Genomic DNA, 72,089 nt, shown 5'->3' with positions numbered 1-72,089 from the left:
TATTTTAAAATAATAAATGAAATATTATTAAATTATAAAAAAATTTAAAATTTAAAATATTACATAATTATTATAATAATTATAAAATATTTAAAATATTAAATATTAAATAATTATTTAAAAATTATAAAATATATATAGAAAAAAATCTAATACATAAAAAATTATAATTTTTTTTTCTAAAATTACTTATGAGACAATATAGTTGGAGTTCGAGTTATATGGTTGTATAGGTTACAAATAGTTTTTCAATGAATTTGTATGATTACGATTTAGATTACGAATTAAGATCTTAAGTGTAACCAAAAATAATTTTTAAATATAAATTATTAAAAATATTAAAATTTTATTAAAAAGATACTTTTGTGAGATGAATTGTTGTGTTACGATATCATAGATCCTTTTCAAAAGAAATTTGACCTTTTACTGAGTAGATCTCTTTGGAGAAGAAGCGTTGAACATAGTTTCATATATTTTTAGAATTTTTAAAATATAAATGTAGTATTATATATATATATATATATTTAAAAAATTATCAGTTTTTTTTCAATTTTATAACAATAAATAATATTTATTTAAAATTTTAAAATATGATAAATATGAGATTTAGGGACTAAAATATAAAAAGTCAAGACATACCTTGCGATTAGAAGTATGATATGATGATTTAGAAGTTTGTTGGTATAATAATAAAATCTTGGGGGTTTAAATGTGATAAATATGAGATTTAGTGACTAAAATATAAAAAGTCAAAAGTTGAAGGTTTAAAGTTGAAATTCTAAAAAGTTAACCCTAAAGAGTTTGATTACCTACCTTGCAATTTACCCATATCTCTTTGGAATTAAAATTCCCCTCCAATTAATCAATTTCTCAAAAGAGAAAGGTAAAAACCTCTCTTATTCTGGGCTACGTATCGCAACCGTCTTTCGGTTGGGTCTCGGAATTGGGCTTCGACTTGAAAAATGTGGATTGAAGTCACCATCGATCATTTATTTAAAACAAATGGGTTGATCGGATACCCTATTTCTTACCTGATCTGCGTCTTTCCAAAGATGTGTCAGGTTCGGGAGTCGGTTACGGTCAAGGAAGGATTAGCACCCATGAACCACCCTTTCGGTATTACGTAATTTCCAGTTGTCTTTGATTAAGAAAATTGCAAGTTAAATTAAAAGGTAAAATTTGATCCGAATTACTTACCCTTAATGAGTTTACGGAAATACCCTTAAAAAATAAGATGTTAAAAGAAAATAATAATAATAAAATAAAGTAACAAAACTAAAGAGTAAACCAAGGAAATAAATGAAACCAATAATAATAAACATAAAATAATTGGATGAAAAAAAATGAAATTGAATAAAATAAAATAAATGAAGATAAAATATATATACAAAAAGAATAAAAAAGGTAAATTGTTTTTTTAAAAAAGAAAAATAATAATAAGAGCAAAGAAACTAAAAATAATGAAAATAAATAATAGTATAAAAAATAATAAAAAAAAATATATAAAAATATAAAAATGTATGTATAATATAATAAAATACTAAATAGTAATAATAATAATAAATAAATGAAAAATAAATATACATATAATATTAACTAAAAAAATAGTAATCATAGAAATATAAAATAAAATGAAGTAAGAATATATATATATATAACGTTAGGAAAATATAATAAATAAGTAAACATAGATAAAAAAAATAATATATATATATATATATATAATAGGAAAATAATATAATATAACGCAAAAAAATGAAAAAAAGAGAACTATATTAAATAAATAAAATATATATATATACATATAAATAATAAGGGTTAAATTAAAACAAAAAATGAATTAGGGGTCGAAATTAAAAGCCAATTGAAGCAAAAATGAATCCGCGTTTATTTAAAATCAGGGGGACCGAAATGGGCATTAACCCACTGTAGAGGCAAAACACATGGATCCACACGACCCGTTTATAAAAATCCGAATAGTTTTTCAAAAAAACACAAGCCTCGGGGGCTAGATCTACAAAAATAGATCTCGAAAACGCCCCCGTTCATTGGCCAAAAACACTTCTCTCGGTTTCCTTTCGAATCAAAACACAGCAAGAGTAAGGAAAAATAACATGCGAAAGTATGAACTTTACCTTTCAAAATATAATTGCTTCGAAAAATGGCTACGAGTTGCTTTTAATTTTTTGCTTGGTATTTCGTATATCTCTTCCGAATGTGTTACAATAGTGAGTTACAATGGCTATTTATAATGCTTGTGGATCCTATCTTTAGGAGTTTAAATAATAGTAGAACTCTATCATATTTTTAGGAGTTTGAATCCTAGCAAAATTCTATCCTATTTTTAGGAGTTTGAATCCTAGTAGGACGAAAAGGTGTGTTGACAGCTGCCCCTCTTTGCCCATAGCCGTGTAACGGGGATAGGGCAAAGATTAAAAGACACATTTTTCGTTCAGTGGAGTTGAAAATTGACTCTGATGTTTCAATAACTCCCTGTCGAATTGAGTTACGGATGACTCCTCCATCGTGAAGTCGAGTTCATCTTGAAATGATATGAAAATGAAGCCGTAGTTCGGAATTTGAATCAGAACGTGGCTTCCCGTTACCCTTCGGTCTTCTTCTCGGTTTAAAGACCTTGGATCGGAATCGAACTCAAAAATCTTCATTGACAGATAGCTTTTTCTTGACTTAAGCTATGCTGCTTGAAAATGGTTGCTTGTTACTCAGGCACGGCTAACCCAGGTCCTCTTCTCGACTTGAAAACCTCGACTGCAACCGGAAAGTAGTGCGATTGATGTGTCATCGAGCTGAATGGAATCGAACTCGACAATTTTGATGGCAGATAACCCTTCTAGCCTTGAGTTATGCTGTAAATGATGTGCCTTGGAGCTGAGCGTAGTCGAACTCGAAGGTCTTTGTTGACAGATAATCCTTCTTTGAGTTGGATATCCCTCATCGTGAAGTTGAAATCCAATATAAAGATGGATGATGCTTGTGTGCACGATTCCCTTCATCATGAAGTTGAAACCGCGGGTGGCCCCTTCGTCGTGAAGTTGAGCCTGGAATTGGATATCCTTCGTCGTGAAGTTGAAATCCAAGTAAGTAGCATTGTTTCGAGTCCAATATCCTCCGTCGTGAAGTTGAAATTGGCTCTGGAATCGGGAAATTGTTTGTTGACAACCAGCAGTCCCTTCGTTGTGAAGTTGAACTTGTGTTGTCTCGAGTCCAATATCCTTTGTTGTGAAGTTGAAATTGGCTACGAAATTGGGAAATTGTTTGTTGACAACCAGCGGTCCCTTCGTCGTGAAGTTGAACTTGCGTTGTCTCGAGTCCAATATCCTTCGCTGTGAAGTTGAAATTGGCTCTGAAATTGGGAAGTTGTTTGTTGACAACCAGCGGTCCCTTCGTCGTGAAGTTGAACTTGCGTTGTCTGAAGTCCAATATCCTTCGTTGTGAAGTTGAAATTGGCTCTGAAATTGAGAAGTTGTTTGTTGACAACTAGCGGTCCCTTCGTCGTGAAGTTGAACTTGCGTTGTCTGGAGTCCAATATCCTTCGCTGTGAAGTTGAAATTGGCTCCGAAATTGGGAAATTGTTTGTTGACAACCAGCGGTCCCTTCATCGTGAAGTTGAACTTGCGTTGTCTGGAGTCCAATATCTTTCACTGTGAAGTTGAAATTGGCGCCGAAATTGGGAAATTATTTGTTGACAACCAGCGGTCCCTTCGTCGTGAAGTTGAACTTGCGTTGTCTCGAGTCCAATATCCTTCGCTGTGAAGTTGAAATTGGCTCTGAAATTGGGAAGTTGTTTGTTGACAACCAGTGGTCCCTTCGTCGTGAAGTTGAACTTGTGTTGTCTGGAGTCCAATATCCTTCGTTGTGAAGTTGAAATTGGCTCTGAAATTGAGAAGTTGTTTGTTAACAACCAGCGGTCCCTTCGTCATGAAGTTGAACTTGCGTTGTCTGGAGTCCAATATCCTTCGCTGTGAAGCTGAAACTGGCTCTGAAATTGGGAAGTTGTTTATTGACGACTAGCGGTCTCTTCGTCATGAAGTTGAACTTGCGTTGTCTTGAGTCCAATATCCTTCGCTGTGAAGTTGAAATTTGCTCTGAAATTGGGAAAATTTTTATTGACAACCAGCGGTCCCTTCGTCGTGAAGTTGAACTTGCGTTGTCTGGAGTCCAATATCCTTTGTTGTGAAGTTGAAATTGGCTCTGAAATTGAGAAGTTGTTTGTTGACAACCAGCGGTCCCTTCGTCGTGAAGTTGAACTTGTGTTGTCTGGAGTCCAATATCCTTCGCTGTGAAGTTGAAATTGGCTCTGAATTTGGGAAGTTGTTTGTTGACAACCAACCGTCCCTTCGTTGTGAAGTTGAACTTGTGTTGTCTCGAGTGGCACGATATCCTCCGTCGTGGAGTTGAAATCGCGGATAGCAACTTTGTTGTGAAGTTGAGCCTTGACTTGAATATCCTTCGTCGTGAAGTTGAAATCCAAGTATTGTATGTTGTGGGTGGACACAATTCCCTTCGCCGTGAAGTTGAAACCGTGGAGACCCCTTTATTGTGAAGTTTGGCTTCGAGCTAGATATCCTTCGTCGTGAAGTTGAAATCCACTCTCGAGCAAATTGTGTTGTTTCGAGAGAAACTTTCAATCTGTCGAGTTGGTCGAAGTGTAGCTTCTTGCTGCTGAGTTAAGCAACCAACATGAATCTTTAAAGGTTCTTTTGAATCGAGTATCCTTCGTCTTGAAGTTGAAACTTGACTCTAAAAGCTACAAAAAATTATGTATGTGGAAAATGATAAATATGATGCTCTAAATTGTATGCATAAGATGCATGTAACATGAATTGGTTATATTTTATCTCTTGAAAAAGGTCTGATAATTTTCATTAGGATGTTGAATCCCCAAATAATGCCCCAATATCCAAAAATGCCCCAATATTTGATGTTGAATCTTTAAAGATGCCCCAGATGTTCCTCATTTCTTGCTTCAACATTGATTCTGAGCATGAGTTTTGTGTCTAAGAGTCACATGTCATTTATAAAGATCCACTCTAGAGAGGTTGTCTTGTTTGAATTTTTTTTCTTTCTCTTTTAATATCAATTAAAAGAGTTTTGAAAAATGTTTGATCCAAAGTTTTGAAAATATTGTCACTTTCACGGTTTTACAATTGAGACGAATCATAAAACTAGAGTTCATTGGATATCAAATGTTTAATTACAATGTTAATCCTTCAATAAATTATAACTATTTGACACGTGCCAAGATCAAAGCTATCATTGGAAAATGGTTAAGTAAGGAAAGGATAAAAAGGTCTCAGGTTATTGTGTTTGGTCAAAGGTTTGACATTTGATGCTCAAAGGTTTAGCATTTGATGCTCAAGGGTTTGATGGGGTAGCTTGCATGCTCCTCTACTGGAAGTGTTCTCTGACTCCCAGCTTTCATAGTCATATTTGGATTGTGCGATGCCTTATCAAGGAATTTGTGTGATCGCCTCAGTTGCACAAATTTTATATTTGAGCCGTCTTTTCAGGTTTTCAACTCAAATCCTCCTTTGGTTTCAAGACGTTATTCAGGATTTACGTCTTGAACCCCCCCTTTGTTATTTTTCTCTATCATGCATTAATTACATTGTTTTTTGCAAACAAAGATTAATCCTGATGGGCGGGATGAAATCTGAAGATATTCTCTTTTGTTTATAAATCCATGTATGATTAGAAGGGACTTTTAAGGCACGTAATGTAGGCCAAGGTTCATGGTTATGAAAGAAAAGGATAAATAGGCCCAAACAAGTGTTTCAGGGTGTTGAACCAAGGATCAATTCATTCTGATGCCTTCAATCTTGCTCAAAATGTTTCTCTCTCTTGATGCTCTATGATCTTCGAGTGAAGTGATTCAGTGATTCGGGAATGATTGTGCTTGATCAATCTCATAGTTTGAAGCTTGATGTACCATTTGTCTTTAGGGAATCTTTGCATGTGCTTTTTTGTCCCTTTTTCTTTTTGATTTTTGTTCTTTCTTTTTTTTCCTTCTTTTCTTTTTTGTTTTTGCCCTTTTTGTTCTGATTGAATCTTCGCACTTGGCATTTGGTTCACCTTTTGGTATCTCATCTGAATCAATGTCTTTGCTCATGTGAGCATATTTCTTCCACCTTGCCCCCCAGTGTGGAGGGTGATCCTTGGTTAGGGTTGAATCAGAAGAAAAATACTACAGGCTCAAAAAGGGACACAAGGGATATATTTTTTCTCCTGTTGTGAAGGGATAAAGAAAGAAAGTCGTTCATCATTTCATACATTTAAATCTTCATAGAAGAGGTATCCCCAGGGGGATAGATTTTCAAGATTAATTCTATTCACATGAAAACATTGTAATTAATGTATGATAAAATTATTTCGAATGAATTCTTCTTCTTTTTTCCCAGATGTCTCAATGTTCAGGCTCCCCGCGAGATGCCCCAAGTTGGTTCTTTAGAAGAATGCTCATGTTAAAATGAACAACTCAATGCCTTGGGTTTTAATGGTAAGAAAGGTTATTTTTTAGTCTAAAAAAGACAATGGTGTGATCTTATTGACTCAAAGAAAGGTATGAGTGTATCAAAAAGATAAAGGCAATGTTTAAGAATTTTAAAAGGAGGTAATGTCAAAATTTCGTCTTTTGGTAATGACCACGAGTTGTTTTGGGCAAAGAATCAAGGTATTTTATTCTGGGGTTTGATACAGGGTAAGAAAGGTCTAATCTTTCCATATGTCAAAAATCTATAATTCTTGAAGAATTAAAAGAATCATTAATTCATTTAATATTCGAAGAACTAAAGATTAAAATTTGTTCAATTGCTCCACCTTAGAAAGCAGCATAAATTCAATCATTTAAAAGATTAAGAAAACATGAAAGATCAAAGACGTGTTCAAACAAAACAATCCTCTAAGTGCAAATGGTATATTCCATGCCCCCTTCTTCAGCAAGCGCCTTACAGTTTTCAGAGGAATGTTTGGGGCTTCTTATGTGGTAACAGCTAACAGCTTCAACATCGTAGCCCTTAGGATATGAAGATTCTTTTCTTAGATCATCCTGGCAGGCTTTGTCCTACAATCAGCTGATCAGGCTCCCACTGTATTATTTTCAGTTTTTTTCTTTTGATGTTAAAATCTTGCTTCCATGTGGTGTCATGTGGTTAAAATCACTTCATCGAATCCTCCATGAAGAAATTTCATGTTTATGAAAATGCTTAAAAATGAAATGTAGATGCACAATGCAAAATGAAAAAAATGCATGAAATGTTTGAGGCATTGATCCAGAAAAGTGACCATTATTATAAATAATCCTTATTTTGACAAAAATGTTTTTTTCTTGAAAGAGACATAAAAACAATCAAAGGTACATTCGGACTAAATCCTCTAGACCCTGAACAGCTTCCAACAGGTTGACAAGTCTTCTATTTTCATCTGTCACTGGTTGTATGCCTTGTTGGACCACTCCAGCTTCCCTTGCCAGGTCGTGTAGATGGCGAGCTGCCTTCTGTACTTGATCCAGGAAATCTCGGATGACTGCGTCTCTGGATTTCACCCTTTGTTGTGCTTGCTCCCAACAGAAACACCACTGTAAACCCCCGTCGAAAGGCACTATCTGAAGCTCACTCGCTTGCTTTTTGAAGCTATTGTTTTACCATCTATCTCATGTTGTTTCTCCAGATCAGCCATTTGGATTCTCAGGCGTTAGATTCTCATGAGTTATCCTTGACTTTATCTTGGTACCCCTTTCAAGACTTCAAGCTCAAAATAGACTCATTTCTGTTCCCTTTCCAGTTTGTCCGCTCTATATTTCTGAGAATCGGCATCTAGTTTCCATTGATAACGTTCAGTTTCAAGTTCCTTAACTCTCTATTTTAGCTCATTATTCACAGCTTCAAACTCTGCCTTGACTATCTCAAGTTCAGAAGGGACAGGCCTGAGATGTTCCTCCATGGTCTGGGTATCTTCACAGTCTGGCATCGGGATGCTATCATTCTTTCTCAATCTTTTCCACTCCATATAATCTGGAGTAAGCATATCTCTGGCAGCCACGACATCCATCCGGGATACTTTCTTCCATGACTCAGCTGCCTCTTTGATCCTCTTCTTATAACTGTCACCATGATACACACACTCTGATGTAGATAATCTGTATGTTACTGGGATAAAATGACGTGCCCCATACTGTCTAAGTGACAACAACGGAGCATACCCAACTGCACCCCAAAGTCCAAGTAAGGTCATAGTGTCAGAATCCCCAAATCATAAAAGAACGTCACTGAGGAACAACCAGGGGGCTCTCCAAGTAATATCCCGATCCTGAAGATGAGTAAAGACCTTCATCCATTCTTTCTTCGAAGCACCTTCATGTCATTTCATAGTGATGAGCTCTCCCAATGGTGAATAGGTAGTGCTGAATCGGTGGTAGGCAACCACATTAGTCTTCCAGAAGTGGCTGTGAATCCAGACTTGAAATAGCTGAACGTATCTAATGAACCTTCCTCCACCAGTTCTTCTCCAATGATTAAGAGACCGAAAGGTCTCGGCTAAGATGGTCGGCGCTGGGTTGACTCGCCTTGGAAGTTGTTAAAATAGTTCTACTACAGCTGCGTCGATGCACCCCAAGGTCTTCGGAAAGATAATCAAACTGTACAGACCCAGTGCAAAAAGATCTATAGTCTTCCATTCATTAGGGTGGTTCTTCATTAGTTGCTTTATATGGATCCACTCGATACCTTCCCCGCTACCTTTGTATCGGAGTCGATCAGTCACCCACTTTTCATCAACCCCTGCAATCTTGGCCAGTCTGTTCTTAAAAGGCTGACCCTTGATATGTTTGATATATGGCTTCTCTAGTCTGATGCTTTCGCAGTGCAGTAGTGTGGTATACTCTTCGATAGTGGGAACCATGTCCTCCCGGTTAAAGGTGAAGCAACTATATCTCGGGTTCCAGAATTGAATCAGTGCTCGGAGCAGGGACTCATCAGTCTTGACATGAAGTAAGAGGGCAATATCACCATATTGTTGGCTGAACTTCTGCTTTCTTTCATTCTTCCAATTGTCCCAAATGTTTCGCAACTCTTGGACATCATTCTGTTTCAGGCTGACAGAGGCATAGCTAACCAGCTCTGACACATAGTTCCCCTAAAGACTGTCTCCCTTCTCTTTCTGAGTCATCTCGGACCATAGTCGTTCCTCGACGTTCTTAATCTCTTGTATTACAACACCTTTGTCCATTAATTCATATTATTTTATGTGTAACAAACGCTTTTTAAGGATCAATAGCCTCTTGTTATGATGCAAATGCTAAAAAAACAAACACAAAGGCAGAAATGTTAGTAAAATAAATAAATAAATGACGAAAGGAAAAAAAAAGACATGGTTAAGGTAAAAATATCCTAGGTTTTGGAAATATGGTTTTGAGGTAGGCTCTAATTCTCCATGGTCTCCCAGTTTAGGTTCTAAAACGGTACCCGAGTTCTCCTTGCCGGTGCCCCCTTGGGCTTGCCAGACCCTTAGTCCTAAACCCATCACAGGCTTGTGTGGACTAAGTTAAACTTGTAACACCCCAACCCGTATTCGACCCGGATACGAATCCGAGGTGTCACATTGACCTTTTAAAACATGTACTTGTATAAAATAGTGAGTAATTTAAAATTTTTATAACATATATATGACTAATTTACATAAAATACATTTTCATTATTACAAAACCAATTAGAGCGTGTATATTTCACTTATTTATTTACATATAACTATTCGGAACATTTATAAAACTGTTCATAGCTTAAACAATATATTCTTTTGAAAACATGCCAACTAGAACTTTATATACTAAAATACATATTATTCACCTCTTTTCTGATCTGACCTTTAGTAAGGAGAACTGACCTGTCTTGCTCCACATTGCTCTTTACTCTTCTCGAAACCTACGTGTAAATCACTTACACGCTAAGTCAAAGACTTAGTGAGGCATATAAACATATAAGGTAAACGGTAACTAATAATCATGCCTAAACAATTACTACTATCATTTCATGCCACTCATACTTTTACATGTAACGAATATATGCATACATATATGTCATTATCATTCATATCTCTTATCTCATGTTCCTATGATCTCTTATGTCCATATCATATAATATATACCATAACCAATTGCACATATACATATCATGTCATGTAAACCATATATATATATATATACTATCATAAAACACGCACACCCAAGCAACTATATTATCATCTTCATTTATTTCTTATTTTATCACTATCATTGATTCCTTTCATCATATGGACTTATAAGTTACCATTTGTACAATCAATATCACACATGAAATTCCACAAGGAAACAAACATATTATCATATCACTTTATTAATATTATCTATTTAATAGCCCATGATACACATGTGAGAAATAAATATATGCGAGTACATAGATGTTGTGCACTAATGCTGTCACCACAGCTCATATAATTGCACCGAAGTGCCACGTATAATTGCACCAGTGTGCCGTGTAGAATTGCACCGTAGTGCCATATAATAATGTCTATAAGGACCATATATCATTCCTTAAGAATCATATACATATACTAGGGATCAAGTATGTGTCTCACCAGGCTTTACACATATTCCAAAGAATACATATATATCCCGAAGGACCACATATCATTCTTTAAGAATCATATACATATGCCAAGGATCAAGTATGTGTCTCACCAGACTTCACACATGTTCCAAAGAATACATATATGTCCCGAAGGACCACATAGACCCTCGACTCTCGGCATGCCAACTATACCCCTAGCTCTCATGACACATAACATGGGCATTATCTTTTATATCCTTTTACATATTCATGTAACCATATCATATATTCATATAAGCTCATGGTTTCATTCACATATACATGTAATCACGTAGTTCATGTCAATTCTCATATGAGTTCATATTCATATAAACATAGGATTCACCCTCATGTATCACATATACTTTCTCTTTCATATGGCTCATAACATTTCTCATGTGTTCATATAACATGTAAATCATTGTCATCTTATCATGTTATCACATAAACATATCATCTTACAATACATACAAAAAACACATCAATACCTATATTCACATATACCTATCATTTCATTATCCTTATTATTATTCTTATCATCGCCATTAATCCCTTTTACTTACCACATTCATATCAATAACACATATAAATCATAACCAATACATACTTCTATGAATTCATGTTTTTCACTATTGGAAATAGACTTATCGCAAGTCTTATTTTCCATTGAACCTCATATACTAAATAATGTGCACTCACCTGAGCCTTGTTTGCTTTGAATCAATCTTAATCCTTAGATTGTTCCGGAACAAGCTTTATTCTATATCTACATCATAATAATACATTGATACATATCAGTATACTAATTGATATCTTCTAAATTTTCACTTCTTAGGCTAAAAGAAAAGCCCATTTCATCTTTTAATGAAGGTATGCATCGATGCACTGCACAGTGTATCGATGCATTCCCTATCGGTGCTTCGATGCACTACCTGTGCATCGGTGCATAAAATACATTCGATGTTTGTTTATTACTGGGATGCATCGATGCATGCTTTATGCATCGATGCACCAATTGCATTCGATGTTTTTAGATTAAAAGAGTGCATCGATGCACAAGTAGTGCATCGATACACCTTCAAACAATTTCTGGGTTTTAACCTTGATCATCGGTGCACTATGAATATGCATCGATGCACTCTGCCCAGAATCCTCTTTTTGAACACGAAAATTCATTCTTTTTGGATTAAATTCTTCATATTTCAACCCCTTTCATATTCCTAACTTACATATACATAATTAAACTCATTAATATTCATTTATCTCATCTTTAACCTCTAAATTCCATCTTTCATATGGAAATCAATAATCATACCCAATTTTCCATGTTATCCAAACTTAATTCTAACACTTCTAACTTCTTATTCTTATAGATGACAAGTCAAATTTATCCTCCAAATTCATTTAAACCTTTTTATTCAAAATTTCACTTAAAAACTCATTTTCTTTAATCTCTTCTAACCTCTTCATCTTTGAGTTTTCACTTATCTTTAGACTTCTTTAAGCTTTCTTACTTTCCAAAGAATCAAAACCAACTTAGAATTCAAATAATAATCAACTAATAAAAATTCTCACCTTTGCTCTTGGCTTCCACGCGTGAAGAAGAAAGGAGAAGAAGAAAGGAGAAGAAGAAAACTCTGGAAACTCATTTCCCTTATTTCCCACGTTTTTATATCCCCTAAAAGAGAAATAAAAATCTTCTCTTAGAAAAGACCAAAATACCCTTATTACTTTCAAACTTTACTATTAAATCCAACCTCAAAATTCTCCAATTAAAATTCTAAACTTTTAACTTATTTCGAAATTGAACACAATGCTTTCAAAATTCACCTTTAGGTCACTAGCCTGATATTGAGGATCTTACAAATCTTCCCTCCTTTTTAAGAAAATTCGTCCCCGAATTTTCACTGCACATCCTGAGAAAACATATCTTCTAACGTCCTCATGCTGCTTTCTGAACTTAATCTTTTGTATCATCATTAATAACTTGGTTTTTATCTTTTCAATTATTCAACTACCTTTTTACTTTATATCTCCTATCATGTCACTTATCAGATAGACAATAACATTAATTCTTATTACTCAAACTCATAAATCAATCAAACTCCTTAACAATCTTCAATTGTCTTTCAAGAATCACCAAACTTTTATTTCATCCTTACTTGACTGACTCCAAAACTTCCTTAATACATATAAATCTTTCTTCATTTCTCTGACTACATCCACTTGACCAAGAAACATAACCTTAAATCTTCATCATAACTGATTAAACATACACTTTGCATAACTAAACAATTTCTCATATCACCTGACATACATTTCTTACTTCTAGTTAAACTTATAATCTATATCTCAACATAACCTTTATCACATCTGATTCTTTAAACTTCAACCTTTCATTTCCTTCATAAATCAAAATCTTCTTATACACTAATCATATTTTTCTTTCATGTTCACATACTCTATTCCTATCACTTAAAATTATCTCTGATTACCAATCTTTATTATATCTTTATAACTTTACTAATCAACTTCACTTATACAGAACCTCATTCTTATCGTATCTTGCTTGTATTTTCTTCCTCCAAAATTTTCTTTAAAACAAATAAATATTCATCTCCTTGCCTATATCATATCTATATGATCAAAATAAACAACCACATCCAGATTCGTATCTCATTTGATTAACTTACTTTATGTTTCCTTCAAATCTGATAACTCTAACATCCATGCCATTACAACTAATTAATAACAACTTTTCAATCTAGGGCGTAAGCCCTGATCAAATTAATCATAAACATCATTTCAGTTAAAATCAACCCAGTGTAATTCACTTATTGAACCCATACTCTCATTCATATACAATATTATGCCTTGTCTCCTTTATTACCTTTCATTTCAATGATTAAAATACATAACCATATCTCAATCCACACCATACATAATTAGCTTACCCTGAAATCATCTTCTAATCCTTTAACTTTAATACACTACTATCTTATAACTCTGTTAGTCAACATCGATTCTTCCAATCTAAAACGTAAACCTTCATCGAACCATTCATATACATTCTTTGCAGTCGGAATTATTTCAACAATAGTTTACTCAACTAATCAAATAAACATTCAATCTCATACACCATGTCACTTCCATTATTCAAGCTTAACATTCTAACTTCCTTTATTTATAAACTGATCATTGATGTACCCATATTTAAACTCTTCTTATCAATCCTTAGTTTTACTCAAACATTTGAATCCCCACTTCCTTCACTCTTTCACATTATTATAATCACAGCATACAACTGTATCCAGATTCACTTCATATTTGGTTATCATAACCTACCATATCTTGAAATCTTGAAATTTCAATACATTCCGTCCCATAATCTTGTTAGCCAACGCTAACTCTTTCCATCTTAAATAAAAAAACTGTATCTACCTCACTTGATACATTTAAAATACTTCTTATCCTTCACCTTATTTAATCTCTAACAAAGCACTTAATCCATTCCTCCACTTGTTTCAAAAATCACCATATTTTAATACTCATCTAATCCATTGAAAATACTTTTTCTGCTTCGAACATAACTTCTGAAAGAGTTTTTAACCCAATTCACAAGGGTTGTCTTTAACCCTGACTTATCCTCAATTAACTCTTAGTTTAATCTTTCAAGATCAAACCTACTGTTGGAGTCTGTCAAACTCTCATCTGATTTGATTCTCTGACGGAGAATACAACTAATTCATGTCTGGTTTAAAGTTGAACCAGAATCTCTACCTTTCTTTAATGGTGCTAAAATTCTATGAAGCACTAATTCTCTTAATCATCTGAGATTTTTCCCCCCAATCCTTTTATTCTTAGCTCTCTCTAGAGCTTTAACACGATCAACCATTTCTTGAAATGAGAACAATTTCAAAACCAGTAAAACTCTTTTAATTTAAGGCACACGTCTTAAACAATCAATCACATGTATCATTTTTATCTTTCTTAATCAGAATAAATTCAATAATAAATCTGCTTAACTTATCAAACTTCATTTCATACACATGCATGGGTAATTCTCTTGCTTCAAGCTCATATATTCGAGCTTCATTTATCCGCCATACTCTAACTTGCCAAAGTAGTAACGAAACTACTCAATTTAATTTCTCCTCTTTGGAGAAATAAAAACCTTCTATCATATCATCTAACCATAGGTCTGTAACAACAGAACCTTCCTCAAATCCATCCTTGAACTCGGGTGCTCTTAAGTTTTCAACTAATTCGATACATTCATTCTATGAGTTAAAAAAATATAAATTGAAAATTCATCAGAACATTCTTCAACATGGTGAAGACATTCCCTAAATTTATACAGGCACTTCCTGAGGATTTTCTCTCTTCTCCCTGCCTGGCTAGGGAAAGTGAATGCTATTACCTTCAGTCTATTACCTTGTGCTTCACTTTGGAAGCTCTCATGATCATACATCTAATATAACATAACATTTTAATTCTATTAGCAAGACAATACACTCCTTACACTATCAGATCAGAAATTATTCACTCTATGTTGGCATGTATACTTTTTTAAAACACTTTTTTACTTCGATTTATGCCTAGAATCGGCTAAACCGTAGCTCTGATACCATTAAATGTAACACCCCAACCCGTATCCGACCCTGATACGAATCTGAGGTGTCACATTGACCTTTTAAAACATGTACTTGTATAAAATAGTGAGTAATTTAAAACTTTTATAACATATATATGACTAATTTACATAAAATACATTTTCATTATTACAAAACTAATTAGAGCGTGTATATTTCACTTATTTATTTACATATAACTATTCGGAACATTTATAAAACTGTTCATAGCTTAAACAATATATTCTTTTGAAAACATGCCAACTAGAACCTTATATACTAAAATACATATTATTCACCTCTTTTCTGATCTGACCTTTAGTAAGGAGAACTGACCTGTCTTGCTCCACATTGCTCTTTACTCTTCTCGAAACCTACGTGTAAATCACTTACACGCTAAGTCAAAGACTTAGTGAGGCATATAAACATATAAGGTAAACGGTAACTAATAATCATGCCTAAACAATTACTACTATCATTTCATACCACTCATACTTTTACATGTAACGAATATATGCATACATATATGTCATTATCATTCATATCTCTTATCTCATGTTCCTATGATCTCTTATGTCCATATCATATAATATATACCATAACCAATGGCACATATACATATCATGTCATGTAAACCATATATATATATATACTATCATAAAACACGTACACCCAAGCAACTATATTATCATCTTCATTTATTTCTTATTTTATCACTATCATTGATTCCTTTCATCATATGGTCTTATAAGTTACCATTTGTACAATCAATATCACACATGAAATTCCACAAGGAAACAAACATATTATCATATCACTTTATTAATATTATCTATTTAATAGCCCATGATACACATGTGAGAACTAAATATATGCGAGTACATAGAGGTTGTGCACTAATGCTATCACCACAGCTCATATAATTGTACCAAAGTGCCACGTATAATTGCACCAGAGTGCTGCGTAGAATTGCACCGTAGTGCCATATAATAATGTCCATAAGGACCACATATCATTCCTTAAGAATCATATACATATACTAGGGATCAAGTATGTGTCTCACCAGGCTTTACACATATTCCAAAGAATACATATATATCCCGAAGGACCACATATCATTCTTTAAGAATCATATACATATGCCAAGGATCAAGTATGTGTCTCACCAGACTTCACACATGTTCCAAGGAATACATATATGTCCCCAAGGACCACATAGACCCTCGACTCTTGGCATGCCAACTATACCCCTAGCTCTCATGACACATAACATGGGCATTATCTTTTATATCCTTTTACATATTCATGTAACCATATCATATATTCATATAAGCTCATGGTTTCATTCACATATACATGTAATCACGTAGTTCATGTCAATTCTCATATGAGTTCATATTCATATAAACATAGGATTCACCCTCATGTATCACATATACTTTCTCTTTCATATGGCTCATAACATTTCTCATGTGTTCATATAACATGTAAATCATTGTCATCTTATCATGTTATCACATAAACATATCATCTTACAATACATACAAAAACACATCAATACCTATATTCACATATACCTATCATTTCATTATCCTTATTATTATTCTTATCATCACCATTAATCCCTTTTACTTACCATATTCATATGAATAACACATATAAATCATAACCAATACATACTTCTATGAATTCATGTTTTTCACTATTGGAAATAGACTTATCGCAAGCCTTATTTTCCATTGAACCTTATATACTAAATAATGTGCACTCACCTGAGCCTTGTTTGCTTTGAATCAATCTTAATCTTTAGATTGTTCCGGAACAAGCTTTATTCTATATCTACATCATAATAATACATTGATACATATCAGTATACTAATTGATATCTTCTAAATTGTCACTTCTCAGGCTAAAAGAAAAGCCCATTTCATCTTTTAATGAAGGTATGCATCGATGCACTGCACAGTGTATCGATGCATTCCCTATCGGTGCATCGATGCACTACCTGTGCATCGGTGCATAAAATACATTCGATGTTTATTTATTACTGGGATGCATCGATGCATGCTTTATGCATCGATGCACCAATTGCATTCGATGTTTTTAGATTAAAAGAGTGCATCGATGCACTACTTGTGCATCGATACACCTTCAAACAATTTCTGGGTTTTAACCTTGATCATCGGTGCACTATGAATATGCATCGATGCACTCTGCCCAGAATCCTCTTTTTGAACCCGAAAATTCATTCTTTTTGGATTAAATCCTTCATATTTCAACCCCTTTCATATTCCTAACTTACATATACATACTTAAACTCATTAATATTCATTTATCTCATCTTTAACCTTTAAATTCCATCTTTCATATGGAAATCAATAATCATACCCAATTTCCCAATTTTCCATGTTATCCAAACTTAATTCTAACACTTCTAACTTCTTATTCTTATAGGTGACAAGTCAAATTCATCCTCCAAATTCATTTAAACCTTTTTATTCAAAATTTCACTTAAAAACTCATTTTCTTTAATCTCTTCTAACCTCTTCATCTTTGAGTTTTCACTTATCTTTAGACTTCTTTAAGATTTCTTACTTTCCAAAGAATCAAAACCAATTTAGAATTCAAATAATAATCAACTAATAAAAATTCTCACCTTTGCTCTTGGCTTCCACGCGTGAAGAAGAAAGGAGAAGAAGAAAACTCTGGAAACTCATTTCCCTCATTTCCCACTTTTTTATATCCCCTAAAAGAGAAATAAAAATCTTCTCTTAGAAAAGACCAAAATACCCTTATTACTTTCAAACTTTACTATTAAATCCAACCTCAAAATTCTCCAATTAAAATTATGAACTTTTAACTAATTTCGAAATTGAACACAATGCTTTCAAAATTCACCTTTAGGTCACTAGCCTGATATTGAGGATGTTACAAAACTCGAGGGGACACATTCCCTTATGCCCGCACGGTGAATAAATTCACACGAAGACATAAGGTATATGAATCCCGAAGGCTACTTGCTAGGCCCGCACTGTGAATAGATTCATACGAAGGTGTCGCTTTCACCCCCACTTAAAGCAGGGTTTGGAGCTCGGGTTTAGAGCCTTAGATGAAAAATCTTTAAGGGCTGAAATCATTAAAAAACGGTCAGTACAACTATTTACTCAAAAATATAATCAAAAGTAAGTAATAAGGATCGAAATGTTACCTTAAAATTTAAACTTACCCTTTTCATTAAAAAGACAACTGGAAATTACCTTATCCTGACTCACTTACCTGTGTTCCCAGTGGAGTCGCCAAGCTATCGCAATCGTCTTTCGGTTGAGCCCGGAATTGGGCTTCAACTTGAAAAATGTGGATCGGAGTCGCCACCGATCATTTATTTAAAACAAATGGGTTGATCGGATATCCTATTTCTTACCTGATCTGCGTCTTTCCAAAGATGTGTCGGGTTCGGGAGTTGGTTACGGTCAAGGAAGAATTAGCACCCTTGAACCGCCCTTTCGGTACTACGTAATTTCTAGTTGTCTTTGATTAAGAAAATTGCAAGTTAAATTAAAAGGTAAAATTTGATCCGAATTACTTACCCTTAATGAGTTTATGGAAATACCCTTAAAAAATAAGATGTTAAAAGAAAATAATAATAATAAAAGAAAGTAACAAAACTAAAGAGTAAACCAAGGAAATAAATGAAACCAATAATAATAAACATAAAATAATTGGATGAAACAAAAAAAAATGAAATTGAATAAAATAAAATAAATGAAGATAAAATATATATACAAAAAGAATAAAAAAGGTAAAGTGTTTTTTTAGAAAAGAAAAATAATAATAAGAGCAAAGAAACTAAAAATATAATGAAAATAAATAAATAGTATAAATAAAAAAATAAAAAAATATATATAAAAATATAAAAATGTATGTATAATATAATAAAATACTAAATAGTAATAATAATAAATAAATGAAAATAAATATACATATAATATTAACTAAAAAAATAGTAATCATAGAAATATAAATAAAATGAAGTAAGAATATATATATAACGTTAGGAAAATATAATAAAAATAGTAAATAAGTAAACATAGATAAAAAATAATAATAATATATATATATATATATATATATATATATATATATAGGAAAAAATATAATATAACACAAAAAAATGAAAAAAAAGGAACTATAATAAATAAATAAAATATAATTAAATATATATATATATATACATATAAATAATAAGGGTTAAATTAAAACAAAAAATGAATTAGGGGTCGAAATTAAAAGCCAATTGAAGTAAAAATGAATCTGCGTGTATTTAAAATCAGGGGGACCGAAATGGGCATTAACCCACTGTAGAGGCAAAACACGCGGATCCACACGACCCGTTTATAAAAATCCGAATAGTTTTTCAAAAAAACACAAGCCTCGGGGGCTAGATCTACAAAAATAGATCTCGAAAACGCCCCCGTTCATTGGCCAAAAACACTTCTCTCGGTTTTCTTTCGAATCAAAACACAGCAAGGGTAAGGAAAAATAACATGCGAAAGTATGAATTTACCTTTCAAATATAAATGCTTCGAAAAATGGCTACGAGTTGCTTGTAATTTTGCTTGGTATTTCGTATATCTCTTCCGAATGTGTTACAATAGTGAGTTACAATGACTATTTATAATGCTTGTGGATCCTATCTTTAGGAGTTTAATTAATAGTAGAACTCTATCCTATTTTTAGGAGTTTGAATCCTAGCAAAATTCTATCCTATTTTTAGGAGTTTGAATCCTAGTAGGACGAAAAAGTGTGTTGACACTACGAATGATGTACATTCAACTTTCATGGTTCTAAGATTTGCAAATCCATCCATCTTGAATTCGAGAAGTCGAAATTAGTTTTTATTTTTTTGCCTCTTTGGTTTCTAAGTCTTCGTCCTGACTAATCTGAATTAATCTGGATCACACATCTGGCTTTTGTGGGTGAGTCTCTCAGAGAGGAGTTTTTGCATATACAAGGACTCAAACTTAATACATACTTAAGCGATATTAAATTGTTTATCATTTGAACTAAATTATTCAGTATTCGATTGGGAGCATTTCTAGTGACATGGTTCGTTTTGGCCACAGTGTTTTAGCAGCTTGATAATTCGCCTAAAGGAGTACAAGAAAGACTAGGATATTTTGTATTCGCCATGTCAAGCATGTTCTACACTTGTGCTGACGTTCTTCATGTGTTCCTCAAAGAAGTTACATTTTTATCAAAGAAACTGCTTACAATGCTAACATGAGACTATCATATGTCAATATCAAATGCCTTTGTGACATTACTGGGCTTGAGTTTACTCTCCTTTGCTTTCGCTACGACGATGTTTTGGGCAGTCAACCTCGATGACAGATCTTTCAAATTTGTATTCTATTTCTTAATCATACTTGATCATCCTCCTTTGGGAATTTATTCGTGACATTCCTCTCAATTCGTTATTATAATTTATCATAAAATTTATTTTATTATAATTTATAAAATATTTTGACATTTATTGTAATTTATAAAAAGTTTTGGCATGTGTTGTAATATTTAAAAAAATGGTATTTATTGTACTATATAAAAGTTTAGACTTTTATTATAATTTTATTTTTTAATAATTTTTTTAAAAATTAAATAATCAACTTTCAAAACATGAAGTTTTTGAACCAACAATTCTAATACCAAATGGTGTAATGCAACGAATATAAATGTGTAGTCGTAAGATATAAAATATGACTTGTATTATGAAGAATTTTAAATTACTTATTGGTGGATGTAATTATTTTATTACTATGACAGTTACGAAAAACTTTATAATGTGTTTAATGATTTTGAGGATTCCTATATAGTGAAATTTATATCCTAATAATTTAAAATGCTAGAAGCATTTAGAAATTCTTAGGAAATTTTAACAAATATGCATGCTTAGATATTAAGATTTGACGTACTTAATAAATATTTGTTGAAGATTATAGAGATGATTCAACTTGCTCATGTGTCTTTATAAAGATACTAGAATTAAAATATGTTATAATTATTGTATATATTGATACTTTGAATATTATTGAAACTCTTGAAGATCTTCAAAGCATCTTAGTTGTTAAAAGAGAGTAGTTGAAATAAAGAGTCTTGAAATCAAATTTTGTCTTTGACCTGTAGATCGAATACTTAAATATGATTTTTTTAATGAATTGATACATACTAAAAGGAATTTAGATAGATTCAATATGAATAAAGTATATCTATGGAGTGCCTCGATAATTGTAAGATTGGAAAAATGTAAATGTAGATATTTTTTGCCTTCACAAAGAAGAAGAAATTATTGGTTTGGAAGCACTATATCTTTGTTGGTCAATAACCATTGTATCCTAGTTGGTTCAGAAGCACCATATCTTATTTGGTCTAAAAGTATTATATAAGTGCTACAAGATAATTATTTTCATATCTTCAAACATTATTTGATGCCTACACAAATCAAGTCGAAAATATTTTTTGCTAAGACTATTGGCCCAACTTATCCAAAAGATATGCGATTTGCTTACAAATGATAAGAAGCTAACTATCTTGTACGAAGATAATGCAAAATGAATAGCTCAATTGAAAAAAGATACATCAAATGAAACATAATTTCTTAAGGTTTCTTCCCTCGCAATCTTCAAAAGAATAGTAATATAAATATTCAGTGAATTCGTTCAAGAGGTAATTTGGAAGATTTATTTATTGCTGCATTATCTATTTTAAAATTTGAAGATTATATTCAAGATTGAATTATAAAAACTCAAAGATCTTATGTGAAATCGTCATGAGGTGAAGTAAATATGCGTTTTACCTTTTTTCTCTAAACCAAAGGTTTGTCCCACTGAAATTTCATGATAAGGTTTTTAACGAGGCAACATGCTATGCGTATTAAAGATATGTGTGTTCTTTTCATTCATTAAGATTTTTTCCCACATGATTTTTATTTTGGTAAGATTTTTAATGAGGCACGTTATTCTTATAGACATCCAAAGAGGGAGTGTTATGAATATTTTTTTATGTAGATGTTTATAATGATTAGAACACTATGCACTAAATATTAATTTGATGTGCTTTATTATGAAGACTTTAATATCTATTGGGATTATAATATTATATGATATTTACTCCTTATAAACATAAATATAGAGTTTAGAGAAGTATTGTATACAATTCATATTAATATAATAATACAATGTTTATGTCTTTATTCTCATTTCTCTTCTTCTTGTTGTCGACACTCGTTTTAGTCCGGAGCCTGTTTTTATTTTTATTTTATTATTATCATTATTATTTATTATTATTATTATTTCACATGATACAAACCCGAAAATGGGCCACGAATTACAATAGGCCCAACGGGCACAAAATTACAACCCAAGGCCCAATAGCATAATTGGGCCCAATTACAAAGAAGAACTCAATTCAAGACCCGAGCCCACAGAGCGAAACCGACCCAATTCAACCGACCTGACCCGGACCCGGTTGCAATTACATCACCCACATGAAGCACCATTCCATGCCTGCCAACCCCATCATTGTGCCACCTACTACAACACTCCACCTTTGCCAACAACATCATTTCAGTCAGCAGTCAATTAATTGATATAATTTGATGTAATGGGATAAAACAGAACTAAAAAAGCAAGGTAATGGGGGATTTGTTTTTTGTTTTGAGAGGGGGTCTCGATAAAAAAAGGAGAATCCAAAAATTATTAGAGGGGGAAGGGGCTCTCGGTTTCCAGAAATAATTGGGTGGGGCATTCTGTAAGAGGAGGATTCATTTGAACAAAAGAATGTAAAAAAAGGGCAGAGAGGTTTTCGGTGGGAGGAGGGGGTTCAATTTTTCGAGATAAAAAAGGGCTTCTTGTTCAAAAAACAATGCAATGTAAGGGGAGAGGAGAGGAGACCCCGATCAAAACAAAAAACAGATTGTAAAATCTGCTTTTCAATTTTTTTAAAAAATCATTAAAACAAAAATAAAAGTTCAGAGATTTCTATTTTTTCTCTATTTCGAAATAACAAGTAGTATTTTTTTCTCTTTTCCATCATACAAAACCAAAACATAACCAAAGAAAAAAATAAAAAAAGAAAAAAGAAAAGAGAGGTTACCTTCAGTTTGTGAGAGAGGACGGTGTTAGGGACATCCGTTCGAAGATCCGAACGGTTAACTGAAGGAGGAGGCAAAGGGGAGCAACATACTTAGGAACGAGAATTATCCAACGGTGGACGGCGACAGATCGAAAAGAGGAAAGTGAAATAGCCCTATTTCGCGACGTTTGAAGCCGGCGAAACGGAGCCCAGATCCAAGACGGGGAGGCCGAGATGGGTCTCGGGGTGAAATTTAGTGGACAATGGCTACCGGCGACCGGTGACAACCTGGACGGAATCCTAGAGAGAGGTCAGACCCTCTCTCTAGTTTTTTTTTAAAAAGAAACAAAAACAATAATAATAATAAAAGAAAAGTTTGTATTATAGAAAACTTTAGGGAGAAATTACACTTATTTCCCCCTAAGTTAGGTCTGTCTTTACAAAATGGTCACCTGAAGGGACCGTTTCTATAATTTACCCATTTTCATTGCATGTTATATATTTTTGATTTAATTTCTATTTGGTCCCTGTACTTTTAGGCGTGTTTTAAATTTTGGTCATGTGTAGTGACTGTTTAATTTTTTTTTAAAATACTTAGGAATTGATTTATTGATTTTCCCTTTTTATTTTTCAGCACTAACTTTTTGGTTTATTTTCTTCCAGGTCCCTATACTTTATGTGTGTTTTTCTATTTCGGTCACTAGTAATCTATTTTTTTTATTTTGTGCTATATTTTGTGCTTGTTTTAATTTAGTCACTTTTTTATTATTTTCATTTTGGCCACTGTTTGGATTTTGTTTATTATTCTATTATAATTTAGATATGATACCTTCAATTTATGCATTTTAGTCACTAATTGATTATTATTTGGATATTATTTTTAGTTTTAATTCATTTTAGTCCCTTTATGCTTATTATTTTATCTTTGTGATTATTTGAATTCGAGTACCTTATTTTAATGAATTCCATATTGATCAGTAATGATTGTATTTTGTTTATTTACGATTGTAGTGCTTGGATTGTGAAATAGTTGCAATGGTTGCCTTTATTTATTGTTAATTGTGTAGTTTAATCCCTAAAATCCCTATTTTTTATTATTTTGATCCATTATTTATATATTTGTTAATTTACCACTTGTTGTAATATTTTCAAATATTATCTTACACGAGGAATTTATAGAAACACACCTTAACTAACAAGGAGTGTGTTTCCAAGAATTGTTCAAACAAAATATATATTTTACTTTCGAATGATTTTTTTAAATATATTTAATATATGTATTTTATCTAAAAATTTGGGCGGAATATTATTTTGTATAGGGAATCCATGGAAGTGCCCCTTAACTGACTAGGAAGGTATTTCGAGAATTGCTTGTGCAAAATAATAACTCTTATATTTTTTTCTAAAAAAGAATCATAATTTAAATGTATATTTGAATTTGCTAATTTCAAGATTTAGGTAACGTATAATCACTTAGGTACCAATTTTGGGAGTTGTGGGGATGTTAATCCTTTCTCTCACGTAATCGACTCCCAAACCCTTTCCAAAACGAATTTCTGGTTAAACACATGTCATATTTTATCTTTTAAAATTTTTTTCTTAAAATTATTTTAAAAGGTATTTTTAGGTATTTGACCTACTTAACCCAAAGGTTTATGGTGACTCCAAACCTATTTATTTGTTCATTATTTTAAAAACCAACCTTTTCCAAGATTCAATTGGATCGTTCCCCGCCATAGCCCTAAAAAAGCTTAAAGACCATTCCGACAGCTTGGAATGATATTTAAATTTTGATCTCGCTTACGTGAGAAAAATTATTTTTCTCCGCATGGGCTTTAGCAAGTAACCTCTGGGGTACATATGCCTCATGTTTACGAGTGAAACATTGAGTTTCCTCACATGGACATGTGGAAATGCATAATCTCGAATTGAAATGAGCCCGTTTAAGCCTATAATGGGTGAGGATCGAGAGTCTGGCAAGCCCAAGGGGCACCAGCAAAGGATAATTCGTGGATCCTTTTAGTAGTACCAAAACTCTACCCGTTTCATACTGAATTTATGTTCGCTGTTCTTCAAAAGTCACAAAGGGGAAACTCACTCTAACATTTCCTCAGACTTATTTATTTATTTATTTTGCAAAAAACATGAGAACTAGAAGAGTATGCGGTTAGGTTTTATATTTTCGTATAAAGCCTGTGAACTAGATGGCATGAGGTTAGGACTTATATGTTGAACAAAGCATGGGGTAGAAAACATGTCTGGGTAGGACTGTTATAAAAGCATGTAATGGTAGATATCATGTTGGGTAGGATCTTTTCTTTTCGTAAATAATTTTTCTGCTTTTTTGGTTGAATGACACTAAAAATTTCTATTGTTTTATCTTATTTTCTCTATCTTTTGTTTGCATTTGCATTTTCACATCATAACCAAACTAGGTGTTACTTAACAAGTGATTGATCTATCACTTTGGAATGACACCTCTTGCATTTCCATTCATGTATTTTCGCATTCGTATGTTTATTTTTTCATTTTTACATTCACATATATACGCCATATATTGCATAATATACATTTCATCTTAACATGCATTAATTACGTATCTTGGTAGTACCTCGCGGAGAATCTTGTTCAAGAAATATTAAAGGTAAATTGAGGCCACCCTGTTCGTTCTTAGGAAAGATTTGAGAGCTAGATATGAAGTTTGAGGCATGCCACTAAGAACCATGGGATGTTGAAGAGCATGTTACAGAATTTGATCGATTCGGAGACATGGTTTTTTTAGATTGTAATAACCCTAAAGATCCAATCGAGCATCCACATGTCTGATGAGTAATGGGCATCCTAATTAGGAAGAGATCATTTTATCCATCATGAAGCTTTATTTCACTCGCATTGTCTTGTTTGATTTTTTTTTCTTCCTTTTTTTTTTTACTAAATATTTACTAAAAATGTTTGGTGATTAAACTTATGCTAGTTTTTAAGGTCATGAGCAATGAATCAAATTTTTAATCTTGAAGTTCTTTGATTACCAAGTGAATTAAATATTCTTTTAATTTTTCAAGAGTTATAGATCTTTGGAAAGTGGTAAAATTAGACCTTCCATATCTCTTCCAAAGCTAAAAACACAATTACTTGATCTTTTTTACCTTAAATAATTCATTGTCATTACCAAAACCAAATTTTGACACTACATTTATTTGAGACTCTGAAGTCAGCTCCAGGAAATGGCCTTTGATTTCCCGCTATAGGGCAACAACACATACACAAATGGAGAAAGAAGAAATTGAAATAACTCAATAATTACAAGAAACACAATTACTTGATCTTTTTTACCTTAAATATCATTGTCATTACCAAAACCAAATTTTGACACTACATTTATTTGAGACTCTGAAGTCAGCTCCAGGAAATGGCCTTTGATTTCCCGCTATAGGGCAACAACACATACACAAATGGAGAAAGAAGAAATTGAAATAACTCAATAATTACAAGAGCGCACGCTGGTCCAAACAAAAAGTGAAGACAACTTAATCAAGAAGAGAATGGAGATTGCTCTTGCAGCCGTTCCCATCACATATCATTGTCTCTCTTAAGATGGTTTCCCTGGAAACTTCAATTGTGGCCTTCTTAGAACATGTCTCCTAGAAAACTAAATATTGTCTTACTAAAAGTTATTTTCCCTTGAAGCTTCAACTTGACTCCCTCATGAAGAGGAGTCAATCTTTTTTTGTTATTCTTGACTTCCTCGTGAAGAGAAGTCAATATTTTTTATTCTTGACTTCCTCGTGAAGAGAAGTCAATATTTTTTATTCTTGACTTCCTCGTGAAGAGAAGTCAATCTTTGTTATTATTGACTTCCTCGTGAAGAGAAGTCGATCTTTGTTATTCTTGACTTTCTTGTGAAGAGAAGTCAATCTTTGTCATTCTTGACTCCCTCATGAAGAGAAGTCAATCTTTTTTTATTCTTGACTTCCTCGTGAAGAGAAGTCAATCTTTGTTATTATTGACTTTCTCTTGAAGAGAAGTCAATCTTTGTTAATCTTGACTTCCTCGTGAAGAGAAGTCAATATTTGTTTCTCTTGACTACCACATGAAGAGAAGTCGATCTTTGTTCTTCTTGACTCCCTCGCGAAGAGGAGTCAATCTTTTAGTGTTGTCCTTCTTGACTTTCTCATGAAGATGAGTCAATTTTTTGGTGTTATCTTCCTTGACTTTCTCGTGAAGAGGAGTCAATATTTTAGTGTTGTCCTTCTTGACTTTCTCATGAAGAGGAGTTAATCGTTCAGTATTGTCATTCTTGACTTTCTCGTGAAGTGGAGTCAATCTCTCAGTATTGCCATTCTTGACGACTTTCTCATGAAGAGGGGTCAATATTTTAGTGTTGTCCTTCTTGACTTTCTCGCGAAGAAGAGTCAATCTTTCAGTGCTGTCTTCATTAACTTTCTCATGAAAAGAATTCAATCTTTTAATGATTCATTTCTTGACTTCCACGCGAAGAGGAGTCAATCTTTCGGTGTTGTCTTCATTGACTTTCTCGTGAAGAGGAGTCAATTTTTAATGATTCATTCATTGACTTTCTCGCGAAGAGGAGTCAATCTTTTAGTGTTGTCTTTATTGAATTTCTCGCGAAGAGAAGTCGATATTTTAGTGTTGTACTTTTTTACTTTATCACGAAGAAGAGTCAACCTTTTAGTAGCATCTTTCTTCAACTTGACTTTCTAGTATATAGGAGTTAGTCTTTCTGTAATGTTGTCTTCAATCCTGACTCTTTTAGGACTTGTGTCCTAGAAAGTTCAGTTTAGTCTCCCTAAGGATCATTTCCCTAGAAACCTCAACCTTGTCTTCCATAAGACTCTAGAAATTAACCTTGTCTATTTTCAGTCATTTCTGTGGAAGTTCTAATTTTTTCGTTCTTAAACACCTTTTCATTTTCTCAAAAGATTAATGATAAATGAATTGTATCACTGCATTCATTATTCAGATACATTGCACTTTCAAGATGAATATTTTATAGGTTTTTCAAGAAAACTAGAGATCTATGACAAGCAGAAGTCATCAACAAGTTCAAAGTCCCAAGAAGGACGAGGTTCAAATGGCATTCGAATCAAGGTAGATCCCCATATCTGGTGGCTACGAGACAAGTTCCCACAAGAGAAATGGATTTTCAAAGATTCTATCATATTTTGAACCTGCGGGTTAATGTTTTCAAAATTTCAAACCTGCACTAATGATTGATAATGTTTGATTTTCATATTCGGTCTTCTTGAAAACAAGGGAAACAAATCGATCTTGGTTCTTTTCTTTCCAAAGAATAGTGGAGTGAATCAAGTTCCTTTGAAAGATATGATCTCCCCTAAATAGTAGTGGAGCATATTCTTCTTCTTTCAGATTCAATCTTCCCTAAAGAGCAGTGAAGTAGATCAAAGTTTTCTCGAATATGATCTTCCTTAAAGAGTAGTGGAGTAGATTCTTCTTCTTTCAGATTTGGTCTTCCTGAAGAGAAGTGAAGCAAATCGATTCTAATTCAACCTTCCTGGAAGAGTAGTGAAGTGGATCAAAATTTTCTCGAGTCTAACATTCCCTAAAGAGTAGTGTAGCAGACGCTTTTTCTTTCAGATTTGGTATTCCTAAAGAGTAGTGAAGTAAATCGATTCTGATTCAATATTCCCTGAAGAGTAGTGAAGTGAATCAAAATTTTCTCGAGTTTGATCTTCCCTAAAGAGTAATGCTTCTCCTTTCAATTTGGTCTTCCTGAAGAGCAGTGAAGCAAATCGATTTCGAGCCTTCCCTGAAGAACAGTGGAATGAATCAATGTTTCTCAAACTAATCTACCCTGTAGAAACAGTGGAGGAGATCCCTTATCAAATTCCAAAGCACGAAGATGAGATCGGACAAAAACACGTTGTCTTTTTATTTTTGCCCTATTCTTGTTAACACAAGAATGGCAAAGAGGGGCAGCTATCGACATTAGTTTTAGTTCAGAGATCTGTTTTATTTTTATTTTATTATTATCATTATTATTTATTATTATTATTATTTTGTTTGTAGGATACAAACCCAAAACTGGATTTGAATTACAATATGCCCAACCGGGCCCAAAATAACAACCCAATGCCCAACAACATAATTGGACCCAATTACAAAGAAGCAAGTCTAACAAGCCCAAAGGGCTCGACTCAAGACCCGAGGCCACAGAGCAAAACGACCCAATTCAACCAACCCGACCTGGACCCAGTTGCAATTACATCACCCACGTGAAGCACCATTCCACGCCTACCAACCCCATCATTGTACCACCCACTGCAACATTCCACCTCTGCCAACAACATCATTTCAATCAGCAGTGAATTAATTGATATAATTTGATGTAATGGAATAAAACGGAACTAAAAAAGCAAGGTAATGAGGGAGTTTTTTGGTTTTGAGAGGGAGGTCTCGATAAAAAAAGGAGAACCTAAAAATCATTAGAGGGGGAGGGGGCTCTCGGTTTCCAGAAATAATTGGGCTAGGGATTTATGTAAGAGGATGATTCATTCGAACAAAAGAATGTAAAAAGGGGGTAGAGAGGTTTTTGGTGGGAGGAGGGGGCTTGGTTTTTCGGGGAAAAAGGGCTTCTCATTCGTAAAACAAAGTAATGTAAGGGGATAAGGGACCCCGATCAAAACAAAAAACAAATTGTAAAACCCCTTTTCGATTTAAAAAAATAATATAACAAAAACAAAGTTAAGAGATTTCTATTTTTTCTCTATTATATCCTAGAAAACTGAAATATAATCAAAGAAAAAATAATAATAATAATAATAATAATAATAATAATAATAATAATAATAATAAAAAGAGAGAGGTTACCTTCGGTCGATGAGAAATGACCATATTAGGGTCCTCCTTTTGAAGATCCGAAAAGTCAATTGAAGGAGGAGGTTGAGGGGAGCAACATACATTGGAACGATAAATGATCCAACGGCAGACAGTGACAAATTAGAGAGAGGAAATCCGAACGGTCTTCGGCTATTTCACGACGTTCGGTGCATCCCTTGGTGAAACAGAGCCCAGATCCAAAACGGAGAGGCCGAGACGGATCTCTGGGTGAAATTTGGTGGCCAATTGCTCCCGGCGACGATGACGGTGCGACAGACAACAGTGGAGCGAACGGCGACGTGACGACCGTAGGCAACCCGAACGGCGACACCCTGTCGGAATCTTAGAAAGAGATCAGACCCTCTCTCTCTCTAAATTAAAAAAAAGAAATGAAAATAATAATAATAATAATAATAATATTAATAATAAAAGAAAAGTTTGTATTTATAGAAAACTTTAGGGGGAAATTGCACTTAGGTCCCCTTAAGTTAGGCGTATCTTTACAAAATGGTCACCTGAAAGGACCATTTTTGTAATTTACCCATTTTTGTTGCATATTATATATTTTTAATTTAATTTTTATTTGGTCCCTGTACTCTTAGGCGTGTTTTACATTTTTGTCATATGTAGTGACTTTTTAATTTTTTTAAAAATACTTAGGGATTGATTTAGTGATTTTCCCTTTTTATTTTTCAGCACTAACTTTTTGGTTTATTTTCTTCCAGGTCCCTATACTTTATACGTGTTTTTATATTTCGATCAATAGTCCTCTGTTTATTTTAATTTTTTAATTTTGTGCTATATTTTTTGCTGTTTTAATTTATTCACTTTGTTTTATTCGAAATTAGTCACTATTTTTTATTATTTTCATTTTGGCCACTTTTTGGATTTTGTTTATTATTCTATTATAATTTAGACATGATACCTTCAATTTATGCATTTTAGTCACTAATTGATTATGATTTGGCTATTTTTTTAGTTTTATTTCATTTTAGTCCCTTTATACTTATTATTTTATCTTTATGATTATTTTAATTTGAGTACCTTATTTTTAATGAATTCCATCTTGGTCATGAATGATTGTATTTGGTTTATTTACAGTTGTAGTGCTTGGATTGTAAAATATTTGCAATGGTTGCCTTTATTTATTGTTGATTGTGTACTTTAATCCCTAAAATCACTATTCTTTATTATTTTATCCATCATTTATATATTTGTTAATTTTCCACTTGTTGTAATATTTTCAAATATTATCTTACACGAGGAATTTATAGAAACACCCCTTAACTAACAAGGAGTGTGTTTCCAAGAATTGTTTGAACAAAATAATATATTTTATTTTTGAATGAATTTTTATTTTAATATATTTAATATATGTATTTTATCAAAAATTTGGGCAATATTATTTTGTATGGGGAATATATGGAAGTGCCTCTTAACTGACGAGGAATGTATTTCGAGAATTGCTCATGCAAAATAATAACTCTTATATTTTTTTCTAAATGTATATTCGAATTTGTCAATTTCAATATTTAGATGACATATAGTCGCTTAGGTACCAGTTTCGGGCGTTGTGGGGGTGCTATCCTTCCCCACACGTAATTGACTCCCTAACCCTTTCCAAAATAAATTTCTGGTTAAACGCATATCATTTTTTATCTTTTAAAATTATTTTTTTAAATTATTTAAAAAAAATAGTTTTAGGTATTCGACCTACCTAACCCAAAGATCGATAGAGACTCCAAATCTATTTATCTGTTCTTCATTTTAAAACCCAATCTTTTCCAAGATTAAGTTAGATCGCTCCCCGCCATAGCCCTAAAAAACTTAAGTACCGTTCCGACACTTGTTATTCTTATTGATTTGATATTTTTCAGTTTTCTTAGTTGCTCCTAGACATGCACAAAGTCGGATTTAAATCCGATCCGGATCGGATAAAAACCTATCCGGTTTTTTCACCTAGCCAAAAAATCGGTTTATAAAAAAACCGGATTGGATCCTAACCGGTTTGGAGGGCCGGATGGTGTAACCGGTTTCGGTTTGAAAAAAAACCAGTTTTTTAAAAAAATCGGATATAAAAAAACTGATTTTAATATTATTAAAATTACATCGTCATCAATTGCAACAAAGTTTATGATAATTGAAATACTTAAAAAATTCCAAGTTCGATAAATTCAAATACTTAAAAACTTCCAAGTTCGATAATTGAAATAAAGTTTAAAAATAAACTACATCGCCATCTCTTCTTCTTCATCTTCGCCTTCTTCGTTTGGAGAGGATATTCCAAGTTCGACTTCTTCAATGTGTAAGTTTGCTTCCAAATCGGCATCAATTGCATCTTCTAGGGTGGTGATATGTTGCTTTTGAGCCGCTACATCCAAGTAATCCTTCAAACAAATGCATACTTCCACTGACTCGGGATTTAGTCTTGATCTCCGTTGCGATATAACCCTGCCACTAACAGAAAAAGCGGATTCCGAAACTACCGTAGAAGCTTGGACGGTTAGTAAATCACGGGCCATGGTGGCTAGAATCGGAAATTGTGCTTCCTTTTCTTTCCACCAAGCCAAAATATCCAAACTTTCAAACTCTTCAAATGTCATTTTTGATAGAAAATCGCATGACATGTAATTTCCCAACTCGCTACTTGGGGTGGTAGTACGTGATCGTTTGGATTGGGAATTTACAAGTGTTAAAAAGTGACAAATTTATGTTACTTGGACGTCTACTAGATGATTCCACATTCGTTCTCATTTGATCATGTATTACACTACTTGATTCGTATTTAGTTAAATAAATTGCAAACATGTCTCGAAAACATTTGTTAAAATAATTTATTTGGTTTTGGACAAAGTTGGGTTCATCATCAGTTATATTAAAAGCAAACGTAATTTGTTCAATTAGTGTTTCAACCACGCTAACATTTAACATTGGGTTTAAAGCGGCGGCACAAGTAAAAATGGGGGGAACCTCCTTAAAATATTTTAAAAATTTTCCTTCATTGCAAAGCCAATTTCTTGAAAACCTTCAGTTTCAAATTCAAATTCATTTAGTCGGGTAGCCAACAAAAATATTTGATTAAGAACCAACGGGCTAGTAGGGTAATAAACACCGGATAAAAAAGTTGTTGCATTTTTAAAAACCTCAAGCAAATCGGTTATTTTGCCTATAGTTTCCCAACTCGAATCCGGATAAATGTTTGGGACATGTCCCATCTCGAAAAGCCGATTGTGAAATGTTTGCAATGTTTCCCTTTCCCTTAAGGCGGTATGCATCATCATCCAAGTTAAGTTCCAACGAGTTGGACAATCCAAATTAGGACCCCAAAGTTTTTTTATTAACCGACTTACAAAATCATTTATAATCATTTAGTCTTTTGTTGTTGTTACAAAGAACCGATTTTATCATTGTTTTAAATTCTAATCTAATCGGCTTAATAACCTCCAAACCGACTTGCACAGATAAATTAATTATGTGTGCAACGCAACGGGTATGAAAAAACGCACCGTCTAAAATCGATGAAAGTAATATTTTCAATCTTGGAACCGCGTTTGTATTATTCGATGCATTATCAAAGAACTTTATTTTCTAATTTATAAAGACAAATTACCCTTTTTAAAAGTGTAAATAAATTAGCACCGGATTATCAAAGAACTTTATTTTCTAATTTATAAAGACAAATTACCCTTTTTAAAAGTGTAAATAAATTAGCACCGGTATACGGCTCATCAAATAATTCAAACACGATTGTTCTTTTCATCATTTGCCAATTATCTTGATCTAACCAATGTGCCGTAACGACTAAAAAAGAATTTCCAGTATTATGAGGGGAACTCCAAACGTCACATGTAAGCGGCAAACCATAACGGTGTTCTTGGAATCCTAAAATCATTTTTTTCCTCGCCGTATGCCACATTTTTATAGCATCTCTTCTAATGGTAGTACGACTTAATTGAGTATAACGTGGTTGCATTAGTTGTTGAATTGTTGCCGTGAAATCTCCATCATCAAAGTGGTCGAACGACAATGCTTTTGCAATCAAGAACTTTGTAAACGCTTCTCGTAATTTTTCGTTGTCGTAAACAAAAACACCACCTTGCGGTGTAAGAATCGATTGACTTGGATCCAATCTTGAGCGAAGTGCCTTGCATGATTTTGTCAAATGGTTCTTCAACGTTGTGTTTCCTTCCGGTGCAAGCAACTTTAGACAAAGTTTACAACACGCCCTCCTCGAGCCATTTGACATCTCACATAAATCGTAGTGATCCCAAATATCTTTGTTTCGAGTGTGTTCGATCACTCTCACGACTTCAAGGTTTCCCCCAACGGAAGATTCAGCCGTGTTACTTATAGCCATGATGAACATAAAATTACAAAAATAAGATTTGAGAGATGTTTAAGTGTTGTGTAATAAGATTTGAGAAAATTGTAATCAACCAAATACATCCCCAACCTATTTATACATGTTTAGGGTGGTAAAATGGTAATTTTTTTAGGAAAAAACGGTCACAAAAACCCGCCCAACGGCTATATTAACAACTTGAGAAAAATATCCGATCCGATTTAAAAAAATCAGTTTTCCCAAATCCGGTTTCGGATAATTTTTGCGCAAAATCGAATATTCGGATTTTTTGTACACCTCTAGTTGCTCCGTAGACTGCAGTTTATGCATGTCATGATAATACCGTATTTGAAATTTTAGCTCTCCAAATCTAAATCCTTTCAGTTTAATCTAGTTATTTGTTCTTCGTTAAAAACATGAGAAAAATAGTCCTTTGCCTATGAACTACAACTTGAGTTTTAGGATGTAAAATGATTTTATTAGACATTGCCTAAAACAGTGTGGATTGTTTTAGAACTTTAGGGTATTTAAAAGGGAGAGAAGACAAACGCATTCTTATTGCTTAGATCAATCAAATCTTGACCAGAACCTTCACACAATCTGGCTCCTTCAGCAGCTCAAATGCTTTGTTTATATCTTCTAGCTCAACTTCATGTGTCAAGAGTTCATCAAGATGGATTTCCTACGGAAGAAACAAAGCAAAAGAAAATTGCATAATTACATAAAATTCTTTTCACAGATACATGCAAATAATTATATCCGGACTGGAATGAATGCCGAATGAGTGAATTTTATCCTAGGTTTGAGCAGCTATATTTACAAAGTGTCTTTACATTGTCAATAACAAGAAATATTATGAACATATACTACTTTGTAATCACATACCATTAAGATACCTTGAAAGATTTCTGTTTATAAATTTTAGTAGACACAAAAATGATACCTTATTTCTACATTTTTCAAGTAGAATAGGAAGGTCAGATATGGGTTTTAGGCCTCCAAAAACACTTCCCTTCAGAGTTCTTCCACAAATCATGGGAAGGAAATTTATCTGCATGCTTGATTTACCTCCTGAACCCATCATAATGGTGATTCCTTTTCCCTGTCCACCAGTGAAACCAGACGATACCATCAAATTCTTTGAAAAACATCATTCCATTAGTGCATTAGCATACATTTAATACCAATTTACTAACCAGTTTTGTGGATTCAATGGCTTCATTAAGCAAGGGTCCAACCCCAGTGCACTCGAAGCTATAATCCACGCCCGTTCCACCGGTTAGTTCTCGAACTGATTCGCTGATGGACTTTTCAGAATCGTAAGGGTTTATAAAATCCGTCATTCCAAAAACTAGTCCCTTTTCTTTTTTTCTCGGGTTCTTGTCTATGCCGATTATTTTACTTGCACCTTGAATTCTAGCTCCCTCAACAGCCTGTGAATTTAAGCATAAATTCCCATTGTTTAATGTTCTGAGATGTTGGAATGTTGTTGACAATTGATAGTAAATGCTAAGAGATCATACCCCTAATCCGACAGTTCCAAGACCGAAAACGGCTACGGATGAGCCCTCCTTAACCTTAGCCTCTTTCCAAGCAGCTCCAAATCCAGTTGAATATCCACATGAAAGGAAGCTTGCATCTGAAAGAGGTATGCATGGATCAACCTTAACAACGTAATTGGCATTTATAACCATATATTCAGACCAAGTGGCACATCCAAATCGGTGGAACAAGCTTTGGCCTTTGATGGACATTCTTGAATTGCCATCCAACTGTCGGCTATCCCAAAGCAATGTGTATTTCAAGCATAAATTGGTCTGCCCGGATGTGCAATTTTCACATGTTTGACACTCTGAAACAAAGGTTGGAATCACAATATCTCCTTGTTTTAGCCCATTAACTCCCTCACCAATGCTCTCCACCACCCTGAAAATTAAAGACAAAACTTTTGTATTTACCGTTTTGGTTATAAATGGCACAAGAGACAGAGGGTTTGGCTTACCCGACACCTTCGTGGCCCAGGACTCGTGGGAAAATAGGCTGAAAGAGGGCAAAGGAGAGTTCGTCGACAACTAATATATTGAAAAATGACGCATAAACTCATTGAGGAACAAATTTACTTACTGTCGGCAATCCTTTGGCGGACAATATGTCGGTGTGACAAACACTGGCACATAACATTTTAACTCGAACTTCATATGACTTTGGTGGTTCTACTTGTATATCTTCCACCTTCAATGTCTCCCCTTCTGCCCAACATACTATTGCTGCCATCAGTAGCAAAGAGATAAAGATGTTGTGACACTCAAATATAGAATTACAGCAACTTTTGTTTCTCAATTAACAATTGATATCCAGATAGGGATTTGCAAAGATCAATTATGGGACGAACTTCTTAATTCAGTCTATTTTGTTTAAAATCGTCAAGATTGGAATCTTTGATCTTATTTAAGAAATCTAGCTAAAATGATTAACGAGTTGAGTGAGATCAAAAGAGATCGGACTTTTGTTTCTGGAACATGATCCGATGCTTAAACTTACAATTCAGCATAAATCAAACAATATTGGTAAAGTTTAAGTTACCTTTGCAAGTTATGACTTGGGAGCTGCCGTCGGTCATTGCTAGGCAATGGCTTTGCTGATTTTAAGCTTAGAAATTGAATAGTCGCTTCAGAAGAGCGGCTTATCCAAATAAAAGGTTTCTTGCTGATTCTCTCTCTACATGTGAAATGCATACAGATGAAAAGAATCTAATAAAGCTGCCAGTTGACTAGTTGAGTACCGATAAAACAATGGGTAAACTATAAATTTAGTACCAAAATTATTATTTTTGTCATGTTTTGGTACTTAAACTTTTAATTTTTTAAATCATACCTAATATTTATTTTTTATTTTCATTTTGGTACATCATCTTTGAAAACTTAAAGGATCTGTTATACACGACACTTTTTATGAGTAAATTATATTATTCATCATCATTCGTTAACTATCTTCTCGCTACTCTCTTTGTCACAGAATTTTTTTTTTAAATTAATTAATTATCTTTAAAATTACTCTTAATTTAATCATTCTAACTTTCAAATTTAATTTTTTATTGGATAAACTATGTGAATAGTTCAGTCTGACCGACTTTGATCACCAATTTTAAAAATTAACGGTATAAGATCCCTAACGTTATCGATCCATTCGATTTTAGTCCCTCCGTCTTTATTGTCTGTCAAACAATTAACAGAAGTCTTACGTGGCACTTTAAATTCTTCTTCTTCTTCTTCAACCTGTCGTATAAACAAGTAAACCTTTGTGATAATCAGGGATGCTTTACACTTAAGGCTAAAACAAGAGGCTGTCAAAATAGGTTAAATCAATTTCAAAGGCTTTGAATTTAAAGAGGGGCTTTATATTATTGGGTTTTTGGACAGTCAAACAAGAAGAATAGTGTGTACAACTACAACTACCATTATCTGTAGAAAGGGGGTGGAAAATAGAAAAGTAAAAGTAGGTTGTGGAAAAATTAGGTCTTTTAGAGATGAAGAAAATGTTGTATTCATAGCCTCATAGGGTCAAACTTTTCACCAATAGAAAAGTTTCCCTTCTTATCTAAAATTCCTTTTATTTAAAAATTAAATTCCATCCTTATCTTCAATAGCTATCCAGTCCTAAAATCTCTCTATTTTTCTGGTGACGCGTCGAATGCTACAGCAACGACCCATCAATTCTGTCTCGTATCAGCTCACCCCAAAACCTACAACATCAGCCAAAGTCACAACATCAAAGTAGCAAATTCACAACAAAAGCATCAAAATATGCCCAAGTATCAATAAACTCTCCCAATATGCAAATGATGTAAAATATGCTAAAATTATTCTAAATGTGATACTAAACATGCTAAAGTACAAGCTTAAACTAAATAAAAAGGCTCTAAATAATAACTCTTTTGGAGAGTTATCAACTATATACCTTTAATTTTTAAATTGATGGCCAAAGTTGGCCAGACCGAAAACAAATGAGACTTTTCGCATAGTTTACCCTTTTTTATTTTAAGGGTAAAGTATAGTAATGGTCACTGAACATTTTTGAAGCTTGCATTTAGGTCCCTCAACTTTTAAAACTTGCAATACAATCCCCCAACATTTAATCCATTTGCAATATGGTCCCCGCACCTATGAAAATTAGGGTAAATTATATAAATGGCCACTGAACTTTTCAGGCACTTGAATTTAGGTACCCTAACTTTTAAAACATACAAAACATTCCTCAATTTCATTTTAAACCTCAAATTCCAAAGTAATTCAATTTCATTCTAAACCCTAAATTCCAAAATAATTCAATTACATTCTAAAATATTTCAATTTAAGGAGGAATATACTAGATTATCTTTAAGAACGTGATAGCGTTTTGATTTTTTTACTTTTGTGAAGAAAAAAAATAAACTCCCTCCTCGTAAATGTAAATTTCGTGACCTTCAATAATTTAAATATAAAAAATGATTATGGAAGAAATTGAATAAAAAAACACAATCTCTCAATGAAAAAATTAAGAATCAAAATCCCCAATTGACATCCTTATAATTTTTATTTATTTCAATTATAATTTAGTTTTTTAATAGTTTGATGTGATTATAAGATAGTATTTATTCAAATTTTTTAATTTATTAATAATATAGATATACCCTACAAACACAATTGTTTGAATTTAAAACTTTTAAAGAAAATAACATTTTTTTACCTATGAAATCACTTAACGAGTTATAATATAATTTTGTTAAGTGTATTAGAAAATTAAAAAATAGATCGTGCTAGAACTAAAAGAATACGTGACCATGAAATAGAAAGTTTACGTACGTTACGAAAACATGGCACAAACCCCATCTCTTTTGAGTTGATTGTTATCATCAACTTAGGGTATATTATATTAAATTATTGATTTATTTTATTTTTGAAGTAGTCAACTTCAGTGTTTATTTTTTATTGTTTTTTTATGATTTTCTTAATTAATTTTTCTACAAAAAATAGTCGATGTAATAAGTACATAAATATTTAATTATCATGGTAATATTTATATTTTAATTATAATATAAATAATATAAAAATAAAAATATATTTATACATCATTACTATAATTAACATAACTCATATATAAAATTTTGACTCTGCTATTTATGTAGTATTAATATTTATATGAAAGATATAAAATATATTAACACGTATGATTAGATATAAAAACATACACAAATAATCATAAATATATTTATTTTTAAATAAATGAATTATTATCATATATTCTTACTATTGAAAAATTTTCATGTCTTTAAATTAATATTAAAAAACTATCATATGTTTTTAAATATAAAAAGTAAATTAATAATAATTTAGTGACATTGACGTCATTTATAGAAAAAGACAGAAATTGAAGTATTTTAGAATTTGGGTTTTAGAATGTAATTGAATTATTTTGGAATTTAGGGTTTAGAATGAAATTGAATTATTTTGGAATTTGTGGTTTAGAATAAAATTGAGGATTGTTTTGTAAGTTTTAAAAGTTGGGGGACCTAAATCCAAGTACCTAAAAAGTTCAGTGACCATTTATATAATTTACCCTAATTTTCATAGGTGCAGGGATCATATTGTAAATGAATTAAATGTTGGGGGACTGTATTGCAAGTTTTAAAAGTTAGGGGACCTAAATGTAAGCTTCAGAAATATTCAGTGACCATTACTATACTTTACCCTTATTTTAATTATATATTAATAAAATAAAAATAAAAATTTCATGTCACAAAAATTATTAATGAAATAAATTAGTGTGATTAAAAAAAGAAGCAATTTAAAAGTTGAGTAGTTAAATTGAAAATTTTTAAACTTTAGTAACCAAAATAAGAGTGAGAAGATAGTTGAGTGATGAATGATTTAATTTGCCCATAAAAATGTCACATACAATAATTTTATTATGTTTTTAACGATGAGGTACCAAAATGAAATCTAAACTAAACGTAAGATATGGTTTAAAAAAATCAAGTTTAGGTATCAAAATAAAACAAAAAAATATTAGTTTAGATACTAAACGTTTAGTTTACCTTAAAATAATTTAAAAAAATATGTGGATTAGTATACAGTGAACGTCGTACATAGAAATATATCACTAATATGATATTGAAATACATTTTTAAATAAATTTTCTTTATAAAATATATTGAATTTTTTTGATAACATCTATATGATTAATTTCTTATAAAAAATTAGTTTTAATTATAATAGTAATACAATCAAATTATATATTTTTATTAAAAATATAATGAATACAATGCTATAATATTGGAACGATAATCGACAAATAAAATGATCGAACAAGAAAATAAAGTAAACAAGGAAAGTTTCACTAAGATTTACGCAGAAAATCCAAAAAGAGAAAAACCACGAGCAGATGAAAAGAAATTTTCACTAAGTCGAAAGAGTACAATATTTGTTACAATGTAAACCACTCTAAAAAACCCTAGTCCCTACTTTCTATTTACAAGGATAGGAAATAAAGTAAACAAGGAAACTTGCATAGGAAGAATCCTACTCTAACTGAATTTCTTTTCTTGATAAACATAAATGTGGCAAAAAGTTAAAGTTTGAAACATATTAAACTGCTCTGTACTACGGGGACTGATTCAATAAGAAATTAGGTCACAACTCTAACAATCTCCACCTTGATATGATTTCTCATTGAACATATTCTTCATATCTTTCACAACACACCTTCAAAGGGGATAATCTTCAGCAATGAACATCCACCAGGTCAAAGAAATGCTCAAACTTGATTGTAGTGAGTGGTTTGATCATCATATCTGCATAATTATCATGAGTACTGACTTTGCTCACAACAATATCAACTCGAGCAATTACATCACGCACAAAGTGATAGCGAATATCAATATGTTTCGTTTGCTCATGAAACATATGATCTTTCATTAATAATATATCACTTTAACTATCACAGAACACTATACTAACATGAAGGTCTTCACTAAGTTCATCAAAGATTCCCTTTAACCATATAACTTCTTTACAAGCTTTAGTGATTGTCACATACTCTGTTTCTGTAGTTGACAAGGAGATTGTGCTCTAAAGAGTAGTTTTCCAACTAATGGAACATCTTCTAATGACAAAGTAAGTGATCTCATCTTATCAAGATCTTTCGCAAAATCAGAATCTACATACCCCACGACTCCATCTCTAGTTCACCTAAACTGTAAGCAAATATCACTAGTAACACGAAGATAACTGAAAATCCATTGGATAGATTTCTAATATTCTTTACCAAGATTCGTCATGTATCTACTCACTGATCTAATTGTGTATGTTAAGTCCAGACGTGTATAAACCATAACATATGTTGGAGATCCCATTACACTAGAATATGGAACATGTGACATGTAATCTACCTTTGCATATGATTTTAGCAAACAATCCAATCAAAGTCTAAAGTGAGCTACTAGCAGAGTGCTCACAGGCTTCGCACTTATATATTAAACATGAGAAGAAACTTTTCAATGTATCCCTTTTGACAAAGGTATAATTTGAATGCTTTTGTGTCTCTTCTAATCTCTATTCCGACTATCTTTTTAGTAGGACTCATATCTTTCATCTCAAACTCCTTATTAAGTTGAGTTTTCAACTGCTTAATTTCTTCTTTGTTTTTCGCAACTATCCATATATTGTCAACATAAAGAAGCATATATATAGGTAAACCATCGAGACTTATTTTAACTTAAACACATCAATCAAATTACTTAGCTTAATATCAAAAGAAACCATAAAAGAGTCAAACCTCTTATACCATTGTCTAGGAGACTACTTAAGTTTATAAAGAGATTGTTTAGTGAATAATCATGGTCCTCCTTTCTTGAGACCATGAAACCCTCTGGCTACTGCATGAAAATATCTTCTTCAAGTTCGATATAAAAGAACTTCGTGTTCATGTCTAACTGCTCAAGCTCAACATATCACATAGTAATCATTGAAGTCAATGCCCAACATTTGGTTGAACCACTTTACGACCAATCTTGCCTTATATTTGGGTTATTAAAATACTGTAATTACTTCATTCTTTTTGTACACCCACTTACAGCGAATGACTCACTTTCTGCTGAGAAGTTTTGATGATCTTAAAAATGCTATAGTAATCACTCACGTATATGTATCGTCACCAATTAATAAAGTGGAAATCTTTTTGGGATTTCAGATGTCAAACCCACATAGAGCAGAAAGTTTACAATTGAGTTAATGAAATAAAAGTTGGATTAATTAACATATAAATGAAACAAGTATTAAAAGATAAAAGATAATGGATTAGAGGCATAGTCATGCTATAACATTGAGAATAATACAGAGTTAGAAATCAAATAAAGTGGGATGATAAAAGGGATTCCTTGTTTAATTCATGCAATTAATTTAACTACAACGTGTTCAACATTAATTACTATTAATGGATTAATATGAATTAGCTCTCACTAATATAAACAATCATATAGTAATGATGTTAAACATTTGGCAGCATACATCTCAGCATGCATTTGCTTCTCACAATACCAAAGCCACGAAATTAGCATGCAATTCATTCAATTTATCTCTAAATAAAATAACAACATACTTAAATAATGAAATCTCTTTCACCATTCAAAAAACATAAGGCACAAGGTAGAAAACTAAATACCATTCATAAAAACAAGGGTTCCACCCAAAAGGCTAAATTTAGAACGTTCAACATCCAAAAATATATAAAATCAACTTTCTAAACTTCCCTATCTCAGGCAAAGTCTAAGTAGCTGAAGTGATATTGTCAACTGCCAGTGCTACTTGGTGAAGACTGATCCCCAGATGCTACAACACTCCACAGTTGGGCAGCTTAGGCAGCCATGGAAAAGAGATGAGAGATTTTGTGTGGAAGATGATATAATGAATAATTGATGATTAAATGAGCTGGAAGGGATCCTATTTATAGGTTGAGGAGGTCAAAATTGTCTCTAATGAAGCTTCTCCATGTAACAGTAGCTGATTAGAGAGGATACAGCTGTCCCAGCCAACTATCCCTATTGTAGAAGGTTCTGCCCAGCCTAGTGAGTCATCAGTTGCTGTAGCATTTTCTTCAAAGCTACAACATTTACACATTTTTCAACAGAAAAATTCAGAAATTAGCCCGAGTTAACCAAACTTTAAATAATGCAAAAATATATAAAAATAAGACTAAACTAATCCTAAAATGCTTTTAAACATACTCAGATTCAAGCTAAACCTAGGTATAAAGTGCTAAATTAATAGCTCTTTTGGAGAGTTATCACACCCCCAAACCTAGTTCTTTGCTTGTCATCAAGCAACACAAACATGATATACAACTAACTAAACACCAATACCATAAATTAAGACCAGAAAAACCAATTCAACATTTACTTCATTTTTCAACCCTCAGAATTATGCTGCATGAATGTAAACAACATCCATATAATCTCAAGTAGGAACTGCAATGCTCATTCAAATCAGGTCTACAATGTGCAAGTGTGCAGGCTAGATGTATCCAATCAATTCTTAGCTAGAGCCAGTGTTAGGTAGCTCTAGTAGTTTTCATTGTCTAATGCTATCAAATAAGTTTTTAAGCAACTCTATAGCATTTCATTCTCTTACCTATTTCATTATTGGGCATCATCAAAATGACTTAAAAGTTCATTGATTTTAACAACTTAATCCATGGTATTTTTCGTGCAAAACTAAACAATGCTATATGCAACAATATGCAAACAGAATACTAAACAATTTCTTAACAACATACTATTACTAAAACAAAACTACATACAACAAAGTGACAAATGCACCAAACCAATTGACAACACCCCTAAACCTAATCGAGGCATTGTTCTCAATGCAAACAATGAAAAATAAAAACAAATAAAGAAAAGGGAATGAGAATCCCCTAGTTTGGTTTTCTTGGGCTCTTGCGCGGGCTAGCAGTGGTGGAACAGACTCGCTTAGAAGTGACTTTGGCCTTCATTGAACTCTTCTTTTTCATGCCGATGGACATTGATGTGGCCTGGACCACAACAACATCGAGAATAACAAGGGGAACCTTCTTGACTGGTTTGGGTGTAATATTGCCAAGGTTCTCCAAATTCTCCCTAGAGCCGCCCACAACAGTATCAGACGAACTCTTAAGTTGACTCGCAGTGGCTTGTTGTTTTTCCTTCATAATTTGACTAACAATTTTTGCATAGTCAATAGCAGCGACCACTTCCAAGATAGGCATATGCATCATAGTCTTTTGTAGTGAGTCAATGTTGATATCTCCAAACTAGCTGGTGTCTTCTAATTGCTTTACATCCTCTAGTACATTGGAGACAAGATGGACTATATCTATCTGCTGCTGCTCCATTACTGCAGTATCATTTACAACAGTATCATTGGTTAAGTCTTACAGTTGTTGTGCAACTGTCTCCTCATGACTGACAAGTGTTTCCTTATTCTTTCCTTAACAAGCTACCTCGATGGTGTCTATGGGGTCATCAGTATCAGACCCAGCAGTAATGACATCAGTTGAGGTTGCTGAATCAACCTCTTCCTCCTCGTCAACTTCCTCTTCCTCTTCCTCGACGGCTTCCTCTGCAGCTTCTTCCTCAGTTTTGGTTTTAGCTTCCACATAATGTGCTCCATCATCAGTATTGGTTGTTGGTACTTTCTCAACACTATCAGAACTATCCAAAGCATCGAATATATGTGGTTGAGCCAAGTCCGCAAGAAGACTAGCGGGAAAATTGGGAGAGATAAACTTCCCACTCTTAACCAATGAGGCGGATAACTTATTCAAGATATCATCCCTGGCTTGAGCATACTGCTAGCACTATACTTGGGCCGAATGTAGATGATATTGATTCTCAATCGTATGACTTAGCATAGACAAGATATTAGCTTGCTGTGCTGACATAGATGCCATAGCCCCCGACAGATCAAATGATTGGTTCACATGTTGTGGGTCAGTAGCTTAGCCAGTAGCATGGCGTGGCTTACTTGGCTTTGGCATGGATTGCTCGAGGTCAATATCTTCCTTTAGCAAAGTGCGCTTGATCACAGTGATAGTAATAACATTCCGGTTCTCAGATACCTGGTCAGAAAATAATCTAGCCACTAGTTCTTTTTGGCATAGTGTAATTATGATGAAGGAAAATAAAGGTAACTGCTAGCCTTTTGGCTACAAGCAGCAGAGATAATTTGTCCAACATCAATAACTTGACATTTCAAGATGGAGTGCGTCATTAAAATCCTATCTCTATTGATGGTTGAAAAATGCATTGTGGACATTAAACGTGTGTGGAGAAAAACAAACCATACTCTTGCTTCACGATTAAGGCCCAAACACCTCATGGTGTAGCCTCCAAATAAAGACTTAATCCACGCTTTTTCGGGAAAGCAAACAACTTTGGCAACTTGCTCCAAATCTCCAATGGTAAGTTTATTCACAAACTCAGTGTGCTGACACACTCCATCCTCAAGACGCAGCAGGCTATTGATCTGAGTAGCCCACCAGCTTTTCTCGGAAAAAAATCAATGGCTTGTCCTCAAGTATCAGGTTGTTGTAGAACTCCCATACCCAATGGTGGTTGATTTCACTAGGATAGGAGCAAATGGTCTCCCATTTCATTTTGTTAATGACGTTGGTGATATATACAAATGGGGTTAAGTCCTCGGCGGTGGAGAGGTCGAAAGCTTGCTCATTAACGAACTCCTGATTAGAAAAGTCGATGTAACGTTGGTGCTGCGTAACCTCCAGAAATTTCATAGGTTCAATGGTGGTTTTCGACTACGAGGTTGGCAGCGGGGAAACCGACGGACTGTTGGAGCTCTTAACAGCCATGTTCTTTTTTGGTGCGATGGATGGTGGAAGATTTACTTGAGAAAAAGGAAGAAATTTTAAAGAACAAAAAAAATGAAAAGTCTTGGGAAAGTGGAAGAGAAACGACAAAGAATGAGGGGATAGGTAAAATGAAATAAGTGTGAGTAAATCTTAGGGTTGGGAATATTTAAGGTTGCGTGTAAAAGTGAAAAATAGGGGTTTAAAAAATAAAATTTCAAAATGAGGATAAAAATATAATTTGGATGGTAGGGATAAGGTAAGGTAGGCAGTTGATATGGATGATGTAAAAGTGGGTGACATCTCACACCATTTACTTTTTACCAAAAGTTACTCATCCAGCTGGCATATGCTATAGCAGCAGGTTTGGCACACGTAGTTTTCAGGAGAAGCATTTTAGTAGAAAAGCTTCAACATTTAACCTGGTCAAAAAGAAAATAAAAATTAATCAAAATCTAACCAAAATTAAATAACTAACTAATGTCAAAATAGACTTATCTTTAACAAAATAAATTTAAAAAGAGGGGGATTGATGAGTGTGATGGAGGAAATATCGAAGCTTTGTTGTTTCCAATAATGCTTCAGACGCTACCTATTCACTTTGAATATGGTTCCATTAATTAGATTCTTCAAAAGTAATTTTGGCACTATATGTTTATCATGCCATCTCTTACTCTTGTCCTTGTAAATTCGAGCACTCCTATATGCGTTGTTGCATAGCTCTTCATGCTCATTAATCTCCAGAATTCTTTATTCCCCAATAGCATTGAGATCATGTTTCAGCTTCTTAAGCGTCCACGTGGCTTTGTGCTCTAGCTCAATGGGTAGGAGACAAGCTTTTCCATATAAAAGGAAATAAGGTGACATACCCAAAGGAATTTTATAAGCTGTCCTATAGGCCCAAAGTGTTTCTTCAAGTCTTAGAGACAAATATTTTCTCGAGGGATTGACTACTCTTTCCAAGATTTATTTGATTTCAGTTGGATTTTAACGCCTTCATACCGATACGGGTGACCCGATTCGATCTGGGGTGCCACATTAGGGTCACCGGAGCGACCCACCATAAAAATCCCGGAAAGTTAAAATTTCTGTTAAAACACTTAAAATCATAAAAAAATTTAGAAATAAAAAAGTAAAATTTAACAATATTCAGAAATAAAATAGATTCCAAACTCGGATATAAAAACAAAATACAAGTTACATGCCCCTAATCACATGGAACTACCTTACTAATGTCGATTGTTGCACTGGTTCAATTCTTTTAACCTGAAAATGTGAGTAACAGAGTGAGCTTTGGAAATCTCAGTAATACAGAACTACCAGTTGACGCTAAAGAACATGCAGATAACATATAAGTATATGTTTCCTTATTGGTTCAGACATACTTTTATGTTGAGTTGAGGTTCCACTGATATCTCAGATAGTAAAAGACAATAAGCTTTCAGTTCAGAGGAAATATTTCGGATGACTGGGTTCAAGAGACCATAATAGGTGTCTAGTGTTTTCCTACAAAACCAGTAAAAAAGTACAAATCTTTTTAAAACAGTAGCAGTTTAAAATGTATTTTTCAAAAACCATTGTAAAACCCTCCAACCGAACTCCATATGCAGTTCCCCAGAACTGCATAACCTAAGGGAGCACCTTGGGGCCTGAGAGCCTACCCAAGAAAGTTCTCGGGGCCACGGGGCCTACCCAAGAGAAATCTCGGGGCCGCAGAGCCTACCCAAGGGTCGTCTTAGGTCCATAAGGAATTACCAGTAAGTGCTGAACCTATTCAAGGAATTCCCAACAATGACTGAACCTACCAGATTCTCCAGTCATACCATAGTCCCAGAGTACCCGTATAAACATAATTTTAGTCAGTAAATAGAGATATCAAAAATTAGAGTAGAGATCAAAACATAAATTAGAGAAAACATCCATGTGATTAGGGAATACACTAGAGGTTCCAGATATTATTCGGAGGTACTTGATAATCTTTTCGAGTATGGGAACATGGATCTTCAGTATACTGATAGAATACCGAAAATTAAAATCACTATCGAAAGAGTTGATTAGCTAACGGAATCATCAGTTATTCAGAACGTGATTGTAACACCCATATCCCATATACCTTTTCGTACACAAGATACAGAGGTCACATGACTTTATAAAACTTTTTGTCATTTAAAAACCCATAAAAATTTGTTACAATTTGATCAACTATAAAATATTATATTTATAAAAGCAACATACTAAAACTATCACTTAAATACATTACAAAATATTCACTACAGTTTAATTACATGCCGACTATGTTCTCAAAATGAATAAGATTGTCATAATGTTACTGATGAGTCAACCTTTAATTGATGAAAGCTTTTTCTACTGCTACACTCCTTACACAACTAATCTTTGCGTTTACCTACGCGTGAAATAAACTCAAGTTAAGTATTTAGTTAATGAGACATAATACTGCAAGGATATTACAATTATATGACTATCGTATAAAATATTGAATGAATAATTTAATTTCATCATTCATAAGGACCAGTTAAGACCTCCTCAGTTAAACCATAATTCTTTCATACCATCATGGAAATTATTCTTATTATGTCCGTCATACTTATCCTTCTGTATATTTTCCCACTTTATTCTTTATTTGCCCTGTGTACATTAAATGAGAAATTACTACACATGCATTGCACCAAAGTGCCAATTGATCATGTATCTTTTATAATCATCATGGGTGGCACCTTACATACTGTTAACACACCATTTTGTATTTTCATTTTAGAACATCCTTTCACGCCCATTATGTACTGTTTACGTTTTTCCTTTATACAATCCATCTTACAATTATGCATTGATGTACATTTTATGTATACATATATATAGCATCATTTCAAACCACTTATGCACCGTTTATATAAAAATGCAATATAATTCCTTTAGTCTTTTACTTTTAAACAGATCCTACTCTAATAATTAGACATATTATTAATTAACTATTTAATTTCATTATAATTTATATAGTTTACACATGTAGTGCCAAAACAGTCATTCCCCAAACATTTCTATAATTTACATGGGTTGCACACCCACTACCAATACGAAAATTCATAAACTTATTATGAATTTCTTAGTTTTTTTGAAATAATTCACATCATCTATAAGGATTAAATAAGTCCCTATTATTGAAACCAAACTCCTTTTATAATTATCATTATAAACATCCTTAGTATTTCCAACAAACCTTTCTTTGTTATACATTTTTGTTTTCATTTTGTTGTTGTAATTATTCATTAAATTTCATTTTATTTATGGCATCCTTTCATGACTTAATACATCATTTCATGCCAATAATGCACCCATATGTATTATTCTATTATGCCGATAATGCCCCCATATGCATTTCAGCTATGACATCCTTTCATGCCAATAATGTACCCATATGAATTATTCTTTTATGCCGATAATGCACCCATATGCATTTCAGCTATGACATCCTTTCATGCCAGTAATAAACCCATATGCATTATTCTTTTATGCCTATAATGCACCCATATGCATTTCAGCTATGACATCCTTTCATGCCAATAATGTACCCATATACATTATTCTTTTATGACGATAATGCACCCTTATGCATTTCAACTATGGCATCCTTTCATGCCAATAAAGCACTCATATGCATTATTCTTTTATTCATTCGTTCTAGAGTAGTTCATACTCTAAAACTCATTCATAAAACTTTTTCCATACATATAATAAATAACGTAGTCAATACTATATAACATAAATTAATTTAAATGTTTTAATTTGAATCAATATAAATCTTCTTCATCTCAAATAATTATAGTAATGCACTCACCTGACTTTTCTCGCTATGTATCCAAAATGCAAAGTTGATCACTCCAGTACTTTGCTTTTGTCTTTAGTTTTGCTTGACTCAGGAGCTTGGTTCCGATCTACTCAAGCACCCATTAAAACATGTACTATGCCCAATGTTAGTATAGTTCCTAACCATTATACTTAAACCATACTCAAAAGAACATATCATTAACTTTCTATACCAATATCAGTCTCTTTTTAACATTTCTGGCTCCATAGTATCGATAGTGCCGATACTACTACACTGGTATCGATACTTCTATACTATGGTACTGATACCCCCTTATGGTATCGATACCAATTTTAGGTTCGATGTTTCCTGGTATCAATACCCTTTTCATGGTATCGATACTATATCGATACCAATTTTAGGTTCGATGATTATTGGTATCGATACCCTTACCATGGTATCGATATTGCCTAATCGGTATCGATACTGATTGAATAAGTATCGATACTACTTAGCTAATTCATCTCATTTTAGCCTATACTATCGGTACTGTTCTATCAGTACCGATACCCTTGCCCATATTTTCCAATTTTTAACTCGATTATTAGCCAAATGGGGCCTAATTTCTTTAAATTTACACCCAACAATGCTATTTAACTCTTCTCTACTTATCCATACTAACTTTCCTTCATTTAATTACTTAAAACATCTAGTATCCTTCAAGAGCATTTGATTCTAAGAATCACACCAAAATCTCTAGCTTGTTTTTACACTAACCCGATGCTTCTAATCTTTCATTTACCTCTATGACAAGTCAATTCTACTAATAAACCTTAATAAACACTCATATTTTAACATATCATTTCAAAACCCATTTTTTTGATTCACTATTATTTCTTCCATCTCATAATTTTAATCATATATAACCTTTCCTTAAGCTTGTATATCACTTAAGGTTACAAGAACTACCCATAATTGAATGGAAAACTGATTAATTAAAGTTTACCTTTGGAGCTATGGAGGAGAGCAAAACCCACATGAAAGAACAAAGAAGAAAGAAGAATAAGAAATAGCTTATTTGACTTACTTTCCCCTTTTAATTAAATCCCTAGAATTTAAATATGTTTTAAGTTCATTTCACTTAAAAAGACCAAAATGCCCTTTCATTAATCCATCTCTTACACATTATCTTACTTAAGTCATTTCTTATACTTTACCTTTTATTCAATTTAGTCTTCCAATTTTTTAATTCCTTTCAAATTAGTTACTGACCTACTATTTGGGGTATTACAATTCTCCCCCTTAAGAAAATTCATCCTCAAATTTAAAGATTTTATGCATTTACCATAATACTTCAACTAGAGAAATCGTTTTGTTACGCGGTTTCTGGATTTCTCTAGTCAGAATCTGCATTGGTTTTTTTTCATAATTCAATTTTATTCGAATCTCTATTTCCGAAAGTAAGAACATGCAATGGATTTGATTGGTCGTTACTAAGAAATGACACATGAAAACATTATATGTCTTGTCCATTTCGAGAGACAAAAGCTAGCTGATAAAATTTATTAAGGTTCAATAATTCTCAAACTCAGTCCAAACCGTAATACTTCATTCCAAAGTGATACTTTCAGAAAAACTTTATCACTTTCTTGCTACTTAACTACTTTTCTCTTTAAATCAACATGAGACTTTTGTAATTAGCACAACTATAGCACCGCCCACTATACAATTAATGACATCAAATCTTTTAATATACTTGACTACGGTCGAGTCTAAATCATGCGTAGATAATTCCTATTGTGAGTCTTTAACTTTATTGAGGCATATGCCACAACCTTACCTTTGTGCATAAGCACACTTCCTAAATCGTTTATAGATGCATTAGTAAAAACTACATAATATTTACCACCCAAGTTGTATAAACACTATTATCTCTGTTATAATCCTCTTTAGTATTTCCAAGACTCTCTTGACCCTTCAAAAAGACATATCTTTCCTTAAAACTTGATTAGCAGCAAAGCTAACGCCAAAAAGTTTTTTCACTAACTTTCGATAGTAAACAACAAGCCCCAAAGAAATCCAAACTTCAGGATCATTCTTTGGGAGTTTTCAATTTACTACATCATAAGTTTTTCTTAAGATCTACTCTTATACCTTATGACGAAACAACACGATCAAAGAAAACCATCTTTGCTAACCAAAGTTTCACATTTGAATAGTTTGACAAACAAGTTCTTATCTCGAAGAGTCTTATTTAACTGTCAAAATCTATGTATAACCACATAAATTTATCTTCCTTTTCGCTAATATCACACATACTTCCCAAGATGAAATACTCGAGTTGATAAAACTTTGATCAATCAACTCTTATAATTGAGTCTCTAATTCTCTTGACTCACTTAAGTCATTTAATACTTAATCATAGAAACATGTTCAATACCTTAATAACTATTAACCTTGAATTCCACCTTTCGATATGGAGTAACTCAATAAATTTACTTGAAAAGACATCTATAAATTCCTAAATTTTTGTAAAACTATCAAATACTTCTACTTTAATTATTTGAGTATCTATCACATTAACCATAAAAGTTATATATATATAGATCTTTTTGATATCATTTTCTTTACAATCATTTTCGATATCACCTTGAGAGATTATTTTACTTTCTCACTAAAAACTATAATTTCCATATCCTTTGCATTTTTTTGAAATAATCGTCTCTAGAGACAAACAATTTATATTAAATATGATTTTAACTCATCAAATTATAATTTCATCAAGTTCACCGGGAACATAGCCCCTGGAATTTTTATCAATTGTTTACTACCTGACCAACTCATATTTGCACCATCACCCACTAGGGTTTACTACTATCATCTCACTCAAGATTAAGTTAAATAGAATACTTTTATTCTAAAATCTTTCATTTCCTTCTTGAGAAAATCTTTGTAACTTTTGAGATCTATTTAAAATATTCCCGAGCATTTGAAACATTTTATCTTTCGACTATCAAAGTCTAATTATCCACATTATTAAATAATAAGACTTGACAACTTTATAGCAATAACCCCATAACAGTTAATGCAAAAATTACACTAATAACCAAATTTACTCTTAAACAAACTCATAATCACTTGATCCACTAATAATTCATCTTTATATAGGCTTTTAGTGGTCAATGTATTTACCGCTTACTCCTTTCCTCTTACTCAAATTAACAACACTTTGAACAATTTAATGGTTCACTTGAATATTTCTCAATTAATTAAGCTTACCTGAAGAAATCTTGGAATCATCACTATATTCAGAAATATCCTCTGGATCCTCATCCGATTCAACTTCTCTTGTAAACCGTTCAAACTTTTTAATAGATTCCTCAAATACAGAATCATCGCCAAACACTGGGGCATTCCTTCTACAGAGTGAAGGAAAATCCCTAGCTACTACTACCCTTTTACGTCATTATACTAAAATCATGTTGAATTCTCTGGGGTCAATTTTAATCTCAACATTCTTTTCAATATCATCTACTTCCTTACCTTTATCCTTAGTATATAAGAATAACACTCAAGTTAATAAGGAGTAACATTAATCACCCTCTAATTGACACCATATCAGTAACTTTGACAATCTTAATGGTATGTAATCCTTTTACATTAAAATACATTCGATTTCGGTCGAGAATCGACTAAACCTTAGCTCTGATACCAATAAATATAACATCCATATCTCGTATACCTTTCCGTACATGAGATACAGAGGTCACATCACTTTATAAAACTTTTTGCATTTAAAACCCCGTAAACAATTGTTGCAATTTGATCAAATATAAAATATGATATTTATAAAAGAAACATACTAAAATTATCACTTAAATACACTTCAAAATATTCACTACAATTTAATTACAAGCCGACTATGTTCTCGAAATGAATAAGATTTTCATAATGCTACTGATGAGTCAATCTTTAATTGATGAAAGCTGCTACTACTGCTACACTCGTTACACAACTAATCTTTGATTTTACCTATACGTGAAATAAACACACATTAAGTATTTACTTAATGAGACATAATATTGTAAGGATATTACAATTATACGATAATATCTTATAAATACTGAATGGATAATTTAATTTCATCATTCATAGGGACCAGTTAATCCATTCTCAGTTAAACCATAATTCTTTCATACCATCATGGAAATTATTCTTAGTATTCCATCATACTTATCCTTCTGTATATTTTCCCCTTTATTCTTTATTTGCCCTGTGTACATTAAATGAGTAATTACTATACATGCATTGCACCAAAGTGCTAATTGATGATGTATCTTTTATAATCATCATGGGTGGCACCTTACATACTGTTAACACACCATTTTGTATTTTCATTTTGGGACATCCTTTCATGCCCATTATGTACTGTTTACGTTTTTCCTTTATGACATTCATCTTACAATTATGCATTAATGTACATTTTTTGTATACATATATATATATATATATATATATATATATATATATATATATATATATATATATCATCCTTTTATACCACTTATGCACCAATTATATAAAAAATGCATTATAATTCCTTTAGTCTTTTACTTTAAAACAAATCCTACTCTAATAATTAGACATATTATCAATTAACTATTTAATTTCATTATAGATTCTATACTTTGCACCTGTAGTGCCAAAGCAGTCATTCCCCAAACATTTCTATAATTTACATGGGTTGTACACCCACTACCAATACAAAAATTCATAAACTTATTATGAATTTCTTAGTTTTTTTTTTAAATAATTCGCATCATCTATAAGGATTAAATAAGTACCTATTATTGAAACCAAACTCTTTTTATAATTCTCATCATAAACATCCTTAGTATGTCCAACATACATTTCTTTCATATACATTTTTCTTTTAATTTTTTTGTATTAATTATTCGTTAAATTTCATTTTATTTATGGCATCATTTCATGCCTTAATGCATTATTTCATGCCAATAATGTACCCATATGCATTATTCTTTTATGTCGATAATGCACCCATATGCATTTCAGCTATGACATCTTTTCATGCCAATAATGCACCCATATGAATTATTCTTTTATGCCGATAGTGCACCCATATGCATTTCAGCTATGGCATCCTTTCATGCCAATAATGCACCCATATGCATTATTCTTTTATGCCCATACTGCACCCATATGCATTTCAGCTATGGCATCCTTTCATGCCAATAATGCACCCATATGCATTATTCTTTTATGCCAATAATACACCCTTATGCATTTCAGTTATGGCATCCTCTCATGCCAATAAATTACCCATATGCATTATTATTTTATTCATTTGTTCTAGAGTAGTTCATTCTCTAAAACTCATTCATAATACTCTTTCCATACATATAATAAATAACATAGTCAATACTATAGAACATAAATTAATTTAAACGTTTTAAGTTGAATCAGTATAAATCTTCTTCATCTCAAATAATTACAATAATGTACTCACCTTACTTTCCTCGCTATGTAAAAAAAATTGCAAAGCTGATCACTCTGGTACTTTGCCTTTGTCTTTAGTTTTGCTTGACTCGGGAGCTTGGTTCTGATCTACTCAAGTACCCATTAAAACATGTACTATACCCAATGTTAGTATATTTCCTAACCATTATAATTAAACCATACTCAAAGGGACATATCATTAACTTTATATACCAATATTAGCCTATTTTTAAAATTTATGGCTCTATAGTATCGATATTACTACCCTGGTACAAGTACTTCTATACTATGGTATCGATACCCCCTGACAGCATCGATACCAATTTTAGGTTCGATGTTACCTGGTATCGATATCCTCACCATGGTATCGATACTACCATACTATGGTACCGATACCCCCTTCCGATACCGATACCAATTTTAGCTTCGATGATGTTTGGTATCGATACCCTTACCATGGTATCAATACTACCTTGTCGGTATCAATACTGATTGAATCAGTATCGATACTACTTAGCTAATTCATCCCATTTTAGCTTATAGTATCGGTACTGATCTATCAGGTTCGATACCCTTGCCCAGATTTTCCAGTTTTTAACATGATTATTAGCCAAATGGGGCCTAATTTCTTTATATTTACACACAATAATGCTATTTAACTCTTCTCTACTTATCCATACTAACTTTCCTTCATTTAATTACTTAAAACTTCTAGTATCTCTCAAGAGCATTTGATTATAAGAATCCCACCAAAATCTCTAGCTTGTTTTTACACTAATCCGATGCTTCTAATCTTTCATTTGCCTCTATGACAAGTCAATTCTACCAATAAACCTCAATAAACACTCATATTTTAACATATCATTTCAAAACCCATTTTCTTAATTCTCTATTATTTCTTCCATCTCATAATTTTAATCATATATAACTTTTCCTTAAGCTTATATATCACTTAAGGTTACAAGAACTACCCATAATCGAAATGAAAAACTGATTAATTGAAGTTTACCTTTGGAGCTATGGAGGAGAGCAAAACCCACGGGAAAGAACAAAGAAAAAGAATAAATAACTTCTTTGACCTATTTTCCCCTTTTAATTAAATCCCTAGAATTTAAATAGGTTTTAAATTCATTTCACTTAAAAAGACCAAAATGCCCTTTCATTAATCCATCTCTTACACATTGGTCTTACTTAAGTCATTTCTTATACTTTACCTTTTATTCAATATAGTGTACCAAAATTTTAATTCCTTTCAAATTAGTTATTGACTTACTACTTGGGGTATTATAGTGATTTATCATGATCATATAGTATTCAGACATTTTTCATAGGCACTATGAAATCAGAAAGGTATTCAGAATCCTTTGCATCCGAGTTACTTGTGTTTTCAAATATAATAGGAGTGATTCCATTATTCATGAAATTATAGGCGTTTTGGGAATTAGGTGCTTGGAGAGTTCTTAGTGATTTGAGATGATAAGGGAGAAACAAAGATTCAGGGCATTTACGATTTGTGTTGATCAATCGGAACATTGAGTTAACTTGAACTGTACAAATCCCAACCATGATACCTGACAACCGATCAAATCATTGCATTTTAAGAGTATTCACTCTTTATTACATGTAACTCTTGTCAAATAATCATCTTCTGAATCATCACTGAATGGATCTTAAGGAGACGAACATATATTCCAATAGTCTTTATTTCATTTCTACATTGCAACAATATCAGGAAATGTCAACGTGCTTGATCTGGGGTTCAAAACTCTCATGGACGGTACAATATATATATAATCATCGGTGTTTCCATACTTATCCAAATTATTCACTTAATTCAAGGTCATTGAGGGTACTTAGGTCATTTAATAGCAAGTCTATCTCGATTACTTCAGAGTTTTCCAGATTAATTCGATCATTTTTGAAATTTGGATACATATAGTTTATCCATTCAGTTCAACTAGGTTATATAATTTAGTGATTCCAGAGCTTAGAGATTTTTTGGATTATTTTACTCTTCAGGGGTATTTTATTCATTTTGCGATTTAAGGGTATTTCAATTCTTTCCTTCAGTCAGGTATTTCCATTTAATAAAATTTGTCTGAACAAGGCAAACATAAATAATACTTCCGATGTTTTAGCCTTTAGGTATTTGCTGAAAAATATATAATTCTAGGTATTGTACCTTCTTAGATGTAAAATCTGATTATCAATGACTTTCCGAACAGATCAGGAATTTAACAGGTGAATCAGTAGTTTATCGGATTAAATAAGAATTCTCACAGTACTTTCACTGCGAGGGTCAATCCGGACGATTTTACCTCTTGGGTAATTTCATAATTTCTTAACCAGGTTATTTCAGTATTAAAGCTTTTAACAAGAACAAATAGAATTTAGAGAGTCTGTGGTTATTTTCTTTTCCAGATAATCACTGAGCTTGAAATCATTTCTTATCAGTCTTCTTGTGTCTATGCATGTAGTTCGAGCCTTATTCAGTTTACTTTACTTTATTTCACGCTCAGATCGAGTTTAGAAAATGATTAACTATATACATGTGACCAATTATATTCATCCATGTAGTAATCAATACCAATATGTTCCATAAAGCATGAAAAAGGCAGTAATGTATTACCTCGATTTTTGTGCCCCACCGATCGAATAATTAAATGAATTCAACATCCAATAATTCCTCAAATACATAGCAATAGAATTTACGTCAGAAACTGAACTTAATTGAGAAACCATATTGAATCTGAAGGTAAATCTCTGAAACACGGTTTATCAGGTGCGAATTTGGCAAAACAGACTTCGGATTCGGACTCATGACGTCGAAAAACATAAAATAAGACTTTTTTAAAAAATTAACTTTTTCAGTCAAAGTTAATAGTCAACGGACAGACCGGTCAAAATCAACGATCAATAGGTTGACTCGGTCAAAGTTAACGAGTTAACTCAGTGAGTTGAATCAGTGATTGGACCAGACCAGGCGGGTCGGGTTGAGTGGTTCGGTTCGGTCTAGACCAATTGGACCGGTCCAGAAGCTTCCAGGGCAGGGGAAGAAGTCCACGCGTACTACCAACGTATGGCAGCGTGTGCGGTGGTGATGGAGGTCTGGTTGGTTGGTCGAGTAGTCCACAAGCATCTATACATCATTATCAATCCAAACCAACTCAAAAATCAGCCAAAACATGACATTTTAACCGGAAAATGCTCAAACTTACCCTCCCAACGACGGATGACGACTATGACAGCTCTGGTCGGGTTCTGGTTGGAATTGTTTGGGAACACCATGCTGGAGATGGTGAGGTGGAACGATCACCGGATTGGTCGAAATCACGAAATAATCGAGACGCGTAGGGGTGGTTTCGTCGAACTCTTTGATGGCTCTTCACGTTGAACGATGGTGGTTTTCGATAGTATAGGGGTTTGGTTTTGATCATCGTTCGAAGGTTAATCTATTGGTGGTGTCAGAGCGACGAAAGGTGGTCAGACAACGACGGATTGAGACTGTAAAGATGTGCTGGCGGGAAGGAATTTTGGGGTTTAATCGATTAGGTTAAATTTATTTTTCACTGATTATAAAAATGATAAAATTTGAGTTCAAGACCCTAAAATTTCTTAAGGTTTTAAAACAGAGCTACAACTTTTAGAAATTTCCAATTTGGTCCCCAACTTTTCCCTTGTTACTACTTTAATTTGATACTTTATATTAATAAATTTTTGCCCCTGAATTGGGGTGTGACATGGACACCTCAACTTAACCATTTGTTTGAGGATACTATATTGTATCAATGCGATGTTTGACTCCATAACGTTGTAGTGCATTAACTACTTGTCTACCAAAGAATTGGGAACCTTTATCACTAATGAATACTCTTGGTGTTCCAAAGCGAGTTAAAATATTCTTGTGTATGAATTGAAGAACTACTTTAGCATTACTTGAGGGTAATGCTACAACCTTAACCCACTTAGACACATAATCAACATAAAAAAGAATGAAAGTGTTGCCATAAGAAGATGGATAAGGCCCCATGAAATCTAGTCCCCAAAGATCAAATAATTCAATTTCCAATATAGGTTACATTGACATTTCATTACGTCGAGAAATGCTTCTAGTTCTTTGGCATCAATCACACTGCTGTACGAAAGCATTAACATCCTTGAATAGTGAAGGCCAATAATAACCACATGGAGGACTTTTGCTACTGTACACATACATCAAAAATATCTTCCATAAGGTATGATGTGGTAATGCTGTAAGATGTTATGATGTTCACTTTTGAGAACACACCTCCTCAAAAGTTGGTTATTACATTGCTTAAAAAGATAATGTTCTTCCCAAAAATATCCTTTGAAATCTCTTATAAAATTTATTTAAACCTTGTGATTAAGGTCTGCTGGCAGCATACCACTAACTAAATAATTTACAAAGTCTACATACCATGGTAGAGCATTGATGGCCAACAATCATTCATTGGGAAAGGAATTCGGTATCACAAGTGCCTTGCTATCTTCACTTTCGGATTCCAAACGGGACAAATGGTTAGCCACTTGGTTCTCAGTCCTTTTCTTATCTCGGACTTTAACGTCAAATTCTTGAATTAATAGCACCCAATGAATCAATCTCGATTTGGTGTCCTTAGCAAACAAATGCTTCAACGTCGAGTGGTCGGTATAGATTATCACCTTGGTTCAAGCCAAGTATGGTCAAACTTTGTCAAAACAAAACACTACAACAAGCAATTCCTTTTTAGTTGTGGTTTAATTTACCTGAGCATCGTTTAATGTCCTGTTAGCATAATGAATATCATGAAAGACTCACTCCTTGCATTGACCTAACACTACTCCAACAACAAAGTCGCTAGCATCATACATCAATTCAAATAGTAAACCAAATTTGGTGTTACGACAATAGGGGCATTGACCATCTTAAATTTTATGGTCTCAAAAGATTTAAGAACTTCAGCATCAACTAAGAATTTCTTTTTTTTTCTCCAAGAATGAGCACAACAATTTTGAAATTTGTGAGAAATACTTAATGAATCTGCAATAAAAGCTCTCATACCCTAGAAATCTTTTTATGGTCAATGACTTCTACCTTGACCTTGTCCACTTCAATGCCATGTTGAGAAATGTGATACCCAAGCACTATGCATTCGGTTACCATGAAATGACACTTTTTCCAATTTAACACAAGGTTGGTCTCTTCACATCTCTTCAAAACAATATCCAAGTTAGTAAGGCATTATTTAAAATCTTGCCCAAAGATAGAAAAATTATCCATGAAAATCTCTAAGCAATCTTCAATCATATCGGAGAATATGGCCATCATGCAGTGTAAAAATGTTACTAGAGCATTGCACGACCTGAACATCATTCTTCTAAAATAAAAAGTTCCATTGGGACATGTGAAGGTTGTCTTACCTTGATCTTCAGGAGATATATCAATCTGGTTGTAGCTGCTATACCCATCAAGGAAGTAATAAAAAGCCTTTCTAGCAAGTCTGTCAAGCGTTTGATCAATAAATGGTAGCAGAAAGTGATACTTGTTTGTAGCTTTATTCAGCTTACGATACTCCATGCAAATTCTCCAGCACGTGGTTTTTCGTGTATGAACCAACTCATTCTTCTCGTTTGCTACCACAGTTATTCCTCCTTTCTTAGGGACACATTGCATGGGATTCACCCAATTGCCGTAAGAAATAGGGTATATAATCCCAACATCCAACCATTTGATGACTTTTTTGCGAACTAATTCCTTTATAATTGGATTCAACTCTCTTTGCTGTTGAATATAACTACTATTCGGATCCTCTAAAAAATTTATGCATACAAAATACTAGACTAATCCCCTTGATATCAGCAATGCTCCACTCAATTGCTTTCTTATGTTACTTCAGCATAGAAATCCTACTGTCAGTTTACGAAGTTGTAAGCTTCGTTGTAACAATGACTGGTAGAGTATCATTTTCTTCAAGAAAGACTTATCTTAAATGCTCAAGCAAGGGTTTGATCTCATGCTTAGGTTATTCTTCTATGGATGTCTTTGTTGCTTGAATAGGTCGATCAGGAAAGTCTAATGACTCAAAGTGTTGCATGAAATTTCCTTCCTCATTGTCCTGAATTTCTTCAACTGCTAATGCATTTGCTGTAGCAACTTCCATTCTATAGCTTTAATCTAAATGCTCCTGCACATAAACATCAAAAGCATCAATACTATTACACTCAACAGTATCATCTATATAAGAAACATTTTTAAGACATTGAAAGTAATGTATTCATCATTTAAGCGCATAATGAATTCTACCTTTACAACATCGATTAATGCTCTTCTTGTAGCAAGGAATGGTCTTCGAAGGATAATTAGAACTTGTTTGTCAGCTTCATAGTCGAGGATAATAAAACCAGTATGGAATATACACTTATCCACTCGAACCAGCATATTCTCCCCTATTCCACTTAGATGCATGATTGATTAGTCGGCAAGCTATAGCATCACAATTATCGAACCTTGCATCTCCACTTCCAAACTTCCTAAAAATAGGCAGGGCATCAAGTTAATGTTGGCACCTAAGTCGCATAATGCTTTACCAATAAACTAGTCATAAATGTTACAGGGAATAGTAAAGCTCCTTGGGTCTTTTAGCATTGGCGATAGTCTATTTGTGGCCATTGAACTGCAGCCTTCAGTCAGTTCAATAGTTTCGAACTCGCCCAACCTCCTCTTCTTGGATAATATTTCAGGAATGAATTTGATGTAGTTAGGGTTTTGATCCAAAGTATCTATTAATGGAATGTTAATGGTTAATTAGTGAATTACATCAAAGAACACTTTTAATTGTTGGTCCTCATTGGTCTTCTTGAAATGTTGAGGAAATAGAGGAGGAGGTCTTGGAGTTGATTGATTCTAGGTTTGATGTGGCATCATGGGTTTGACAGGAGGCACTGGTTGAGGTGATGCTGCATGCATTGCTCCTGAATTGCTGCTTTGTCCAGTATCCTTGGCTATACCATATGTCATAGATACGTCTTGTGCTACTTTCTTATCCTTGGTTTGATGTTCATCATCTTTCTTCTTGTTTTCAACAGAAGGTCTCCTAATATGGATTCCACTTCTAGTTGTCATCGCTTTGTAATGTTCATTACAATGATCCTTCCTATAAGCTTTAGTGACTTCGGTATCATTGGGCAGCGTCCCTAGTTGCCTATTGTTTAAAGCTTGGCTAGTTGACCAATTTGGTTCTCCAGCACTCTTAATCATGCTGATTGGCTCTCCAAGTATTCATTCATCAATACTTGAAGAGATGACATGGTAGTGGCTTGATTGGAATTCTTCCCTTAATAATTATACCTTTGCTGAGGTTGTGTTGCTTGTTGATCCTGCGGCATCATCGGTTATTGATTGTAATGTTGTTGTTGATTGGGAAATTAGATTGTACAACATTTGGATTGACAACATTTTGACTCCTCCAAGATAAATTGGGGTGGTTGCGGTAGTTGCATTGTATGTATTCCCATATGTGTTAGCATTATCTTCCCTATTGAAATTTCTCACAAAACAAATAGACTTGGGGTTTTGTGGAAATTCTTCATAAATAAGCATCTCCACAATAAACACAAGAAGGGGTAGAAACATTTTTTTACCTCATACATGCCACCCTACCTTTGCAATTTCTTTACCATATCCATTAATGTTGTAATTTGAGATGCCATTGAGTTCACCGCGTCAATGTCTAGTGCTACAGCATTGTGTCTGCCGAACATGTTCCTTATATTAGGGCATTGATAGTTGTTTTGGCCCAAGTTCATAAATTATCATCTTCAATTTTCTTTAATGAGGTAAGGCTATTCCTCAGCTTCACATTCATATTAGAAGGATTGAAATGCAACATAAATTTTTGTGCAAGTTCATTCCAGGATGCTATAGCACTAGGCGGTAGCAAATTGAGTCATGCTCTAGCTCTGTCACGCAACGAATATGGAAACAATTTCAACTTCAGTGCCTCTTTAGGGACTCCTTGCTGAACAAATGAATCACACACCTCTATGAATGCTCTAAGATATGCTCTTGGATCTTCAGTAAAGGATCCACTATACTGCTCCATAGACTGCATCATTTGGAACATCACCAGTTTTAACTCAAAATTAGCGGATTGAATGGTTGGTCGCACTATTCAGGATGTAGGTCATCTAATGTCAGAATGATATGCTCCCTAATAAGTCGATTATGATCGTCCATATTGAAATAATGTTGCTGCTCAGTTCCGATGTCGTGCGAGATTTATCCTTTATGTTGTAGGGGTAGTAGGGCCTTGTGACCTTAATGTTGGTCATCCATTTGAATTTGGTGTTGGTTAGCTTTTTGTTGATGGTGTCTAAAGGTTTTCTCGGTCTCATGATAAAAAGTACTAAGTCGTCCCTATCAAACATGAAAAAAGAAAACAGCTGCAAGAAAAAAAGAAAGAGATAGTAAACTAAAACAAAACTCAAAAGTAAACAGTTTCTCCTCGGCAACGACGCCAAGAACTTGATGCTCTTAAAAATTCTATAGCAATCATGCAAGTATACGTATAGTCATCAAGTAATAAGGTGTAAATCCTTTTGGGATTTCGAATGTTGAACACACAAAGAGCATAAAGTTTACGATTGACTTAATGAAATAAAAGTTGGATGAATTGACTTATAAATGAAACAAGTATTAAAATAGAAAAAAATAATGGAATAGAGGCAAGGTCATACTATAGCACTAGGAACAATAGTGATTCAAAAATCAAATAGAATGGGATATTAAAAGGGATTCATTGTTTAATTCATGCAATTAATTTAACTACAATGTATTAAACATTAATTACTATTAATAGATTAATATGAAATAGCTCTCACTAATGCAAAAAATCGCATAGTAATGATGTTAAACATTTGGCAACATACATCTCAGCATGCATTTGCTTCTCACAATACCAAAGCCACGAAATTAGCATACAAGTCATTCAATTTATCTATAAATAAAATAACAGTATACTTAAATAATGAAATCTCTTTCATCATTCAAAAAGCATAAGGCACAAGGTAGCAAATTAAATAGTATTCATAAAAACGAGGGTTCCTCCCAAAAGAAAAAATTTAGAACATTCAATCACAAATATATAAACTTAACTATCTATACTTCTATATCTCAGGCAAAGCCTAAGTAGCTGAAGTGATCTTGCTGACAGTCGATGCTACTCAGCGAAGATTGGTCTTCAAATGTTACAGCACTCCCCAGTTGGGCGGCTTAGGCAACCATGGAAAAGAGACGAGAGATTTTATGTAGAAGCTGATAGAATGAAGAATTGATGATTAAATGAGCTAAGGAGGGTCCTATTTATAGGTGGAGGAGGCCAAAATTATCTCTAATGAAGCTTCTCTACGTAGAAGCAACTGATTAGAGAGGATACAATTGTCCCATCCAACTGTCCCTATTCTAGAAGGTTATGCCCAACCTAGTGAGTCATCGGCTGCTGTTGCATTTTCTTCAGCGCTGTAGCATTTACACATTTTTTAGCAGAAAAATTCAGAAATTAGCCCAAGTTAAATATCACATATTTGCTAATAACTACCTTTTTAGTTTCATGACATCACAACTTATAGCCCTTTACTATTGATTTATATCTTATAAAGATACACTTTATGGATCTAGGCTCCAATTTACCATTGTCTACATGATCATACGTAGGACAACCAAATATTTTCAAATCCGAATAATCTACAGGTTTTCCAGACCATACCTCTTGTAGAGTCTTTTTGTCAATGACCATGAACAGAGACATATTAATCATAAAACACAATAGCAAAGCCGCTTCAGCCCAAAACAACTTCAATAGACCAGAATTGGAGAGCATACAACGAACACTCTCTTTTATTATTTTATTCATCCGCTCAATAATGTTATTTTGTTGTGACATATGACAAACCTTCAAGTTTCTCACTATCCCTTCTTCTTTGTACAACTCATTAAATTCATCAAAAAACTCTAAACCATTATTAGTGTGAAGGCGTTTAAATTACATTTCAGTGTGTTTCTTAATTATTATCTTACAGCTCTTGAATGTGGCCATCACGTCACTCTTTTTCTTCAAGAAGAACAACTAAAACTTTCAGAAATAGTCATCAATGATTGTTAGCATGTAGTTTGTTCATCCATAAGATGATACTCTAGAAGATCCCCATAGGTCAAAATGAATGTAGTCTAATGTACCCTTTGTGTTGTAAATTCCTTTGATAAATCAAACTCTCATTGTTTTTCGAACACATAGTGTTCGCAAAATGGTAGCTTGAAGATTCTTTCACCATTAAAGAGACCCTTTTTGCTCAACTCTATCATGTCAAGTTTACTAATATCCCCCAAGCGCATATGCCAAAGCTTGGTTACAACTTCCTCTTATATTACAGACAATGCAACAACAACATCGCCAATAACCGTATACCCCTAGAGGGCGTACAACCTTCAATTCTTTTTCTATGTCTTCATCACACAAGCGAACCCTCGCTAACCTTTAATTCTCCACCTTTAACGGAGTACTTATACCCTTTTGAGTCAAGGATACTTAGCAAGATCATATTACGCTTCAAATTAGGAACATGACAAACATCACTCATCGTTCTAACAATTCCATCATACATCTTAACTTTGACACTGTCAATTCTTACAACCTTACAAGATGTATTATTACCCATCAGTATAATATCTGCTGACACAACTTCATAAGTCTCAAACTATTCACGGTTGTGACACGTGATAGGTGCACCCGAAGTCAAGGATCCATTCTTTGGTCACCTTCACATTGTCTTCAGAAGTGAATATGAGTTCGTATTCAACATCTTTGGTAATGTCCGCAACACTATATTTCTTTACTGACTATTCACTGACCTCTCTCTTCATCTTGTTTTGTAACATGTATCACTCTGCTTTAATATTGTCTTTCTTTTTGCAAAAGTGACAAAATTTATCTTATTTGGATGACTTTGATCTGCCTCTTCCTCTATTACCATAAGAATACTAGTATTTTTGTCTTGGATTTGAGCTAGTCGATCCTTACATTATGAGACCCTCTGCATAGGGCTCAAAACTAGATGCAAGATGTTTCAGTTTGTCGAACGAGTTTAGGCCTTTGTACACTTCTTCAAGATTAAGTGTTTTGTGACTGTACATGATTATGTCTTTAAAATATGAGTAGGAAGGAGATAGTCAACATAGGAGGAAAAATCATAAGTCTTTTTTATCGTACTTCGCTTATAAAAGTCTTTAGATCATATATGGTTTACTTGAATGTGGTCAATTGCTCTTTAAGAGATGAATATTATGCCAACTTGAGAAAATAAAAATGGTGTTTTAAGTGCAAATTGTTAGTCAACATTTTATGTATGCATAGTTGCTCTAACTTCACCCACAACGAAGTAATTGTCTACCCCTTCAACACATCTTGCAAACTTTTATTTGATAATTGTAAATAAATCCAAGAAAGGTCTTTCTATTGCATCGTCTAGATCTAATTATACAAGAACATCCCAAATCTTTACCTGCCATAGCAAGAACCTAGTGTTTCGATCTAATAGAAGAATAACATACTTCATTGTTGCCATTATCTTGAACCCGAAGTTTTGATACTAGTTTGTTATAATATCAAAATAATAATCAGCAAACAAAACGATCAAACAACAAAATAAAGAACATCAAAATTTACGTGGAAACCCCAAAAGGGAAAATCACAGTCATAAGAGAATAAACTTTCACTAAGTTAAAAGAGTACAATATTTGTTACAATGTCAAGTGTCAACCACTCTAAAATATTGTAGTCTCTACTTTATACTTATAGGGATAGGAAACAAAGTAAACAATGAAACTTGCATAGGAAGAATCCTACTCTAACTGAATTTCCTTTCTTGATAAACATAAAGGTGACAAAATTAAAATTTCAAACATATTAAATTGCTTCGTACCAACAAAGAAATTTGCATAGGAAGAATCCTACTCTAACTGAATTTCCTTTCTTGATAAACATAAAGGTGACAAAATTAAAATTTCAAACATATTAAATTGCTCCGTACTGTGGGGCGTGATCTAATAAAAAAATTGGGTCACAACTCTAATATATATAAATTTAATTTAAGTTTATATTACAACAGTAAACTTATAAAATTTCTACATTCTATCCCCTATTATACGAAACCTAATGTTGAAATCATTTTTCCCAAAAATGTCAATATTTTTCAATATTTTTTCTGCTAGCAACTTATATCGAAAGGAACATGTTCTCTATTTTTCTTACCGACTGCTTTTTTTTTTTTTGCTTTTGTTGCAGTCTAAAGTTCATAATAGGTAGGGTCGGCTATTAGGGGGTGCACCCTAAGCGACTGCTTAGGGCCCCCATTTTTATAAGGCCTTTATTTTTTCTATTATATTTTTATTTTTATAATCGAGTACTTTCATTTTCTTCAATTTTTTTTATATGTATAAACGAGCCCCTAATTTTTGTAATCACACTTTTTATCTTTATAATTGGGCCCTTAATTTTTTCAATCCCACGTTTTTATATTTATAATTGATAACCCTAATTTTTCGATCTTATTGTTTACATTTATAATTGAGCTCCTAATTTTCCCTCTCACTTTTTACCTTTATAATTAAGGCCCCTAAATTTTTTGATCTCATTTTTTACCTTTAAAATTGAGGTGTAACCCCCTACACCCGGCCTATGCGTTTCGGCTAAGTCTAGCGGATTACATTAAAGATTCTGAAAGGCATTTTTCCAAAAACCTTATTCAATAATTTAAAATCATATTACAAATGACCTTTATATAAAAGTATATAATAATTAACAATAAAAACTAAATTCGTAAATATAAAACATGAAAGAAACCATATAAAAATATTATATGAAATAAATTTGGAGCATCGAAAATCAAATATCAGTGACAAAAGGAGAAATCGTCATAAAACGATAAATACTTAAAAAATGAGGTACATGTCACCATAAATAAAAACAATTCAGAAGACTGAATATTACAACAAGATACTCTGAACTAAATGTACCAATCCTCCAAGTGCCTGATACGGAGTGTCTATCCAGGAGTATCTGAAAGGGGGTAAAACAGTTTGAAAAGTGAGCTAGAGGCTCAGTGTGTCCCAACAGTGCAGAAATAAAAACATACAATTATGATTTTTAAAACCAGTACAGATCACAATCATTAAAACATATTAGGAGTTTTTAATTTAAAAACTCTACAACGTCCTCCAATCGAACGCCATGTGTAGATCCCCAGAATTGCACAACCTAAGGGAGTAACTCGGGGCCTGCGAGCCTACCTAAGACAATTCATGGGGCCACTAAGGCTTACCCAAGAAAATTCTCAGGGCCGCAGAGCCTACCCAAGGCTCGACTTAGGTCCATAAGGAATTACCAATCGGTGTTTAACCTGTCAGAGGAATTACCAACAGCGACTGAACCTACCAGAGTCTTCATACCAGAACCTAGAGTACCCCGAAGAAAACATTTTTTAGATGGTAACCAGTAGTAATAGAAATTCAGAGTTCAGACAGATCATCAGTTCAGTAAACCAGTATCCAGAAATCATAAGTCGAGCAATCACACTTTACATTTTAGTAAATCCATAATCAGATAAATCATTCAGCAGACAAATCAGATCAACCATTGTATTTCAAATCAGAGAAAACAATCATGTGAAGATGAGATTTCAAACAGATGTTTCAAACATTTATATTGTACATAAGGAACACACCTCGATAATAGGGTCAGTCCAAAAGTTCTATCGAGCACCAACTTCACTAGGCTCTTCAACTGAACGGGGAACCTAATCCATATCAGAATAGGGTTATATTCGGAACAATATTCTAAATAGAATAACTAGCCGTTTTTAGAACTATACGAGTATTCACGGCTTCTCGTGGATGAGCAGATTGGGAGGAACCGGGTCGAGCAGTGAAACAGTCAGGAGATCCCCAAGTACCTTTAACATAACTATAATTAGTCTTTGACCATTCAGTTCAATTAACTAAATTAAAACACTTAGATAAATATGAATTTTTTCAGGTTTACGGGCTAATTCAGAGGCTTTCGGTTTTGAATTTGGTAAAACGGACTTCAGATTCATACTTAGGACGTCAAAAAATGACTGAATAGGTATACCCGGAAAAAATCAACGGCCGATTAATGGTCGGTCAATGCTGGTCAACATTCAACAATCAACTTTTACAAAAATAGCACCTTACAGAAATTAATTACGTATTAGGCACCATTTTAAAAATATTTACAAAAATTGCACCAAATAGAAATTAACTACGTATTAGGCACCTTTTAAAAATATTTACAATAATAACACCATAACCAAAATTAATTACGTATTAGTCACCCTTTTAAAATTATTTACAAAAATACCACCATAACCGAAATTAATTACATATTAGTCACTTTTTTAAAACTAAAATACCAACATAACTGAAATTAATTACGTATTAGTCACTCTTTTAAAACTATATATCAACAATCTAAACCAAAACCAACTATAATATGTTTTCAATCTAAAACACTAAAATATTATCGAAATTAAATGATATGACTTTACCTACGGCGGACGGACGAAACGTAAATGTCAACGCAACCCACCTACTGGGTTTTGATCAGAAGGCTACGAGGAGTCTGAAATCGGGGCGATGAAACAAGACGGTCGTTGAAATGGCCAGAATCGATAAAATTAAAATGACAATCGAGGTTTTAGGTGTCGATTTCCCTTCTCGATTAGACCTAACTGTGATCAATTTTGGAACTGAGTTAGTCGGGGTTGGACCGATGGTCGCTGTTGAGTCTGAAAGACACGACGGTGCACCCCACCGCCGATTAGAGAAGACAGGCCGAATGATGTCGAGAGTGAGCTTAATGAAAAATATTAGTTTTGGGTTCACTGCACGGGGAGAGGGTATTTTTGCAGAAATAATGGGTTATCACCCAATATTTAATATAAATCACCATCTCTTGTTTTGAATAAAAAAATTACAACATGGGATAATGGACAGGCCATTGTCTTCCACTAAAGATTTTTAAAGGTTTAAAATCCCATGAATCCCATTATTATATCTTAGTGTTATATGATATAATTATTTTATAATATTGTGGAAATTTATGGGGTGTGACAATTCTCCCCCTCTAAAAGAAATTTCGTCCTCGAAATTCATCAGAATCAAATAAAAAGTTGAGATTAAGTCTCTGATAGATCCTTTAGTGGACAAAGCTAATTTAACAATATCAGAATATCTTAATAGACTTAGAGCAAAAACAGAGTCTCGGTGCCTTAATCCAAAGTCTTAGGGTCTTATGTTACTAAACTCTGGTATAGAATGAGTGTTGATAGAAATGTATGTCATGAAACAGAATTAACAATAAATATACCTGCAGAAGTATCGGCTTAAATCGATCACCAGAACTTCGGGTAGCATAAACAAGAGCAGGTTGTCAAACCTCAGAAGCATCTGGTCCTCTACTCTACGATCAGGCTCTACTGCCAACCCTAAAAATAGATTCGAAAGTCCTACCCTGACTATGACTCATATTTGGAGTCTGAACAGAGGTCTGAGAACGTATAGGAGTCTGAACAGGTGTCTGATCGACAGGAGCTGGATATGGACAATTTCTCAAGAAATTCTTGCTAGATCCACAACGAAAGCAGGTACCCATCTTCTTACGACACTCTCCTCCGTGTTGATTTTCACATAACTCATAACTCAATTTCATAGTGGAATATGCAGAATCCTCTCGACTAGCTACAATATGTGGAGAAGATGCAGGCCTCGAATCAGACCGACTCATCTGATGAGGAACAGTACGAGATCTTTTATCAGGGCGTGCAAAAGGTGCAGACTGATCAGAAGGCTTCCTAGATCATTCTAGACCTACTCAATCACTGTCAGGTGTAGAAGCCTCGACTTCCTCCGCGTCTTTTGCTATTCCAACTACAATATCAAATATCTCATTCTGATGAGTAACTACCTGGCAACGTAACTCGAATCGAAGTCCCTGAGTAAACTTTCGGCATCTATCTCTCTCAGTAGGTACCAGACTAAATCCATACTTCAACAATTTCAAGAACTCAATCTCGTACTCATAAATGGTCATATCTCCTTGAACCAAGTCTTCAAACTGCTGTCGTCTCTGAGTTAAATAACGCTCTCCCAAAAAATGGCTCCTAAAGCACTCTCTAAAGAAATCCAAGGTCAAACGATCGGTCTG

General features: G+C 33.3%; 2 protein-coding genes and 1 long non-coding RNA gene across 4 annotated transcripts; 1 reads left to right on the top strand and 2 right to left on the bottom strand.

The window, feature by feature from the left end:
• The first annotated feature begins 23,874 nt into the window (after positions 1 to 23,874).
• Positions 23,875 to 35,293, top strand: LOC120211004. The gene is made up of 3 exons (XR_005524555.1): positions 23,875 to 23,888; positions 24,848 to 24,853; positions 35,162 to 35,293. It is a non-coding gene; the product is annotated as an uncharacterized LOC120211004 (long non-coding RNA).
• Positions 35,114 to 37,309, bottom strand: LOC120211002 (8-hydroxygeraniol oxidoreductase-like). Of its 2 annotated transcripts, none has more exons than XM_039209634.1 (7): positions 37,179 to 37,309; positions 36,720 to 36,862; positions 36,598 to 36,635; positions 36,116 to 36,521; positions 35,792 to 36,025; positions 35,539 to 35,697; positions 35,114 to 35,277 (listed from the first exon to the last, which is right to left on the bottom strand). In XM_039209634.1, exons 1-7 carry the CDS (start codon positions 37,213 to 37,215, stop codon positions 35,167 to 35,169), a joined length of 1,128 nt encoding a protein of 375 aa, XP_039065565.1. In that variant the 5' UTR covers positions 37,216 to 37,309; the 3' UTR covers positions 35,114 to 35,166. The 2 variants fall into 2 exon arrangements, with proteins under 2 accessions (XP_039065565.1, XP_039065564.1); XM_039209633.1 differs by having other exon boundaries at positions 35,115 to 35,277; positions 35,792 to 36,028; positions 36,119 to 36,521; positions 37,179 to 37,306.
• Positions 37,310 to 58,748: 21,439 nt separating this feature from the next.
• LOC120211006 lies at positions 58,749 to 61,486 on the bottom strand. The gene is made up of 2 exons (XM_039209636.1): positions 61,234 to 61,486; positions 58,749 to 58,951 (listed from the first exon to the last, which is right to left on the bottom strand). Exons 1-2 carry the CDS (start codon positions 61,484 to 61,486, stop codon positions 58,749 to 58,751), a joined length of 456 nt encoding a protein of 151 aa, XP_039065567.1.
• Positions 61,487 to 72,089: the final 10,603 nt, after the last annotated feature.

This window comes from Hibiscus syriacus, unplaced genomic scaffold (assembly GCF_006381635.1).
Source record: "Hibiscus syriacus cultivar Baekdansim isolate YM2019G1 unplaced genomic scaffold, ASM638163v2 tig00109951_pilon, whole genome shotgun sequence".
NCBI lineage: Eukaryota > Viridiplantae > Streptophyta > Magnoliopsida > Malvales > Malvaceae > Hibiscus > Hibiscus syriacus.
This window is presented reverse-complemented; position numbering and strand designations above follow the sequence as displayed.

Coding starts and splice junctions, on each gene's coding strand:
- LOC120211002 (XM_039209634.1), bottom strand. CDS start 37,215: ATGACCGACGGCAGCTCCCAAGTCATAACTTGCAAAG. Junction 36,522..36,597: donor CTGGGCCACGAAGGTGTCGG/GTAAGCCAAACC, acceptor TTTAATTTTCAG/GGTGGTGGAGAGCATTGGTG. Junction 36,026..36,115: donor GAACTGTCGGATTAGGGGTA/TGATCTCTTAGC, acceptor AATTCACAGGCT/GTTGAGGGAGCTAGAATTCA.
- LOC120211006 (XM_039209636.1), bottom strand. CDS start 61,486: ATGCAATGTGTCCCTAAGAAAGGAGGAATAACTGTGGTAGCAAACGAG. Junction 58,952..61,233: donor TATATCTCCTGAAGATCAAG/GTAAGACAACCT, acceptor AATGATGTATAG/ATGCTTGTGGACTACTCGAC.